General features: G+C 45.2%; 2 protein-coding genes across 2 annotated transcripts; one reads left to right on the top strand and one right to left on the bottom strand.

Moving 5' to 3' along the window:
• The first annotated feature begins 5,197 nt into the window (after positions 1-5,197).
• Positions 5,198-13,125, top strand: LOC136320085 (keratin, type II cuticular Hb5). The gene is made up of 9 exons (XM_066253230.1): positions 5,198-5,693; positions 7,386-7,594; positions 8,193-8,253; positions 8,394-8,489; positions 9,187-9,351; positions 9,588-9,713; positions 10,112-10,332; positions 11,649-11,680; positions 12,114-13,125. The coding sequence occupies exons 1-9, from the start codon at positions 5,274-5,276 to the stop codon at positions 12,305-12,307; spliced, it is 1,524 nt and encodes a 507-aa protein (XP_066109327.1). The 5' UTR covers positions 5,198-5,273; the 3' UTR covers positions 12,308-13,125.
• An 18,352-nt stretch (positions 13,126-31,477) lies between these two features.
• LOC136329495 (keratin, type II cuticular Hb5-like) lies at positions 31,478-45,553 on the bottom strand. The gene is made up of 7 exons (XM_066265729.1): positions 45,131-45,553; positions 39,835-40,043; positions 37,728-37,788; positions 36,285-36,380; positions 35,458-35,622; positions 35,070-35,195; positions 31,478-31,702 (listed from the first exon to the last, which is right to left on the bottom strand). The coding sequence occupies exons 1-7, from the start codon at positions 45,551-45,553 to the stop codon at positions 31,478-31,480; spliced, it is 1,305 nt and encodes a 434-aa protein (XP_066121826.1).
• Positions 45,554-65,515: the final 19,962 nt, after the last annotated feature.

Below are 65,515 nucleotides of genomic sequence, written 5' to 3'. Positions count from 1 at the left end.
TTATTCTATAAGCTATATTCTATTTTTTTTTTTACTTTTAAACATATTTGTTAAAAGCTGAGATACAAACACACTCACTAGCCTAGTCTACAGAGGATCTGCGTCATTAGTATCACTGTCTCCTACCTCCACATCTGTGCCACTAGAAGGTCTTCAGGGGCAACACACATAAAGCTGTCACCTCCTATAATAACAAAGCCGTCTTCTGGAATATCTCTTGAAGGACCTGCCTGAGGCTTTTCTTGAACTGTGCTTCTTTTCAGAACTATGCCTGTGGTAGTATGCTTGGTTTGTGTCTTTTTTCCATTGTAGATTTGCTTGTAAGCAAATAATGCACCATGAGCATTCCTCTGTTAAATGAAAATTTTTCAGTACTGGAGCCTATGTTTTCAAACTTTTTACGAAGTTTGCCAAGATCTGCAAAAGCTTCTGCTAAAGCCTTCACTGTGAATATTCTTGGTGGCTCTTTTTCTTCTCCTGCAGTTTCCTTTTCTCTTGCCTCTTCCTCAGCAATGCGCTCCTGTTCCACTTCCAACAGCTCCTCCTTAGTCATTTCCTCAGGAACCACCTCTAGGAGCTCCTCAGCATTGTCGTCATCCACACTCAGACAAAGTTGTTTGCCATCTCAACAAATGTTGATTTTTGCAACCTTTGCACAATGATGGCTACAATGTCACCTGGCAATAGAAAATTTTCAGGTCCATTGTAATTTTATGGGACCATCATATTTGTGGTCATATTTGTGGTATGTCATTGACCAAAACATTGTTATGCGTCACAGGACTGTAGTTTAGTACCCCAGAACCAAGATCTCAAGGGGATTCCTTAGCCATGTCATGAAAGACATTGGGGGGACCTGACACCCACAGAAACTCTCTGTATCTTCCCAGCATAGAGCCAAAAGGGGTCTTGCTCAAACTATGATCCCACTACGCATCAAGTAGTTGATAGCATCAACTATAAGTTTTAGACTGTTGTTTTCCTCCCAAGATGTAGAGAAATGGTTCTAATGCTAAAATAGAAAAAAGTAGACTGAAATTAGAAGCTCTGTATGTACTTAGCATCTGCTCTGACCAAAGTACCCACAGGAAACAGCAAGGCCACCAGGGAAGGCTGCCGGCAGGAAGGTGTGTGAATAGCTTTCAGGAGGGGACTAGAGATTCTTAAGAGCTGCTGGTGGAGAAGCCTGTGAGGAAAGATGGAGATGCCCTGGGAACAGCTCGGCTGACTAGATGAGGGGCCCAGCTCCCAATGCACTGAATGAACTGGGGATGGGCCATTGATTCATCCAGCTCCTTCCTGTTGCTACAACCTCACTCTTCTCAGATAGAGTCTCTGAGTCAAGCCCAAGTTTTCTAAAAGCCAAAGAAAGTGTCACAGAGCTAGAAGACCCTTCAAAAGCTGTGTCTCAGGACCAGGAGCTGGTGTAGATTCAAATACATAGTAAAAGGGTGGAGAAGACCAGAGAGACGATGGGCAGTGCCCAACTTGGATGAGCTTGGATGAGCTGTGTGGGCAGCGACCAAGGCCCTGCTCCAACGTGCCTTGTCTGCAGGGAACCAGTTAGGGTCAATTCTGGAGAACTAGCCAGCCAGGAAAGATAGTGAGATGACCTAGGAGAGCACAGGCAGATACGAATATAGAATCACATAGATCAACAGGCAGGATGGGAAGATATCTGTGCTCCCTTATCTTTGGATAAGTCCAGAAAACATTTTCAGAAGCAGGGGAATTTTAAGCACAGTAAAAACAGCAGAAGAGAAGGGAGGTATTGAGCCCCTGGAGCGGGGAAGAGCAAGAATTCTCCCAACAAGCATCTTGGCTTAGGTAAGGTGCTGGAGGAGGATGGTTCATCTGAGGTGAGTTTGAATGAATGATAAGGACGCTGGGGAAACCCCAGGAGATGGACTCCAGTTGTGGAGTGGATCCAGAGTCAGAGGAGAAAGTTGCCTGCGGCTCCAGGGTGGAGTAAAGAAGCTCTTTAATTCAATTTGCTCTTGAAGGCTTCTTGGAAGAAGCGACTTCTTGGAAGCATTTTAAATTACGGGAAAGACTAGCGTTCTTGGGTGGACATTCCTGACATTGGGTGTGACCTTCAAAAGGTATGGGGGCAGAAAAGTACAAAACCAAAAAGGTGATGAACGGCAACACCCAGGACAAGAGGGTGTGAAGGGGATGATTGGAATTACCTGGGGAGCCCCAGAAAGGGCGTTTTATGAATTACCTGCTGAGGCAGGGAACAGGAGAAATCATAGCCTCCCACTGACTGGTTCACAGAGGTTTCCTGGAAGAGGTGGCTGGCTGTTCTGGGACACTCCAGGGAGAACGCTTGGGGTATGAGGAACAAATAGAGCACAGGGGGGTGGTAAGAGGGGGAGGCCAGTGAAGGGAAGTCTGGCTCCCTTCCCAGCACAAGACAAGGATCTGGTCCTACTGGACAGAGATGATGGGAGATGAGCAGAGATAGGCATGGAGCTATGGGTTTTCTGTCTCCCCACCCTTACATAGAACCACATTGTAAAGGCTTATGTGTTATGGGTCCAGGGCCGCTTTATCAGACTGGTCTGGTCTGTGAGTTTGTCAGTTGCCCTGAATGACCTGGTAATAGCCGCATAAGGACCTAGCCTCCCTCTCCAGCCCAGTGCCTCCAATCCCAAGTGCCATCCAGACAGCCATCCCTATCAGCCTCCACCAGCTCTGGTCTCAGCTGCCATCTGCAGTGATACAAACTTCACCTAGTGTCCATGAGTACTTCCGTGTGTCCTCACCCCGGAACTACCCACCCAGGTGCCTACACCATTGCTCTTGATAGTTCTTCTGCTCCTGGATGAGTGATTTTATTTCTGAACACAGAGTGGTTTACCCAGGTCTCTTAAGTCTCATAGCTCCCCTTTCCTGTTCTCAGTGCCCAGGCCCAATTCAGGGTATAGGTTTGGAAGGGGTGTGTGTGTGTGTGTGTGTGCGTGTGTGTGTGTGTGTGTGTTGGGGGCATGGAGGAACAGATGATATGGGAGCTACCCTATAGAGAAAAGCCTCCACTCCCTCCTGCTCCAAGAAGAGGCAGAAAGGGGTCTGCTTTCATCCTCTTCAATAAGTTGAAGGACAACAGAGGTTCAGAGGAGTGGAGAGAAGAGGGTGAGGTTTTATGAGCTCTTGAAGCTGGTTGAGCAGGGGGCCCACCCATCCTCTAACTCCCACATTCAGCCACCACCCTCCTCCTCACTTTCAAAGGGCCAAATCCCTCTTGGCCCACACATCTGCTCCAGGTCTACACAACTGTCAGTCTGTGAGCTCGTTGTCCAAAGCATCGGAATACACCCTGGGCTCAAGCCAGCAGAGCCCACGCTGAGGGATGGGAGTTGGGAAAACATTCCCTGTGTTCCCCATATTGCTTCCTTTCTCCACCCCCAGACTTCACCCCAAGTTTTTATACTAGTGAAATCAGATTAAAGAACACATGAAAGACAGCCTTGGAAAGGTAAAGAAGTTATAAATATGCAGAATAAATGAAAACCATGGGTGGGGCAAGGAACAAGCCCAGGCTCTGCTGGGGGAGGGGTGCTTCTGATAGGAAGCAAGAGTCCCTGTCCTTCATGCAAAGTTTACTGATCCACAAAGCACATTCAGGTGTATTATCCACTTAATCCTCTCAACAACCCTTGAAGATAAGGATGAATTCCACATTACAGCCAAGGAAAGGGAAGCTCAGAGACGTTACAAATTTCCTCAAAGCCACACAGCTAGAAAGGGCCCAAGTTTGAACTAGACCTTCCACCTTTGATTCCATTGTCCAGGTTGCTAAATCCCTGCAGCTTCTCCATGGGTGACTATGGGGAAGGTCATCTGGGGCCATAGTGAGTCTACCTGCTCCTCCCCCACCAGTTGCCTAAAGTCTTTCTGCCCTACTTGGAAAAACAGGTTTGGAATATGGAGATAGAAATCAATCAGCCGGGTCCTGGCTGAAGATCCACGTTGGGCCCGGCTATAGCAGCGAGGGCAGACTCAGGACAGAAAGGCTCCCTGGAGGGGTTGTTACTCTTAGAAGAATTTTATCAGCTCTTTTCCTGAAGCTCCTAATACCTCGGGTGTCTAGCTAGCTTCCCTAGAAGCAGTGATTACATCCCCCAGGTCTGTGCTCACTGAACATTAAACAAAGAGCAATCATTTTTCTAGTAAGTAGCCTCAGTACACACAGAGAAGCAGGAAAGTTAGAAGGGCTCAGGATTCCAGAGCCCCCAGCAGCCAGAAGTTACAGCATCCTTGGATAAGAAAAGCCACCTTCCCACCCAGCAGTTGCTAAATGTTCCTCTAAAGGTGATCATTCTGGGGCTGACAAACAGAATGAGTACCTCCTCTGGCTGGTGGTCTTGGAAGAGAGACTCAAAGGACCTATTTCTTCTTAAATAGCCAAGGGAAGGTGCCCAAAGCAAGTTCACAGCAGCCAGAATAGGGTTCTCCGTCCTTCAGCCAAGAGGGAGAAAGTGGCTTGAAGGGGAGGCTCCTCCTTACCCACAAGCGGCTGTTATTGAGGCCACTGAGGGTTAAGTGGTTTGTACTTTTGCTGAGTGAGAAATGAAGGCTGTGAGGCAGAGTCTTCTGGACTAGAATCCAGAAGCTTCTAAGAGACCATGCCACAACTCTCTGCCCTGCAAGTGCATGGTTGAAATGGCCCCTCTAGATCCAAACCACCTTTCAGGCAAAGCTGCCTGCGTGGGTATGGACTCATGTGACCAATCAGCTCCCGAAACACAGTGAATTCTTCATGGATCCAGGAGGAAAGGGTTAATGGCCTCTCATGGTCTGACCCAATGTGGGACCCTAGAATTTCTCCCTTAGATCGTGTGGACCCAGCCTGGACCCCAAATCCAGCCACCTCTGATTGTTGTGAAGTTCAAATCCATCTTCAGGTGTGGGTTGAGGCCATCTCACCGGGAGAATATGAGAAAATTAATTACTTAATGTATGTAAACGAGCTTTGAAGATGAAAAGTGCAAACACACACTGTTAATAACATCTTCAATACTTTTACGAAGTCCCAGAGTCGCCGCTGAGCTCACCTTTAAGATGAGTCCTTGAGGAGTTGCTGGCAAACTCCCCACGCCAATAAACAACATAAAATGCCTTTTCACTCCTTTTATGCAGCCAACCCTAGCTCTCCTCACCAATAAAAGGACCAGGAAGGACAAGAGAGGCCAGAAGAAACCTAAGCAACGCACTGTGCCGCCCTCACAGACTTCCTCCCGCAGTGCTCAGGCTCTGCTCAGACCCACACGATGTCCTGCCGCTCCTACCGGATCAACTCAGGATGTGGGGTCGCCAGGACCTTCAGCTCCTGCTCAGCTGTGGCCCCCAAAACCGGCAGCCACTGCTGCATCACCGCCACCCCTTATCGGGGGGTGTCCTGCTACCGGGGACTGATGGGCTTCGGTAGCCGCAGCCTCTCTCACCTAGGCGCCCGTGGGCCCCGCATGGCGGTGGGCGGCTTCCGCCCCGGCTCCTGCGGCCGCAGCTTCGGGTACCGCTCTGGCGGCGTGTGCGGACCCAGCCCGCCCTGCATCACCACCGTGTCGGTCAACGAGAGCCTCCTCACCCCCCTCAACCTGGAGATCGACCCCAACGCGCAGTGCGTGAAGCATGAGGAGAAGGAGCAGATCAAGTGTCTCAACAACAGGTTCGCTGCCTTCATCGACAAGGTCAGTGAGGTCCAGGATGGTCCAGAGAAGGATCCAGCCCTGCCCTCCCTCAGAAAGGTTCCAGTCTTTTGGGGAGACAGCATGGCAGCCAAGTTTGAGACAGCAGAGAGAAATGAAACCATTATAGGCAGGAGGATCAATTTTCATTGTTTAATTCCAGCAAAGTACATTGAGGGCCCAGAGTGGTCCAGCAATCAAGTCTGTCATCTGAAGTGTTTGTGCACTTCTGGAGACAACATGGGAATATCAGAGCTGCCCCTGAAAACCAACCTGGGCACTGGGTGCTGGAAGTGTGGGAGCAGAAGGGAAGAACAAAAGGCATGTGGCTGGTGGCCAGGCAGCACAGGAAGTGGCTGGGGCACAGCTGGGAGCCACTCTGCCTCCTGCATCCTTGCTCTGCCCCTCCGCAGAATGAAACCTCAGGCCTGTTGTATGTCTGGATAACAGAACCAACCTCAGATGGTGGTTGTGTGGATTAATGGGTTTATGCATGAAAAGTGTGAGCACATAGTAAGTGCTCAATAAATGTTAGCTGTTAGTATCAGTTTCCAAGGACAGTAGTGATCAAGGTATGACAGTTAACCAAGCTTGGCAGACGCTTTCATGGATGAAGGACTGGGAGAGTGGAAGGAAGGACAGACAGGCTGGTGAAGAGGCCCACTGACACAGCGTGATGACTACCACACAGCTGTGAGGCTGCATCCCAACAAGGTCACCTCTGCACCGTCCTTTGTGTTGGCTCCAGTAGAGGTCCATGGTGCCTCACTCTGGTAGAGTAGGCAGAACCAGGCTCTAGCGTCTGGGATCAAGGGCTCTGGGCGTGACAAGGGTGTACTTTCTCTATAGTAATCTTAGTTAATCCTCAGAATGACCCAGTGAGGTACATTATCACCTCCATTTTTTTAATAACAAACTGAGGCTAAGAGAGTTTAGATGAGTGGCTTAAACACAATGTGGTGGGCAGTGGAGGGGACTCAGGGGACAGCAGATTCTGACTCTATCAATATGTGACAATAAGCTAGTCGTTTCACACTAAAGTACAGTTTCCCCATCTGTATATTGGAAAAAATAACATCTCCCCACCCACCCAAGGGATTGTAAGAATTGAATGAAATAGATAGATAGATATAGATATAGATAGATATATAGATGATATATAGCTATAGATATGATGATATAGATGTAGATGAGTGTGTGTGTGTGTGTGTGTCTTATAATATAGGCCCCAGCATCACATAATAAATATTCAATGTGTTGCATAAATGACTAGATAAATAATAATAATAGTTAATTATAGTGATTACAGTAATAGTTAAACTAGTGAAGAACTTACTATGTGTCAGGGACTATTCTAAGTACTTGGCATGCATTAACTTGTTCAATCTTCAAAACTTTAAGGAAGGTGCTATTATCATCTCTGTTTTAGAAATAAGAAAACCAAACACCAAGAGGTTAGACAACTTGCCCGCTTAGAGTGGCAGAACTGGGGCTTGACCCAGACTTTCCCTTGCACCCACACTGCCTCCCTGGGTCGGGAGACGAGAGCCTGGCCCCTTGCATTGCAGACACTCAACGCCATGGCTCAGCTCTTGGCTGGCCCTGGCCATTCAGGAACATCAGGGCAGAGCAAGCTCTATGGACCATGAGCCCCTTAGTACCCTTCTTAGTCTCTTTCTCCGTCCCTTGGCATAGGTGCGCTTCCTGGAGCAGCAGAACAAGCTGCTGGAGACCAAGTGGCAGTTCTACCAGAACCAGCGCTGCTGCGAGAGCAACCTGGAGCCGCTGTTCAATGGCTACATGGAGACGCTGAGGCGAGAGGCCGAGTGTGCGGAGGCCGACAGCGGGAGGCTGGCCTCAGAGCTCAACCACGTGCAGGAGGTGCTGGAGGGCTACAAGAAGAAGTGAGTGCAGCACACAGGGGGCACTCATGGGGAAAGGGCAGGCTCCGCCCACAATCTCTGGAAGCAGCTTCTCTAAGATTCTTGCCTGTCAACAGGAGCTACCTGGAACACTAGAGAATATGCAGGAAATACCTAGGTTTCTTTGGATTCTTTGGCTCCACCTCCACCCCTCAGAGGTCCTGTGGGTGGGTCTTAGAGCTGGATTCAGGGAGTGAGGAAAAGAATTCCAGTGGAGTTCTGCAGCCCTCTTTGTTCCTGCCCACCCCGACTCACTTGTACAGCACAGGCTCTATGCTTCCCTTGCCCAGAGCACTAGCTCTCTTTGGATCTAGGATCTCTTTGGATCCCAGATGATTCTAGACTTGGGGATAGAGTGTGCTTCTCTGATCTCACCCCACAAGCAGGAGAACTGTGGGGTGGGGAAATGCCAGGCTGACACAAGGGTTAACCCATGAAAAACGCACAAAATCGACCATGGAGAGAACAAGATGACATTTGCAGGAGGTTAATCCCTTTGACTTCTGGAAAAGCTTGCCTGAGACTAGGATGATATCCAAGTGCTGACCCCTCAGCTCAGGCCCTTCTGCCCCACATTCAGGTATGAAGAGGAGGTGGCTCTGAGGGCCACAGCAGAGAACGAGTTCGTGGTTCTGAAGAAGGTGAGAGGACTGGTCACATGGCAGGGAGGGAGGGCCCCATCTGTACAACCTCCACTGGGGGCATGACCACCACACTGACCACAGAAACACCTTCCTTGGGCCTCCTCCCACATGCCCGCCCTCCTCCTCTCTCCACACAGGACGTGGACTGCGCCTACCTGCGAAAATCAGACTTGGAGGCCAATGTAGAGGCCCTGGTGGAGGAGTCTAGCTTCCTGAAGCGCCTTTATGATGAGGTGAGGGAGCCCCTGCCAGCCAGCCAGGGTGGTACAGAGAGGTGTGGAGACCTGGGGGAGAAGGGTGAGGGTGCACTGTGTGCATATGTTTGCCCCATGTATGATATAAGCAAGAAAAGAACATGTGAACACAACCAAAAGGGGCATGCATGTTGTGTGGCACTCTCAGACATGTATGTGTGTGTGCCGAGTTGAGAGCCTGGCATACATGTCCGAGGACCATGGGTCATGTGTGGTCAGACCTGTCTATGTCCGTCAGCACCTCTGCATGTTGCATTGTTTTGCCTGTGTGCTGGTCTGTGCACAGGTCAATCAATCTACACATGTGTGGAGGTGGAGATCAGGGTGGGTTTCTAGTTAGAGAGGTGTCTTAATGAACAAACAAATCACTACTCCTGGCATTGAATACAGTTCCCCTGCTGGGTGACTTTGAGCAAGGCCTTTTTCTTACACAGGGCCTCGGTGCTCCCATTTGTTAAGTCAGGGATTGTCTTCAGCTGACTTCTAGGGCCCCTTCCAGCTTTACTGTTTTATGATGTGCCTGTGTGTACATGAAAGTGGGTGGGGGCATGGGGAACAGGAGTCATGTAACATTTATGACCAGTGTCCCCTCCAGAGAGTGGGTACTGCCCCCAGGGTGGAGCACATGGCCCAGATCAGGAAATAGAACCAAATGTATTGGCTGATGGTCCCCCAGGAGCTACAGATCCTCCATGCCCACATCTCAGACACCTCGGTCATCGTCAAGATGGACAACAGCCGGGACCTGAACATGGACTGTGTCGTGGCTGAGATCAAGGCTCAATACGATGATGTTGCCAGCCGCAGCCGGGCCGAGGCCGAGTCCTGGTACCGCACCAAGGTGAGTGGCACAGGACACCTGCCTCCTACATGACAGTGGGAGGGATGTGAGGTAGATATTCTGATCTTAGGGATGGTAGCAGAAGGACAGAAAGCTCTTGGGTTGAGGCGACATGGCAGGGCTGCCATGAGAGTTTGCACAAGCTGAGCACTGTACAGTCTGCACCTCATCAGTGGTGTCCTGAACGGGTGGGACTCATATCCTGAGCCCCAAGAGCATCTCTGCTTCCCCCCCAGTGCGAGGAGATGAAGGCCACAGTGATCCGTCACGGGGAGACCCTGCGCCGCACCAAGGAGGAGATCAACGAGCTGAACCGCATGGTGCAGAGGCTGACCGCCGAGATCGAGAACGCCAAGTGCCAGGTAGAGTGTCAAAAGCACTCAAATACCTAGCACGAGCAGACTGCAGCAGCAGACCCCATGCCCCCCGGGCCCCTGTCAGGCCTCACAGTGTGCACATGAGGAAGCAGGAACCCAGAGAGAGGGCAGGGGCTCTATCACATCACACAGCACTTGAGCTGGGATGAGCCGTATCACTGACGACCACCTCCTTGTCTATCCTGTGACCACCACCAAAGAGAGATGGTAAAAAACTTACCCATCTCCTCCCTCATGTTTATATCCCATTAACTACCTGGTCATAGGTAATTAACCTGCCATCTCTCTGGGAACCTCCTCTGCCAGCCCCAGCCCACCAGCATGGGTGAACCAGGCTGTGCCTTCTGTCTCTCATCATTGTCTTCACATCTCTTTCCTTATAGCGGGCCAAGCTGGAGACTGCCGTGGCCGAGGCAGAGCAGCAGGGCGAGGCAGCCATCAGCGATGCGCGCTGCAAGCTGGCTGAGCTGGAGGCCGCCCTGCAGAAGGCCAAGCAGGACATGGCCTGCCTGCTCAAGGAGTACCAGGAGGTGATGAACTCCAAGCTGGGCCTGGACATCGAGATCGCCACCTACAGGCGCCTGCTGGAGGGCGAGGAGCACAGGTGGGGCTAAGGAAGACTGTGGGGTACAGAAGGAGGAAGCCTAAGTCCTCTGGGAGTGAATTTCCTTAAGCCCAAGTGTGGGCCACATTTTCGCCCACCACTAGTACAGGTCAAGCTTCAATAATAATTATCAAATGTGTATAATGTGCTCAGTCTGTGCTGAGTGCTTACTATAGTCTTCACAATCTGATGAGGTAGGTACCACTTTTTTCATCCAAACATAAAGGATAAGGCTCAGTGTTCAGTGATTTTTCTCTTGGCCACACAGTTAAGTGCAATAGCCAGGACCTGCACCCAAGTCACGTGCCTCTGAAATCCACTCTCCAAGTAGCTTCCTATAGGACGTTCCAGCTTGGCCTGCAAGCAGACTTGTTCATTTTAAGGGCAATGCATTCTATACAGGGTTGGGAAAATTACAGTTGTTCTTGTAGGAAAATATATAATAGAAGAATAAATAATAATACGAGAATAAATGGTGTTTCACATACTCACAACTGTAACCGTACTTGTGCCCACCCCTGTATGCACATAGTAGCTCTTCATTGACCTCAGAGCCCTTTCATACACACTCGTGCATGTGATTTGACTCTTTTCTGTGAGCCTGATCATACTCTCCAGCATGGACCTGGTCTCTCAGATCAGAAGCAATGAGTAGAGTTCAGAATCTCACCCACCTCTGTTGAAAATCAGAAGGCTTTATCTCCATGGTCAGAGAACAGTTAAAGAAAGAAAGTGAGGGCCCTGGCCAGTTGGCTCAGTGGTAGAGCATCGGCCTGGTGTGCAGGAGTCTCGGGTTCGATTCCCAGCCAGGGCACACAAGAGAAGCACCCATCTGCTTCTCCACCCCTTCCCCTCTCCTTCCTTTCTGTCTCTCCCCCTCCCGCAGCCAAGGCTCCATTGGAGCAAAGTTGACCCAGGTGCTGAGGGTGGCTCCATGGCCTCTGCCTTAGGTGCTAGAATGGCTCTGGTTGCAACAGAGCAACTCCTCAGATGGGCAGAGCATCGCCCCCTGGTGGGCGTGCCAGGTGGATCCCGGTCGAGCGCATGCGGGAGTCTGTCTGACTGCCTCCCCATTTCCAGCTTCAGAAAAATACAAAAGAAAGAAAGAAAGAAAGAAAGAAAGAAAGAAAGAAAGAAAGAAAGAAAGAAAGAAAGAAAGAAAGAAAGAAAGAAAGCCTTTCATGCAGACTTGAGGGAACCCCTTTCTGCTCCTTGGGTAGGATCTGTACACAGGATGCCCTTTTCTGCCCCCAAGCAACCATCATCTCAAGGAATCCAGCTCAGTGTCCAAACTTAACGATTTTCTTTCTCTATAGGCTGTGTGAAGGTGTGGCTGCCGTGAATGTTTGTAAGTATCTGGTGGAAACTCCCTAGAAAATGGCTTTGTTGATGGGCGAAGCTGAACCCCTACAGCATAACCCACTGAACCTGGAATGTTCCCTGACTGGATGGGAGGTGGTGTTTCACTGGGGATCCAAAAGGGATTATAGGGAAAACAGGGTTGAGCGCCCTCCCCTGGTGGCTATGTGAACTGCAGGCCATGGAAACGGGGCTAGGACAGCTTTGCCCCTCTAGGTTCCAAAGGATGCCCCTCGTCTTTCTTGCCCCAGTACCCTAGAAAGGTTGAGATGCTGAGAGGAACAGGGCCTGAGTTGTTAACCACTAAAACTTTTGAGGAGGAGGGAGCTCCTGCCATGCGGAAGCCTTTATTTTAGGGGCTGTCCCAGGGTTGGTGAGATCATGGCAGGCTACTCATCCCTGTATTTCCCCTCTTCCCACAGGCGTCAGCAGCTCCCGCGGTGGAGTCACCTGTGGGGGCCTCACATGTAACACCACCCCTGGGCGCCAGATTGTCTCTGGCCCCATGGCCACTGGGGGTAGCATCACGGTGATGGCGCCAGACTCCTGCGCCCCCTGTCAGCCCCACTCTGCCAGCTTCAGCTGCGGGAGCACCCGGTCCGTCCGCTTTGCATAGAGTCTGGGGCCACTTACATCCATTTGTGCACAGATGGTGTGTGAATGAAAATGCGTGCTTGCTCCTGGAATCGTCCACATGTTCCTACAGAGGGACAGAACCTGGGGCAGCTCCACCACCTTCCCTTTTTAGGGAGTTGTTTCCTGGTTCTCCTCTTGGCTTTTCAGCCCTTCGCTTAAAAGTCCAATTTGACTCAGAAATACCCTTGGCCAGTTTGTATTGTTCACTAAGCTCTCTGGGACATTACCAGTCACCCAGAATGGCTGGACATCATGGAAGCTTAGAAATGAGCCTAACTATTCTCAGGTTTCCCACAACCTGAGAATCAGGAAGAACACCCCCCACCACCACCACCCCAATACACACACACACACACACACACACACACACACACACACACCAGCAGCAGCAGCAGCAGCAGCAGCTCCCTCTCCTGGTTGGGAAGGTCTCTGCAGGGAGTACCTGCCCAATGGTCATTTGTGTGTGTGTGTTTGCTTGTCTCTCTGACTGACTGCCCTCCTCTGGGTTAACCTGTTCCGGCCAGACTCCTCATATCACCTCCCAGTTGAAAGGCCCGGTCAGAGAAAGAAATTCTTTTGACTTTGGACAGGTATTCATTCGATACACCTTATACATTTCAAAGAAAATTCCATGGTTACTCCAGATCTCCTCCTGCCAGTGCTGGAGGGCTCGTCCAACATGAAGCAGGTGGGATGGAGAAGGTTAGGACACTTCCTGGGTCTCCCCCTTGTTAAGACTGTCTGTGGGTGGCTTGCCTCCTGTGTTGTCTCATTCGGTGTTTCAATAAATGCTGTTGCGATACAAGGACATGTCATCTTGTGAACACAATGTGGGCCCCACCAGCATTCCAACACTCTGCCTCCTCTTGCCCCATCTCCAGCTGGCCAATCCTTTTCAGTCCTGCCCCACTCATGCAGTGTTTCCCCCATCTCCCAGTGATTCTACCTCTTCCTGTCCACTTCCATAACTTGATTCCTCAGTTCACTCAGGCCTGGACCACAGCTCCCGCTTCCAGCATGACCTCTTTCTCCTTGATCATACCCCACATTCCCCCAGCAGCCAGAATCCCATCCCAACCCCCTCCTGCCTGGTTCAAACCAGTTCCCAGCTTATGTGTGTGCTCATTACGCCAAATACAGGCTCCTTTCATCTCCTCTTTTCCACCTGCTCCTCAGCTCTGCACAACTCCTCCACCCGGAGCTGATCTCTCTAGAGGATGGCTCCACCTAATGGAGACAAGTCTACCCTCTGAGGGACCAAGAACCATCCCACAAGGACACATGGGCTACCCCACACCTCTCCTCCCATTTGCCTTTGTTTAGTGCTCTCTGAACTTGCCCTCCCCAGTCTCCTCCCCCCCACCAATACACATACACCCTCCGCACCACAGTGTCCAGAACCCTGAGAATCCCTGGTTCTGTCTTTGTAGTTTGGGGTCAGGGATGTCATTGGCTGTGTCCCTTGAGGGCAGGAAGTGTCTTCTACTGACTCTGACCCCCAACTAAGTCCCAGGATGATTCCAGGACATGTCAGGCTTAGGATAGTTGGGTAAACTGAGGGAACTGGTAGAGCAGGAGTTATAGACATCAGCCCTCTTGAACTCACCTCCATTTATCTATTTATCTGGAGGTGAGTCCCAGACTGACTGTCACTCTTCCATGCAGATGTCTACCTGCCAGCACCCTCTGCTTCTCCATCCCCCAGCCTATACTTGAGAGAAGAATTTAAGGCCTTGTGTTTTCTGATGAATCTTCACTTCAGGCCCAAAGGGTTGGAACTCCACTGGAGGCAGCAGCCTTTCCTGAGTATTCAGGCTGCTGCCGTTGAAGTTTGCCATCTGACACCAGGCTGGCTTCTTCCAAGTTTCTTGCCTGCTCCCCTCCCTTCTCCCACCTGTCTGGGTCTTGAGGACACGCTCATTGTCACAATAGGCCAATATTCTATTTAGGGCACTTCATTCATCCATAGGAAAGGGTAAATCTGGGGGCTGAGAAGATCAACATTTGAGTATCACCTCTGCCATGTCTCAGGGAGACCTTGGGCAAGTAGTGGCCTTCATGCTCTGGCATGAGCCTGAGGACCTATGAGGTGACCCTTTCCAGCCCTGTCACCTCCTGTAGTTCTGGGTTGCTGGCATAAATCTGTCCTTGGGGAAAACACCTTGATGCTCTATGGGTCTGGGCCAAGCATAACTAAAATGCCAAATCTGATATCCCCCGAAATGTGATGTCATGCATTTAAAGGTCAAACAGCCAAGAGCTTAGAGATATTAATAAGTTTTTTAATAAGTTTTCATGCTTTGTATGCAAACATCAGTCAGCCAATTCAGTCAGCCACAGGTTCCATTGATTGAAGGATGAAATGTCTCCCTCAGCCCTCCTTGCAGCCAACAGCAAAATGCAGAACAAACTCTTCTGGTTCAAAGGATTCCAGTGCTCCCACAGCCCTCTCTTGATAAAAAGAGCTAATCTGCATGGAAAGCAAAGGGTGCTCTCACGGGTAACTAAGAACTAAAGTTTTATTAGAAAAAAAACAAATCTAAGACAGAAACCAAGTGGTCTAAAATCAAGGATTCCGGGAAAAGACAGAAGAGCAGGCAGCCTAGGTGATGAGTTGGCCCACATGGGTGATTTCAGCACTCTTTCCTGGGCTTCCACTTCCTTCAAAACTGCATAGACCAAGCTAAGACCTCCATCAGAGAAAAATCAGACCTTCTGTCTGTTTTTTGCTCTTATTCAAATATACAATATCCACCTCAAAAGCAAGGACTCAAAGATGGTGATGGAGTAGGCGGACATACCAACTTCCATCTCCCAGAACCAAAGTGGATTACACACTAATTTTAAGAACCATCATCTGGAAAAACCAACTTTGGACTAAACTAAGAGAACTCTTCAACCAAGGAACACTGAAGAAGCCACACTGAGACTGGTAGGAAAAGGGGAAATGTGGAGAGGGCTGCCCAGCTCTCCGGAGCGAATGGCAACCTGGAAGGATTCACGTGGCGGAAAGTGAGTTTAGCAAAGAGGGGAGCATCCTGAGTCCCAGCAACAAAGCCCCAGCCTGCAGCCCCAGAGTCTAGAAGAGGCATATGGACAGTATTTAGCTGGAAACAAGACAGGATACTGTTTGTGAGAAAGAGACTGATTTCTCAGACCCAGGATTCTTCTTAAAGAGACCACACAGAAAACCTCTCTCATAACCACTCACCTGGGGCTCTGGGGGACCAGGAGAGAGGAGAGGACTGGGGTAGCAGGAAGAGAGTGTAATCTAGGAGGCACAGGGAGAAACATTTTGAGAGACAGCCACCCTAACCTCTGGGACGAGTCACTCCCCAAATCTGAAGTGAATATTTCCCCTGGAAACAGCAATACCAGCAAAGGGAAGCAGAACACCAGCCAAACAAGCTCTCCTGTGGCACTCAGAGCAGAGTCGCTTAGGAGGAGGGAGCTTTCGGGACTAGAGTAGTGAGTGTTAGGGTCTGAGCTGCAGCGCCCCCACCCACAAGGCTGAGAGCTCACCTGAGGGTGGGCAGCGGTGGGACACAGAAGTGTGGTTCTGTTGGCAAAGGTGGAAGCCAGCTGGCCACCACTGAGGCCCAGATGTAAGCTCAGTCGTGCTCAGCTGGGGAGGAGGGGACATGCAAAAGTGGTCAAGCCCAGCTGCTGGCTGCCTGCAATCCAGCCTGCGGGGGGGAAAGGGCAGGAGCCCCAAAAGGGGCGGAGACCCACCCTTGAGCAAGGGCACAGGAGCACAGCCTTGCCCCGCCCACAGAACCAAGGCTTGTGGCCTGACTTGGGAGCTGGCTCCTCCCATGGGGGTGGAGCCAAAACCCAGAACAGGCAAAGTCCCACAACTGAGCATGGGCACGCAGTCCCGCCTGGCCTGTGGAACCAAGGCTTGCAGCCGTCCCAGAGCGGGCTCCTCCTGCAGGGGCAGGGGGAAAGCCTGGAATCAGGCAGATACCCACAGCTGAGCAAAAATGCTCACCCCCAACCTCAGGGCCAAGCAAAACGCTACCCGCGGGGGCGGGATGAAGGTCAAAACCATCAAGGCTTGTACATCTGAACACGTGATAACAGCCATCCTGTAAAGGATAGGCGAAAACCACAGCAACAGCCCCAGTGGGCAGGCACCGGCAACACTCATACCAAAACCCCTTGGCAGCAACAGCAGAGGGAGTGGCGGGCCTGCAGACAGACCATACCTAGGAACAGAAGCCACACCCAGTAGGCTCCAGTGGCCAAAACCTTCTTTTACACAGACAAAATGAGAAGGCAGGGAAATGCAACACAAATGAATCAAGAGAAATCCCCAGAAAAGGACCTGAATGAGCCAGATATAACCAAATTACCATAGGTAGAGTTTAAAATAACGATTATTAGGATGCTCAAAGATATTAGAACAACAATAGATGGTCATTACGAACATCTAAATAAAGAGATAGCAAATATAAAAATGGACATTGAAATAATAAAAAGGATCAGTCAGAAATGACAAATACAATATCAGGTATCAAGAACACAATGGAAGGAATTAAAAGTAGGATGGATGAAGCTGAAAATCGAATCAGCGAGTTAGAGGACAAGATAAATGAAGGCACAGAAGCAGAGAAGAAAAAAGAAAAGAGACTCAAAAAGTCTGAGTAAACTCTAAGAGAGCTCTGTGACAACATGAACAGAAATAACATCTGCAACATAGGGGTTCCTGAAGAAGAGAAAGAACAAGGGATAGAGATTTTGTTCAAACATATCATAGCTGAAAAATTCCCTCAATAAAGGCAGTAAAACATCTCACAAGTTCAAGAAGCACAGAGAACTCCATTAAAGAGAAACCCAAAAAAAACTGCACCAAGACACATCATAATTAAAATACCAAAGCTAAGTGATAAAGAGAAAATACTAAAAGCTGCTAGAGAAAAAATGGCTATCACCTACAAAGGAGCCCCCATAAGGATGACTTCCAACTTCTCAACAGAAACACTTGAGGCCAGAAGGGAATGGCAACAAATATTCAAAGTAATGCAGAACAAGAGCCTACAACCAAGACTACTTTATCCAGCAAGGCTATCATTTAAAACTGAAAGAGAAATAAAAAGCTTTCCAAAAAAAAAACTCAAGGAATTCACTACAACCAGCTGCAAGAAATGCTAAGGGGCCTGTTGTAAACAGATTAAAGGAGAAAAAGAATATAGCAAAAGAGGAATACAGATAACAATTACATATCAATAATAACCTTAAATGTAAATGGATTAAATGATCCGATCAAAAGACATAGGGTAGCTGAGTGGATAAGAAAACAGGGCCCATATATATGCTGTCTACAAGAGACACACCTTAAAACAAAAGATGCACATAGACTGAAGATAAAAGGATAAAAAAATATTTCATGCAAATATAAAGGAAAAAAAAAAAGCTGGGGTAGCAATACTTATATCAGACAAAATGGACTTTAAAACAAAGACTATAGTAAGAGATAAAGAAGGTCACTACATAATGATAAAGGGAGAAATCCAACAGGAAGATATAACCATTATAAATATCTATGCACCTAATATAGAAGCACCTAAATATATAAAGCAGACTTTGATGGATTTAAAGGGTGAGATCAACAGCAATACTATAATAGTAGGGGATTTCAATACCCCACTAACATCACTAGATAGATCCTCAAGGGCCCTGGCCGGTTGGCTCAGTGGTAGAGCGTCGGCCTGGCGTGCGGGGGAACCGGGTTCAATTCCCAGCCAGGACACATAAAAGAAGCGCCCATTTGCTTCTCCACCCCCCCTCCTTCCTCTCTGTCTCTCTCTTCCCCTCCCGCAGCCAAGGCTCCATTGGAGCAAAGATGGCCCGGGTGCTGGGGATGGCTCCTTGGCCTCTGCCCCAGGCGCTAGAGTGGCTCCGGTCATTGCAGAGCATCGCCTCCTGGTGGGCAGAGCGTCGCCCCTGGTGGGTGTGCCAGGTGGATCCCGGTCGGGCACATGCGGGAGTCTGTCTGACTGTCTCTCCCCATTTCCAGCTTCAGAAAAATACAAAAAAAAAAAAAGAAAATTAACAAAGAAACAGCAGACTAAAAGGACATACTAGATCAACTTGATTTAATAGATATCTTCAGAACCTTTTACCCTAAAGCAGCAGAATATACATTCTTTTCAAGTGCTCATGATACATTCTCTAGGATAGACCACATGTTAGGGCACAAAAGTGGTCTCAAAAAATTTAAGAAGATTGAAATCATATTGAGCACTTTCTCTGATCACAATGACATGAAACTAAAAAGCAACCACAACAAAAACTGAAAAATACTCAAACACTTGGAAACTAAATAACATGTTACTAAATAATGAATGGGTTAACGATGAGATCAAAGAAGAAATTTAAAAATTTGTAGAAATGAATGATAATGAGCATACATCAACTCAAAATTGATGGGACACAGCAAAAGCAGTCCTGAGAGGGAAGTTCATAGCATTACAGGCATACCTCAAGAAGCTAGAAAAAGCTCAAATAAACAACTTCACCCCTGCATCTAAAAGAACTAGAAAAAGAACAGCAAGTAAAGGCCAGAGCTAGTAGAAGGAAGGAAATAATAAAGATCAGAGCAGAAATAAATGACATAGAGGCTAAAGAAACAATACAGAAGATCAATGAAACCAGCAGCTGGTCTTTGAAAAGGTCAACAAGATCGATGCACCTTTAACCAGACTCATCAAGAAAAATAGAGAGAGGACTCAAATAAAATTAGAATTGAGTGTGGAGAAATTACAACTTACACAACAGAAATACAAAATACTGTAAGAAAATACTATGAAGAACTGTACACCAAAAAACTAGACAACCTAGATGAAATGGACAAATTTTTTGAAACATATAATCTTCCAAAAATTAATCTGGAAGAATCAGAAAACCTAAACAGACCGATTACAATAAATGAGATTGAAACAGTTATCAAAAAACTCCCAAAAAAGAAAAGTCCTGGGCCTGATGGCTTCACAGTGAATTCTACCAAATATTCAAAGAAGAACTAACTCTTATCCTTCTCAAGCTATTTCAAAAAAATTCAAGAGGAAGGAAGACTTCCAAGCTCCTTTTATGAGGCTAGTATAATTCTGATTCCAAAATCAGACAAAGGCAATACAAAGAAAGAAAATTATAGGTCAATATTCCTGATGAATTTAGATGCTAAAATCCTCAACAAAATATTAGCAAACCAGATCCAGCAATATATGAAAAACATCATACACCATGATCAAGTGGGATTTATTCTTGGGAGGTAAGGCTGGTACCATATTTGCAAATCAATCAATGTGATTCATCACATAAACAACAGGAAGGAGAAAAACCACATGATAATTTCAATAGATGCAGAAAAAGCATTTGATATAACCCAGCACTCATTCATGATCAAAACTCTAAGCAAAGTGGGAATACAGGGAACATACCTCAACATGATAAAGGCCATCTATGACAAACCCACAGCCAACATCATACTCAATGGGCAAAAATTAAAAGCAATCCCCTTAAGGTCAGTAACAAGGCAAGAATGCCCCCTTTCACCACTCTTATTCAACATAGTTCTGGAAGTCCTAGCCACAGCAATCAGACAAGAAAAAGAAATAAAAGGCATCCAAATTGGAAAAAAAGAAGTAAAATTATCATTATTTGCAGATGATATGATATTGTATATAGAAAACCCTAACGTCTCAGTCAAAAAACTACTAGACCTGATAAATGAATTCAGCAAGGTGGCAGGATATAAAATTAATACTCAGAAATCAGAGGCATTTTTATACACTAACAATGAGCTGTCAGAAAGAGAAATTAAGGAAGCAATCCCCTTTACCATTGCAACCAAAAAAATAAAGTACCTAGGAATAAATTTAACCAGGGAGATTAAAGGCTTGTACTTGGAAAATTATAAAACATTGATAGAAGAAATCAGGGAAGATACAAACAAGTGGAAGCATATACCGTGCTCATGGTTAGGAAGAATAAACATCATTCAAATATCTATATTACCCAAAGCAATTTATAAATTCAATGCAATACCGATTAAAATACCAATGACTTACTTCAAAGATATAGAACACATATTCCGAAAATTTATATGGAACCAAAAGAGAACACGAATAGCCTCAGCAATCTTGAAAAGGAACAATAAAGTGGGAGGTATCACACTTCCAGATATCAAGTTATACTATAAGGCCATTGTACTCAAAACAGCCTGGTACTGGCATAAGAACAGGCATATATAGATCAATGAACAAAACTGAGAACCCAGAAATAAACCCACACTTTTATGGACAACTGATATTTGACAAAGGAGGTAAGAGCATACATTGGAGTAAAGACAGCCTCTTCAACAAATGGTGTTGGGAAAATTGAACAGCAACCTGCAAAAAAAAATGAAACTAGACTCCAACTTACACCATTCACAAAAATAAACTCAAAATGGATAAAATATTTAAATGTAAGCCATAAAACCATAAGCATCTTAGAAGAAAACATAAGCAATAAGCTCTCTGACATCTCTTGAAGCAACATATTTGCCGATTTATCTCCACGGGCAAGTGAAATAAAAGACAGGATAAACAAATAGGACTATATCAAACTAAAAAGCTTCTGCACAGCTAAAGACAATAAGAACAGAATAAAAAGACAAACTACACAATGGGAGAATATATTTGACAATACGTCTGATAAGGGGTTAATAACCAAAATTTATAAAGAACTTATAAAACTCAATACCAGGAAGACAAACAATCCAATCAAAAAATGGGCAAAAGAAATAAATAGACACTTCTCCGAAGAGGACATACAGATGGTCAATAGGCATATGAAAAAATGCTCAACATCACTAATCATTAGAGAAATGCAAATTAAAACCACAATGAGATATCACCTCACACCAGTCAGAATGGTGCTCATCAACAAAACAACACAGAATAAGTGCTGGTGAGGATGTGGAGAAAAGGGAACCCTCCTGCATTGCTGGTGGGAATGCAGTCTGGTGCAGCCACTGTGGAAAACAGTATGGAGATTCCTCAAGAAATTAAAAATCAAACTGCCTTTTGGCCCAGCTATACCACTTTTAAGAATATACCCCAAGAACACCATAGCACTGTTTGAAAAGAGGAAATGCACCCCCATGTTTATGGCAGCATTGTTCACAATAGCGAAGATCTGGAAACAGCCCAAGTGTCCATCAGTGGACGAGTGGATTAAAAAGCTTTGGTACATATATACTATGGAATACTACTCAGCCATAAGAAATTATGACATTGGACTATTTACAACAGCATGGATAGACCTTGATAACATTATACTGAGTGAAATAAGTAAGTCAGAAGAAACTAAGAACTATATGATTCCATACATAGGTGGGACATAAAAATGAGATTCAGAGACATGGACAAGAATGTGGGGATTACAGGGCAGGAGGGAGGAGAGGGAGGGGTTTGGGGAGGGGAGGGGCACAAAGAAAACCAGTTAGAAGGTGACAGAAGACAATTGGACTTTGGGGGATGGGAATGCAGCATAATCAAATGTCAAAATAACCTAGAGATGTTTTCTCTGAACATATATACCCTGATTTATCAATGTCACCCCATTAAAATTAGTAAAAAAAAAAAAAAGAATCAAATCAGAGATTTTAAATATAAGGAAGCAAAAACCACCCAATCAGAATGGCAAAAAGGAAAAAATAATCCAAAAAATGAGGCCAATATAAGGAGCCTCTGGGACTTTAAGCATACAAACATTCACATCATGGGGAAGCCAGAAAAAGAGAGAAAGAACAAGAAATTTAAAACCTCTTTGAAAAAATAATGACAGAAAACTTCCCTGACTTGGTGAAGGAAATAGACATACAAGTCCAGAAAATACAGAGAGTTCCACCCCAAGACACATCAATTAAAATGCAAAAGGTAAAAAATAAAAATTGAATCTTAAAAGCAGTAAGAGAATAGCAGGTAATTACTTACAAGGGAGCTCCCATAAGACTGTCAGAAGATTTCTCAACAGAAACTTTTTGGGCCAGAAGGGAGAGGCAAGAAGTAGTCAGTGATGAAAAGCAAAGACCAAGATTACTCTACTTAGCAAAGCGATCATTTTTAATCAAAGGACAGATAAAAAGCTTCATAGACAAGAATAAGCTAAAGAGTTCATCACCACCGCCCTGGCCGGTTGGCTCAGTGGTAGAGCGTTGGCCTGGCGTGCAGAAGTCCCGGGTTTGATTCCCGGCCAGGGTACACAGGAGAAGCGCCCATCTGCTTCTCCACCCCTCCCCCTCTCCTTCCTCTCTGTCTCTCTCTTCCCCTCCCGCAGCAAGGCTCCATTGGAGCAAAGATGGCCCGGGCGCTGGGGATGGCTCCTTGGCCTCTGCCCCAGGCGCTGGAGTGGCTCTGGTCGCAGCAGAGTGACGCCCCGGAGGGGCAGAGTATCGCCCCCTGGTGGGCAGAACGTCGCCCCCTGGTGGGCATGCCAGCTGGGTCCCGGTCAGGCGCATGCGGGAGTCTGTCTGACTGTCTCTCCCCGTTTCCAGCTCCAGAAGAATACAAAAAAAAAAAAAAAAAAAGAGTTCATCACCACCAAACCGGTATGATAAGAAATTTTAAAGGATCTTCTTTAAGAGGAAGAAAATAAAGATTAAAAATATGAAAAGTAAAATGGCAATAAATACATATCTATCAATAATTGAATCTAAAAAACAAAATAAATAAACAAGCAGAAGAGAAACAGACTCATAGATACAGAGAACATTTTAGCATGTTCCAGATGGGAGGAGGGTTGGAGGATGGATGAAAAAGTGAAGGAATTAAGAATGGATTGATTGTTACAGAAGAATCATGGGGATGTAAAGTACAGCATAGGAAATATAGTCAATAATATTCTAATAATTATGTATGATGTCAGATGGGTATGAGATTTATGGGGATGATCACTTAGTAAGTTATGTAATATCTAATCACGGGGGTGTTCTGGTACATCTGAAACTAATAATGTTGTGGGTATTGATAGTCCTATTTTCTGCTGCTTTGTTTAATATATAGTGTTTCCTTTATTCCTCCTACCTCAATGCCCCACTCATATTTCAGGATGGGACCTACTCCTAATTTAGAGCTCTCTTTCCCCCTTTTGCCAACTTCTATTATAAATTTACCTTTACCACCCAGCTTAGTGTATCCCAAGGTTCTCTTTACCACACCACAGTCACAGAGCTCCAGGGAAAAGCAACCTGGTCTCATCTCTCCAGGCAGAGAAGAACAGAAGCTCCATCTCCACACATGCTGCAGATGGCTTTTCCAGTCTACCTGAATTATTACCAGCTAGAAGCAGCGGTCATTGGGACTTGGATGTGAGCTGCAAAGTATAGAATTGTGACAACAATTCCAGTGCCATGCAGACTTTTCCTGGATGTGGACTTTTCCTGGACTCCTGCTCCTTGTGACAGCTCCTAATGGACTGAACTGGGGTTGGGTTGCATATGCAGGGATTTGGAATGGTGTTGGTGCCAACTTGGACTTGGTGAACATGTTAAGGACACTACTCTTTTATGGATTCTTGCTGTATTGGCCAAGAGTTTGCTTAAAGGCTTTAATCACTCTAAAAAAAATAAAAATAAAAAAAGAAGACTGGATAAAGAAGATGTGTATACCACATATACACTATGGTATACTACTCAGCCATAAGAAATAATGACATTGGATCATTTATTGTACAACAAAATGGTGGGATCTTGATAACATTATATGGAGTGAAATAAGTAAATCAGAAAAAACCAAGAACTGCATGATTCCATACATTGGTGGGACGTAAAAACGAGACTAAGAGACATGGACAAGAGTGTGGTGGTTGGGGGGGGGGAGAAGGAGGGAGAGGGGAGGGGGAGGGGCACAAAGAAAACTAGATAGAAGGTGACGGAGGACAATCTGACTTTGGGTGATGTGTATGCAACATAATTGAATGACAAGATAACCTGGACATGTTTTCTTTGAATATATGTACCCTGATTTATTTATGTCACCCCATTAAAATTAATAAAAATTTATTTTTTTAAAAAAAAAGTAAGTCTTAGATGGATGTAACAGAGGGAATCTGGTCATTTTTTAAAAATAAAACATCGTTCAGACTTAAATATAAATAAATGAAACTAATACAACAATGTATGTCAACTGTAACTGAAAAATAAAAAATGATTAAGAAAAAAAAGTACAAGCTTTTGTCTGGGAAAATCCCAGCACTCCAACTTTTGACAGCCTTTGTTGGCTCCTGTTCCACACTTCAGAGTTGAGATGCACAAGGCAGGTCTAGCTGCTGCAGAAATAAAAGTTAAACTCTGTGGGAAAAATGCTTACACCCAGGTTTGAAGTGCTCTGTGTTAGTGCTTTGTTGGAAGATTCACTGAGTACCACTGGAAGCTAGCTGTGGGCCCTCTAGTTGTCATCTACAGGCTAGCATTAAGGTCTCGAAAGTGTGACACTTGGCTTAGTGTTTGCAATTGGTTTCATGCTAATGGAAACTTTCAGATCTTCTGGAGGGCAACAGGTATATGATATTCAATAATAATGAAAATAATACACAGAAACTATCTGTCCAATTCTCCCAACACCATTTATTAAATAGACTCTTAACCCTCCCCCCAAAAAAAATGCAAGGTCTCAAAAGGATGAGGAAGTATTCAATGCAATCCTTTCACAAGCTCAGGTGAGCTTGGGCGTTGGCACCTTCTTTTCTCTCCAAGGCCACAAGTACTCCTCGTCAAGTCTTGTTCCCTCCTCTCTGGACCAGTGTCATCAACACCCACTCCCAGGCTGGCTCCTGCTCCCAGGCCCATGTCTCCAATTATCCCCTGTTTCAGTCTTTGGAAACATAGATTGTTGTCATTACTCACTTGAGCCAAACATAGTGAGAAGCGTGAATTAACCAAACAATCAAGGAAATCACAAAGCATATTCCCCTTTGCAATGCACATGGACATGGGAAATGACCATTTGGGAATACCCCGTGTGTGCATATTCACACCACTGCCCCTCTCAGGAATGTGGGCATTAAGAGGAGACAGAATTGAGTGTTTTGTCCATTGAAACTTAGAGCAGCAAGGACACATGCACTTCAACTCTGTGTGTAGGGGGGAGGTGGGAGACTTACTGTGTGGGAGAGATTTAGTGCACAATTGCCTCACACCACTTTCTTGTCCCCTCCCACTTAAACCCATTTGTGCCCCCTAAAATTCCTACCCATTTCTCTTTTCTTTTTCCACTGATTTGAGAGAGAGAGAAAGAGAAGATAGGGTGGGGCATGGAGGAAGAGAGAGGGAGAGAGAAGCACCAACTCATTGATCCACTTAGTTGGTCCATTTAATTGTTCACTCATTGATTGCTTCTCATACATGCCCTGACTGGGGATAGAACCCACAACCTCAGTTCACTGGGAGGACACTCTAGCCACTGAGCAATCCAGCCAGGGATCGTTGCCCATTTCTACTTTGTTCAAAAACAAAGGGGTCTACCAATATGCCCACTCTTATTCACTTGGTGCTATAGACAGTGGTGAGAGTGAGGAGCCAGGGAGTGCAGCAGGTAGAGCCAACACTCAGAAGATAAGCTTTTGCATTAAAAAGTGGAGAACACACCATGTGTATGTACATATCCTCAACCACTACTGTCAGAGAGAAGAGATAAATGGTCCCATTTTCTTCCCCCACAGCCCCAGGACAGCAGGTGCCTGGTGGGACTCCTTTCCCTCCTCGCAGAAGACCTGAGAGTCCGTTGAACCTGATTTTGCCCCTTGGTGAGAACCAGACCATGATGTGCCCAGCATGCAGACTCTTTGTGTCCAGAAAGCAGAGATTAGGACCACTATACTAAGAAAAATCTTGGTTCTTGCAAGGTCCCAGAGGACCAGTGTGCTCCCTGGGGACACATTCTGGAGGCATCAGAAGGTCAGCATCAGCAGGGAGAACAACTCAAAGTTTTTCCTGTCTTGAAATCAAATATATATTCTTTTGGCAAAATATTTTCTACTCATTCAGATCTGTTTAAAATCTTGTGTTATAATCCCAAGTAAAATAAGGTATGAGAAGTAGAGTTCTTCCCATAAAACAGGTGAAAAAAAGTTGCCCATCAGATACCCCTCTCCACTGCATCACCAGGGAGACAGACTTGCATCAGAGGGGCTTTAAACAGACTTCCCCAGGTGGGACCCTTTGGGGACTGTTAGTTCAAGAATAGATCAGAGACAGTTCCCCGATCAATGGCTCCCATCCAGGCCATCAGGGGAAATGCCTTCCAACCAGAGGTCTAAGTTTTAATTCTGGGTTCCCACATAGGAAGCCTGTATTAAGCACCCCATGACAAGATCTGTCAAAGATTCTTGAAAAGCAGACGCTATGGAGAGATGTTTCTACCAATGCTTCCAGGAGATTTCTTTATGTCACCTTCTGTCTCTATCTCAGGAGTATCAGACTAGTAAGGTAGGCTCCATGAGAACTCCTTGTCCAGGAGAATTCTGACAAGCCAGGATATTTAGCCTAGAGGAAAACTGGGGTGAGACAGTGGAAAGTCTCTGAATGTAGGCATTCTCTAGATCTCTGTTTGGATCCTGGACTAGCTGTGTGACCTTGGTCAAGTTACTTAACTTCTTTGGGCCTTAATTTCCTGACTTGTAAAATGAAAATAATTATACTGTTATTGAATGAGTGAAATATATATGTGATGTATTTAGCAGCTGCTTGTGGACAGGCTTCCTTCTCTCTCCTTTTCCACCTTGGTCTCCACCACACCCAGCCTAGGAGGCCAAGACTGGCTCTGACCGCACTGCCACTGGTTGTATCCCCCTTTGCAATGCATGTGGACATGGGAAATGACCATTTGGGAATTCCCGTGTGTATATTCACACCACTGCCCCTCTTGGGAATGTGGGCATTAAGAGGAGACAAAATTGAGTGTTTTTTCTATTGAAAATTAGAGCAGCGAGGACACATGCTCTAAGTTCTGCTCTCTGTGTGTGTAGGGGGGACTTGCTGTGGGAGAGGCTTGGTGCACAACTGCCTCGTACCACTTTTCTGCCCCCTCCCACCTGACCCCTTTGTACCCCCTAAAATTCCTGCCCATTTCCTTTTTTCTTTTATTTTAACTTTTCCATTGATTTGAGAAAGAGAGAAAGTGGAAAGGGGGTGGGGGGGAGGAGAGAGAGAGAAGCATCAACTCATTGTTCCTCTTAGTTGTTCCATTTAATTGTTCACTCACTGATTGCTTCTCATACATGCCCTGACTGGAGATAGAACCCATGACCTCAGTACACTGGGAGGACACTCTATCCACTAAACCACCCAGCAGGGATCCTTGACCATTTCTGCTTTGTTTCAAAAACAATTTTGAAGAGAAATGCAGAGATGAACCTGATCCTGTGAGAAGCTGAGTCAAGGTCACCTCCAAAGTCAGAATTATCTGACCCTCCTATTCCCTCAGCCCACATAAACCAGCAGATCTCATCAGATTTCTGGGCTCATCTCTGTCCTTATCTTCCCCACCCCCAGATCTTGATCTAGGTTATAGTCAGGGGACCACACTTGGAGAAGCACTAAATCAATCTGGAATGCAGGGATAGGGGGTGGGGGAGAATGACAGGCATTAACTTGGTTACTAAGAGAAAGCCTTTAGCTGTTGACGTTTAATCACACAGAGAGAAAGACAAAAGGAGTATTAACAGGCATCGCCCAAATACAATAAAATTCCAAACCACCAACAATAAAAATCTCAGCCAATTAGCTTCTTTCCATCCTGACACTTGAGTAACGGGGGGGGGGGGGGGGGGGGGGGTACATTCGAGGAACATACAATCTATCAGATCAAGTGAGGAGCCTCCCGGAGCCCTGGCTGAACTTCTTCCATGACCCCCTCGATACTGAGGCAACGTGCACAGCCCTTCACCGAGAGCAAAGCCCAGAGGTCGCCCACACATTGCCATCCCTCCACCCGGCTCCCTTCCCAGAGGTCTCAGCACATGGTCAGTACTTAGGAAATGTCTGCTAACCTGAAGTGAGTTGTGGGGGAAACTAACTATGCCGTTTATATCAAAAAACTTTTTTATGTCCCTTTCCCAGACCACAAGGAAGAAGGAATCACCGGAAGTGGCATTAATGCCAAACCCAGTGTTTGCATTCAGAATAAATCACAAGTCCAATAAGAAGGAAACTGGAGAGTTAGCCTGGGTTCCGAGTAAGGGGAAATTACAAAAACTTACATTTGGGCCTGAGAGGAAAAAGACTTCCCACTCCTTATACCCACCCTTGCCGCTGTCAGACCTCATCCATCCAGAGTCCTGACCCACCCCCCAGCCCCACTATGCAAACCGCACAGATCTTGCACTGGAGCAGGCCGCTGCTACAGAGGGGGAGCAGAGGGCACTGCTGCCGACGGCCACGTGCCCCAGGCCTCGAGGGACAGTGGAACCGAGGTCTCCGCAGACAACCCCGCCCTGAGAATGGCTCACACCTGTGAATGGAGACACTGGGTCAGAAGTCTCTCTTATCCCAGAATGATATGCTGTGACCCAGAATTTTTTGGAAGCAATAATTAACTCTCTTCACACTCCACAGAACAGCAACATGAATCATTTAAACTTGCTGTCACTTGCTTCTTAAAGGAGCTTGGTTAGCAAATTGGACACCTATCTCTACTTGAATCAGACTAATGTTGAAATATGTTTATTCAATCTTTGAGCAAAACCTTACGGGTCAGAGTGGAGGAATCATCTACAAATATGGTTGCTAGAAAGATGAGGGGAACAAATAGACACTTTGCCTAGATTCTGTGTACACATTGGATTATTAGAAATAAAGATTTAAGAGTTGCCTGAAGTGGTCTCAAATGATCAGAATAGACATGTGGTGTTTCTTCTTATTAAAACATAGTACCACTTGAGGAGTTTCTGTGTGTAATTAAAAGATTTAGGCTATTTTTACAGAACCAATTAGGGCAACAGAAATTGCCACATTCATTAGCCTAGGCTTCATGGTGTTCCAGATGGATGCATGCAGGGTCACATATTTTGGACCATCAATTTGTTCAGACCCCAGAGACTTCAGCTACTACAGCCTTGTCCTGTGCCCCACAGGGACAGCCTCAGTCACTTTTAGATGCAGCCCAATACTAAGATCATTAACACCCAAAGGAACCATACCAACACACCCCCAACTTACAGATGTTGACTGAGCCCATGCCTTCACACAGCCTGCAGAGAAGAGGAGAGAATGAGTGTTAGAAATGAGCTCCCTGGCCCTTGAAGCAGGCCTAGTCTCCATCTCCATTCTAAAGCAGGGGAAGGGAGATGAAAGGCTGGGGGCATGCTGTCCCCTCACTACAAACAGCATCAGTGTTGGCACTTCTCCCTGGGATCCCCCAAGGACAGGTCTATTAAAAGGTCAATGGCGGCCCTGGCCAGTTGGCTCAGTGGTAGAGCGTCGGCCTGGCATGCGGAGGTCCCGGGTTCGATTCCCGGCCAGGGCACACAAGAGAGGTGCCCATCCGCTTCTCCACTCCTCCCCCTCTCCTTCCTCTCTGTCTCTTTCTTCCCCTCCCGCATCCAAGGCTCCATTGGAGCAAAAGATGGCCCGGGCGCTGGGGATGGCTCCATGGCCTCTGCCCCAGGCGCTAGAGTGGCTCTGGTCACAACAGAGTGATGCCCCGGATGGGCAGAGCATCATCCTCTGGTGGGCGTGCTGGGTGGATCCCAGTCGAGCGCATGCGGGAGTCTGTCTGACTGCCTCCCCGTTTCCAGCTTCAGAAAAATACAAAAAAAAAAAGTCAATGGCCACAATATGCACAGCAGAACACACTAAACCACCTTTTAAAATACTATGTGTTGGGGAGAGTGCACTGTTCATTATATGACTGAGTTATCAATACGCTAATTATTATCATAATGAAAGTTTCACTGTGCAAATGCCGAGTGCTTCACAGAATGCTGGTGAATGGTTCGGGTTAAGCGTGCAAAGGAGGAGACAGCTCTGGTAGCTTCACCCAAAGTCCCAAGAAAATGGTCAGAAAAGTTAACCTGATTTGGTCAAACATGGTGCTACTGCAGCAGCATGACCAGCTGCCTTGGTTGCCACTCTAACACTGACCATGTTGGTAAGGAACCCCTGCATGGCTACAGCCCTGCCGGACTACCCTGAATAGAGATTTTCTTATTCTGATAATAATATCAGCCTTTCCTATGCATATTATGTACCATTGCCTCATTTAATCCTTGCACCAGCTTTAATTGGTGGGTTTTATGACTATTTGTTTTATAGATGAGGACACTGAGGCATGGAGGGGATTATAGCTAACAAGTGGTAGAGCCAAGGTTTGAACCCTGGAGATCTGGCTTACAGCCCATAATCTTAACTTTATATACTCTACTCCCCAGCATAGCCTCATCCCCCTTGATGGGACCCAGCTAGAAGGCAATAATGATGTGACCACCTCAAGGTCCATGCACCATCCCAGGTATAAAGCCACATTTCTCTTTCCCATGAATACTTCACCTGCCCCCAATTCTTGGTTCAAATTGGTAGCACAACCTGAAGGGTCCTGTCCCTTTTCTACCTCCTCCTCCGAGATGCCTCCCAAGAGCCTCCTTGGGACACCAACACCAGTCACCTGGAGGATGGATTTGTGCCTGCCCCTGTCTCTCCCTGCTAAGCAAGGACTCTGTGCTACTCATTTCTAGTCACTGGTCCTGAACACCAGACCACCTCAGTTGATAGGATTCCTGTCTGCCTCTCAAATCAAAGGTCCTTTAACAATTCTTCCAGATGATTGCAGCTTTTATAACCCACTGAGATGCAGTAATTGTAGAGACATCCTTGCAGGCATCAGGGTAGAGTCATTGCCTTGAGATGAGCTTTAGGTACAGCCTGGGGGGTGGAAAGGTAGTGTAGGAGGGGAAAAAATCACTAGAGTGCTAACCAGGAGACTGGTATCATTTTAGCTTAGCCACTAACTAGCTGTGGTCTTGGTCCAACCCTTCCCTTCTCAGTTTTTCTGTCTGAAAAATGATCTCTAGAGTGTTTCCCACTTTGAACACTGTCTGCCTAGAGGGTTGTAGTTCAGTGAGGCACTCTTCTAGCCTGGGTAGGGATGTAAGACCCCGAGCCTCCTCCTCACCTCTGCTCCTCGCCCTCCAGCAGGCGCCTGTAGGTGGCGATCTCGATGTCCAGACCCAGCTTGGAGTTCATCACCTCCTGGTACTCCTTGAGCAGGCAGGCCATGTCCTGCTTGGCCTTCTGCAGGGTCTCCTCCAGCCCAGACAGCTTGCAGCGGGCATCGCTGATGGCCGCCTCACCCTGCTGCTCAGCCTGAGTCACTGCTGCTTCCAATTTGCAGCGCTGGGGGAAGCAGAGGAGGAAGGAGTGTGAGAAGGGTGTGGGTGGTGGGAGCCCTGGTGGGTCTCTCACACTGCAGTCATTCTATTTCACCTCCGTTTAAAATTGTCAACTTTTATATAAACTAAACAGGGAAATAGTAGCCATTTGGATCTTTCATCCTTTATTTTTGTACCATTTTATTGTAAAACTCGAGTCCATGGTAAGCCATTAGAGGGAGGAAATGTTAGCACTGGAATAGGACTAATAATAATTAGTGATATTATCTTGTATCTGTTTACTGTGGTTTGTTTGCAAAGCACTTTCACAGTTGTTATTAGCTTGTCAGAACAGGTCTTGTTATTCCCATTATGCAGATGAAGAAACTGAGACTCAGAGAGGCTATGACTTGCCCTAAACCAACTAATTAATTAGCACCAATCCCAGGTTTTTAGAGGACACTGTACAGGTTCTCATTCTTTGAGATCAGCCTGCTGAAAGAAGTTCCCATTTATAATGTCCAGCCCACTAACTACAGCTTCTTCCTTAGCCCCACCTAAGAAAGCAGAAGGAACTCCTACAACTCAACACCAAACTAAACAAAACAAAACAAAAAACCTAATAACCTGGTTTTAAAAATGGGTTAAGGACTTGAATAGATATTTCTCCAAAGAAGACATAAATGGCCATCAGGTATATGAAAAAACACACAATATCACTGATCAACATGAAAATGCAAATCAAAACTGTAATGAGGATCACCTCACACCTGTCAGCATGGCTATTACCAAAAAAAAAAAAAAAAAAAGGCAAGACAGTTGCTGGCGAGGATGTGAAGAAACTGGAACCCCTTACACACAGTGGAAATGCAAAATGATGCAGCTGCTATGAAAAATAGTATGAAGGTTCCTCAAGAAATTAAATATAGAACTACCATGTGATCCAGCCATTTCACTTCTGGGTATTTACCCAAAAGAATTAATATCAGTATCTCAAAGATATCAGCACTCCTATGTTTGTTGCAGCACTATTCACAATAGTCAAGATGTGAAAACAAACTACATGTCCATGAGAGATGACTAGATAAAGAAAATGAGGTATGTACATAATTGGAATATGTTCAGCCTTTAAAAAGAAGGAAATCCAGCCCTGGCCAGTTGGCTCAATGGCAAAGTGTCGGCCTGGTGTGTGGATGTCTCAGGTTCAAATCTCATTCAGGGCACACAGGATAAGCACCCATCTACTTCTTCACCCCCTCCCCCTCTCACTTCTTTCATATCTCTCTCTCTCTCTCTCTCTCCCCCCCATCCTGCAGCCATGGCTTGATTGGAGCAAGTTGGCAATAGTACTGAGGATGGCTCCATAGCCTCTGCCTTAGGCACTAAGAAAAGCTCAGTCGCTGAGCAACGGAGCAATGCCCCAGATGGGCAGAGCATTGCCCCTGGTGGGCTGGCTGGGTGGATCCCGGTAAGGGCGCATGTGGGAGTCTGTCTTTCCTGACTCCCCTCCTCTCAATGAATAAGAAAAAAGGAGGAAATCCTGCATAATGTGACATGGATGAAACTTAAGGACATTACTAAGTGTAAAAAGCCAGACACAGAAAGACAAACATTGCATAGTTCCACTTATATAAAGTATCTAAAATAGTCAAATTGAGAATCAAAGAGTGAAATGGTGGTTGCCAAGGACAGGGGTAGGGGCGGGACTCAGAGTGTTACTATTGAGCGGAATGAAATTTCAGTTAAGTAGGATGAATAAGACCAGAGATCCATTGTACAACATCCCACCTTAATCAACAATAATGTTTGTACACATGCAAATGTGTGAAAAAGGGTAAATCTCATGTTGTGTTCTTACCACAATAATATATCTTTTTAAAAGCGTATCAAAATTGCAAGTAAAGGTAACTTTTAATCTTCTCTAATTTTACTTCTGGAAAGTAAATCATTCCCATATTTCATTACCTCAGCTACTAACAAATTACTTGTGATACATCTTACACAGTGGAGGAGCACAGCTAACAGAAGGGAGAAGACAGGAACTGAGCCAGGAATATGGGGAACTCAGCATTATATAGAGTTCTTGGGTAAAGAATAGATTACATAATACACTTTCTTGCCACAGTATATGTAGGAAATTTTAATTAAAACCCTACTTCTTGCATATACAAAAAAAAGTTCAGGTGAATTAAAGACCGAAACGTGAGAGGTAAAACTGTACAATTAGTAGAGGACAAAATGTAAAAGGATAGACCTATGACCTCAAAACTTCATAAGTATATTCCTTTAAAGTAAGAAGTAGTGGATTTGGTCATATCCAGGTTAAAGATTCTGTTCAATAAAAAACACCAGAGCAAAACAAACAGGCAAGTGACAGATTGAGAGAAGATTAATTGCAGATGTGTAATTGATTAAGGGTTATAATCTAGATAGAATGAACAGAAGAATATTGCAAATCACCAAGAAGACAGAAATCGCAAAAGAAAAATGGGCAGATGATATAAATAGTCAATTCTTAGAAAGAAAAATACAAATGAGTAGTAAGTATATGAAGGGACATTCGGTATCACTAATTAACCAGAGAATTAAAATTTAAATATCAATAGCTTCTGGTTTACACCTATTAGACCCACAAGAATTAGAAAGTCTGAGTTGACCAGGTGGTGGCGCAGTGGATAGAGCGTCGGACTGGGATACGAAAGAAAGTCTGAGCACAGTACTTGCTGGAACAGAACCCCCGTGAACCAACAGTGAGAGTGCTCGATGGAGACACACTTCACGGGTACGTGTGGGAAGTAAACGAGTGAATTCATCTTACAACTGAAAAATTCCACTTCTAGCTTTCTACCTTCAACTATCTCTCATGCAGGTGCAAATGAAGATGTGCATAAAAATGTTCATAATACAACTGGTTGGAGTTGCACAGACTTGTAGGCAAACTAAATACCCACCAGTAGGGAAATGGAGAGGAAACTATGATTTATGAATATTATAGAAGTCCATACAACAGAAATAATGAAACAGATCATTTATAGCAACAAATGTGGATTTCAAAGACATAATGCCAGCTGGCAAAGGGAAGAATCAAAATGAGATTTCTGGCATAATATCATTGTGTAAATTTAAAATACTAATATGTTTATGTAAATATAAAGTATACAGTATATATATGTAAATATGTGTATGAAAGAAGGACTACAAGGACATATGTTAAATAGATAGACCAATCATCTGCCTAAAATGTTTTGTGCACCACTGGTCCTTCAGATACAAGTAGTTAAAATACAAGACTCTCCAAAGATAGCAGGAACCCCTCCGGGTAGAAGGAAAGCAGAAAGCAGATAAGAAGCAGCAGACGCATCTAGTGGTTCTCAGTACCCGCCCCCCTCCACCTGCTGCTTGGCATTCTGCATCTCTGCTGTCAGCCTCTGGATCATGCGGTTCAGGTCGTTGAGCTCATCCTTGGTTCTGCGAAGGTTCTCGCCCTGCTGAGTCACTGTGGCCTTCATCTCCTCACACTGCAGATTGGGAGACAAACATGCAGGCACTACCAATGATCACCACCTGTCTGTACAGTGTGCTGGGAGGTCACTGATCACTGATCCCACCTAGCCCAGATTAGCCAGACTACTGTTCTGAGATAGCCCCACCTCTTTCCCCAGTTCTGAACCTGGAACCTCAGTTGCAGCCCCTCTGCGTGCCTGGGTGCATTTCCTGGAGAAGCCCCAGATTCATGGCTACCTTCCCTATCCAGTAGGGCAGCCCAGTCCTCCAGTTTACCTTGGTTTGATACCAGGACTCGGCCTCTGCCCGGCTGCGGCTGGCCACATCATCATACTGAGCCTTGATCTCAGCCACAACCGAGTCCATGTTGAGCTCCCGGCTGTTGTCCATCTTGACTACCACCGAGGTGTCAGAGATTTGTGACTGAAGGACGTGGATTTCCTGTAGGAGACAACAGCCAGGGACCTCAGCTCCAAATCCCCTATCGACTCCTGTCTCTCCAAGTAGTCAAAAACACAGTCCCAACTCTGAAACTTTAGGAAATAAATTAGGAAACTAATGGCAATAGAAAAAATTTTAAGTGCTGCTTTAAGAGCAAAAAGCTGGATTTTGGATCATGGCCTCACGGTAATAAGTAAGGTGAAATTTCATTAATACCAGGATCAATAGAGGCAGAGTTCTATAGTTAGGGACAAACTGGAATGCTATCCCTGAAGCCTAATCTCTCCAGATCAGCTGTGGCTATCTGTATAAATCCAACCAACCAGACAATGGCCAGATTAGAGTCCTGGGTTTTCTAATTGAGTGCTCACACTATAATAACTATATCTATTTACTTCTATTATCAAATCTCTACTTCATGTTGTACTAAGTAGATAGGCTCAAATTATTTTAAAGAAAGGACATCACCTATTATCATCCTGAAAAGAAGTATAAGCAAGAGAAAATTTCCTCTATTTGCCAAAAAAAAAGATGTTGAGATCCTAGATGAGTGAGGAATGTACAACTTTCCCTAGAACCAAGGAATCAGGGCAGACCACACCCCAGGACAACTGTCCTCTGTCCCCTCTCTCAGTTGTTCTTCCGGAGATTGGGAGACTCACTTCCTCATAGAGGGCCTGCAGGAAGTGCATCTCCTCCTTCAGTGCCTCCACATTAGCCTCCAGGTCAGCCTTGCGCAGATAGGCACTGTCTATGTCCTGGTGGAGAAGACAGGAGAGGGTGGGGCACAGGTCATTTAGTGCCGCTGGACACTGCACTCTACAGTGAGCCCTGACACCATCTTCTGCCCACCCACCCCCATCCAACCGGCAATTACAAGTTACTGTCAGGATCCCACTAGCAGGGACTGGGCCTTCGTCATCTACCCCTGCTATTACTTCCCATCACATAAAAAAATTTTTAAAGTACAGAGAAATCTGATCCCAACAAACATTTTTCCAATTTCTCTAGGATTGGGGATTTTGATGAGGCAGATAGCCTAAGATCAAAACCCAAAACCTCAGGCTGCTGCCACCAAGCCAAACTGTTCCACAGAGCATGACTATGAAGTGACCACAGAGTCACAGGTCACATCCCAGTAGGTCATCCTTGGTACCCAAGTCAAGCAATACCCAATACCGAAGGAGCTGACTCTCCTGCCTGAGACCAATGTCACACCTCTACTGACATTTTTTTTTTTAATCAACCCTCTCTCCATTCTGTGATTACTCACAAATAACGCAGCTGGTGAGCAAATTATTTGTGAAACTGCATAAGTACACACTTCAACTCATCAATTTGAAACCAAAGAGAAATCATTAGCGTTTTTTTCCTTCCGGTTTTTTTTTCATCATCTGCAATTACCACAGCTCACAAAAATCACTAGCAAGCTGAGAACCAGCTGGAGGCGATGGCCACATGAGAGTGAAATGAACTTTAAAGTGACCACTTCAGCCTAACCAGGCGGTGGCGCAGTGGATAGAGCGTTCGACTGGGATGCAGAGGACCCAGGTTCGAGACCCTGAGATTGCCAGCTTGAGTGCGGGCTTATCTAGCTTGAGCAAAAAGCTCACCATCTTGGACCCAAGGTCGCTTGCTCGAGCAAGGGGTTACTCGGTCTACTGAAGGCCTGTGGTCAAGGCACATATGAGAAAGCAATCAATGAACAACTAAAGTCTCGCAACAAAAAACTGATGATTGATGCTTCTCATCTCTCTTTGTTCCTGTCTGTCTGTCCCTGTCTATCCCTCTCTCTGACTCTCTCTCTGTCCCTGTAAAAAAATAAAAAAAAATTTTTTTAAAGTGACCACTTCAGCTAATCAGGAACTTTACAAAAAGTGAAACAGTAGTATGATGAGGTTTTCTTTTTAAGAGGCCTCATCAGCATAGTCTGGGTTCCTGCACAGGATCCAAGATGCCTTCCAAAGTCAGACTAAGCTCCATTTACAGGGGACTTGAGTGTCATGCCACCCCAACTGGACTAACAGGACGTTGGCAAGACCCCCAATCTCAAAGCATCCACCTTTCAAGAACCAGCTGCTTGCCATATGGAAAGTGAAACTCACCTTCTTCAGCACCACAAACTCATTCTCAGCCGTAGCTCTGAGGGCCACCTCTTCTTCGTACCTGCGGACAGAGAGCACAGAGCTGAGGGCTGAGAGCTGACTAGTGAACCCAAGGGTTTCAAGACTCCCTGGTTCTGCCCTTGACTTTCTGTGTAGGGTGGGAGAAGAGGCTTAGCCTCTCTAAACTTCTGTTTCCCAGCCACAAAGAGCCTACTAAAGGACACTGAGCTAGGAGTCTAAGTCCCTGTTTCTTGTCCAAGCTTGGAAGTGAAGTCCCTGCAGAATCTCAGGCAAATTGTTTATTCTCTGTGCATCTTGGGTTAAATTGCCTGGTATGCAGTAAGGCAATCAGTATATTTGTGAGACGAATGAAAGACAGTTGTTCCAAAGAGTCCTACAACCCTAAAATTGTATAAAACATAAAGCTCTGTGCAGCCGTTCCCATGATATTCTTTCCCCTCCCCCAACAACCAAGGACTTGAAATCCTGGAAGCAGCCCACTGTGCCAGACTGCTGAGGGGCACTTGCACAGTGCCCACCCCCAACCACCTTATTGTTCTTTTGCTTTTGCACAGGAGGTCTTATCCCCAGAGCACCCTGCCCCAGTCAACAAGGGAGACCAGAGTTCCCAGAGCACAGTTTTCACACGTTTGTAATTGCAGGGCAATTTGAGCTGTTATAAACTCTGAGCTCCGTGATTACTGACTTTCCCATCCTTAGACTGGGAGACAGACTTTGACACCTGAAAACAGAATTATGTCTTCATCTGCATCCCCCCCCCAAGGGAAATGAAGACCCACTGCTGGGTCCATCTGGATGGTATAATCTGACCTTCCAAAGTGAGAATTCCAATTACTTCCAATTAGAATAACCAGAACTGATTATGTCAAAAGCACCTTTCCTCTGTCCTTTCTACCAGATAAAGTGAGCAAGTAAGTAAAACGAGGTAATGGCCAAACTAAACAAGCCAGAATAAAATAGAAGATTGAGGCTGACCTGTGTTGGCACAGTGGATAAAATGTCAAAACCCTGGGCTTGCATGGTAAAGGCACATACAGGGAGCAACTATGAGTTGATGTTTCCTGCTTCTCCCCCCACCCCCCCCACCTCTTTCTCTCTCTCCTTCTCTTTCTCTCTCTCTCTCCTTTCTCTAAAAATCAATAAATAGGCCCTGGCCGGTTGGCTCAGCGGTAGAGCATCGGCCTGGCATGCGGGGGACCGGGGTTCGATTCCCGGCCAGGGCACACAGGAGAAGCGCCCATTTGCTTCTCCACCCCCGCCCCCTCCTTCCTCTCTGTCTCTCTCTTCCCCTCCCGCAGCCAAGGCTCCATTGGAGCAAAGATGGCCCGGGCGCTGGGGATGGCTCCTTGGTCTCTGCCCCAGGCGCTAGAGTGGCTCTGGTCGCAGCACAGCAACGCCCTGGAGGGGCAGAGCATCGCCCCCTGGTGAGCAGAGCGTCGCCCCTGGTGGCCATGCCGGGTGGATCCCGGTCGGGTGCATGCGGGAGTCTGTCTGACTGTCTCTCCCTATTTCCAGCTTCAAGAAAAAAAAATCAATAAATAAATTCTAAAAAAAAAATGGTTTATAAACTAAATAAATAAAAATTAAAGAATGACATGGACCTTTGAATTGTAGACCCTTGCAGAACAAAAGCCTGATGGTTATGTGCAGTGTAAATAAAAGAAGAATCCAACTTCATCAGCTATCTTGAATGGCATTAGCCCAATCGTTTTCAAGAATTCTCTTCCAGGATCATTCCTTTCTCTGCATCCTGGTGCCAGCTGCTCCCACGTTCTGCTTTCCAGCTTTATTGATCTTAGTCCCCTTGTTTCATTTGTTCTCTCTCCATCTCTGGGTCAGTCAGTGCCCTGGATGTGTGACCCACCCCTCCAGCTGGGAGCACCCCCTCCCTCCAGATTGTTGCTCAGTCCCCAGGATGAGCTGCAAGAGCCAGAGCCAAGACAAGACAAGGCAGACTGATAAAGACCATCTGATTGGTAGCCTGGTATGACACTGACCTTCAACTATGTCTATCTCCAGGATAGTTGTACGGACCCAGCCAAGATCCACCCCAGTCCTATCATCGCCTCGGCCTTGTCATGCTTACTTCATCTTGTAGCCCTCCATCACCTCCTGCACGTGGTTGAGCTCTGAGGCCAGCCTCCCGCTGTCGGCCTCCGCACACTCGGCCTCCCTCCTCAGCGTCTCCATGTAGCCATTGAACAGGGGCTCCAGGTTCCTCTCGCAGCACTTGCGGTTCTGGTAGAACTGCCACTTGGTCTCCAGCAGCTTGTTCTGCTGCTCCAGGAAGCGCACCTGCCACCAAGGGATGGAGAAAGAGACTCAGTGGGCAGGTGAGGACCTCTAAGGAGGTGACATGTCCCCCAGAACTGTCTCTGCCTTTGGGGATGACCTTTGATCTGCAACAGTTTGTGACCTTTCCCCAAAGACCAAATCATTTACAAAGTCTGAAAGCAAAGTTCACAATTGTTTCCCAAGTAACTTCCCCTCACCCCATCTCCATCTCTCAGAAAGAACACACAATTTATTTATAATTTGTTTAACCTGCACAGAATGAAATAACATCTGATTCTGAAAAATACCACAGACCACGTGTGGTAGTTCAAAAATGACCCCTCAAAGATGGCCACATCTTAATCCCTGGGACCTGTGAGTGCGTTGCATTACATGGCAAGAGGGAGTCTGCAGATGGAATTAAGGTTCAGGACCTGAGGATCAGGAGGTCATCTTAAACTGTCCGGATGGATCTCATAGCAGTCACCTTTCAAAGTAGAAAAGGAGGCAGAAGAATGAGAAAGAAGCCCAGAAGGAGTCAGAGCAGAGATTTCAAATATGAGAAGCAAGGAGCACTCAACCACTATCACCAGCTCTGAAGATGCAGAAGGGGCCATGAGTCAAGGAATGCAGGCAGCCTCTAGAAACTGAGAACCACCCCGCCGTCAACCAGCCAGCAAGGGAGCAGAGGCCTCAGTCCCACAATCACATGGAACTCAGTTCTGCCAAAAACATGAATGTCCCTGGAAACAGGGCTCCCCAAGGACCTCCAGAAAGAAATGCAGCCCTGCTGACAGCTTGGTTCTAGACTTATGAGATAAATTAATGTTTTAAACTGCTGTTTTAAGTTTGTGGGCATTTTTATGACAGTGATTTTAAAATGCACCCAACATCATTCTGACTCTAAGTTGCAGAAGCCCAGGAGGGAGAACCTTGGACCACAGGTTAGAAGATCTCTCACTGCCACCAACCAAGCCACTGCCCTTCGTTCTCTCTGAGCCTTATTGTAAACTGAGGCACTGGGAACACATCAGCAATTGACATGGGTGATCCCCTGGCCCTCTCTGGCTCACAGGCATGTTTTATTTGGCTACACATTCTTTTATAAAAATCTGATCAATTGCCAATAATTGAGCAACTTCAGGCAAGAATCTGGATTTCCCTGACCTTGACAAACAGATAGTCAGGCAGTGCCGGGCCTGTGTCTGGAGGTGAGTGGCGGCAGCTTCCCCTGTAGCACACCTCCCAGTTTGGCTTCATTCACCAGACATGCAGCTGCCAACCCTCAACTAGGATCTCCTCTCAAACTCTAAACTCTGGGAGGACAAGCCTGGTATAAAGCAACTCTCAATAGTCCACACTTCCCTAATTGCGCAGTGGATAGAACATCGGACTGGGATGCAGAGGGCCCAGGTTCGAGACCCCAAGGTCGCCAGCTCACCCCGGGCTCATCTGGTTTGAGCAAAGCTCACCAGCTTGGATCCAAAGTCGCTGGCTTGAGCAAGGGGTCACTCACTCTGCTGTAGCCCCTGGTCAAGGCACATATGAGAAAGCAATCAATGAACAACTAAGGGTTCACAACGAAAAACTAATAATTGATGCTTCTCATCTCTCTCCATTCCTGTCTGTCTGTCCCTATCTATCCCTCTCTCTGACTCTCTCTCTGTCACTGTAAATTTAAAAAAAAAAAAAAAGATAGTCCACACTTGTGGGAATAGGAACCAAAACCCTCATTATCCAAAAGGCATCTGCCTTGGGTTGCCAGGTCGTGACAGCAGCTCTCTGACCAGCCAGCTCTACTGGTTTAGACCCACCACAGTGATGCACTTTGCACACTTGAAGTTCATCCTGAAGGAAGAATGTTGGAAGGAGACAAGTGGCTGTCAGCATCCCCAGAGGAGGGAATGATCCATCCCAACAGAAAGCGCAATATACCTGGGCGATACCCAAAAGGCCACATGCAAAGATCCCTTTGAGTCTGCACGTTCAGGGTTTTCTCCATGCCTTTGAGCAAATTAGAAAAAGGTGCCGCTCCAGGCAGATGCAGCACCCTGCTAGGGCACACAGCCTGGTGAGCAGAACAATGGCTGGCCTTCAACCTCTCCATCTCTTGTCTTGGAGGTTGTCCTTATACAGCAAATAATCTGTATGATCTTAGGGTCAGGTTCTTTCTGCCAACAGAAGGGAAGAGTGGTTTGGACAGCCAGTAGCCTGCTAAGAATGGGTGCATACAGTGGTGGGATTCAGCCAGTTCGCACCGGTTTGGCAGAACTGATACCTAATTTTTTGTTGAGTTTGGTGAACCGGTTGTTAAAATGACCCTTGTAATCAGAGTTCTCTCTAAGGTGGGTGCCTGGGCAGCCACCCAATGTGGAAATCACAATTTTACATTCCTTACTTTTTTTTTTTTAATGTTCATTTGCGCAATAGCATATTTTAAGTCCATAGCAATGTTCATTGTATTCACAGGTGAAAAAAATTGCAAGTGAGGATGCCAATCAAGAAGCAATATGGAAATACCTTAAATAATAGTTTTATTGGTTTTTTTCAAGTATTATTTAATATTTTTCATTAATATTTTAGAACTCTTCTTATAACATAATCTAGTTTTGTGTACCTCTTTTATTGTTCTTATTTAAGTATTACTGTGCTTCCTTATGTATAAAATGCACCTTAATTTTGAGGCCTGAAATTTGAAAAAAATTATTAAATAAAGTAATTGAACTCAAGTTTTATTCATCATAAAATTCACACAACTCCTCATCACTGTCAAAACTCCCATCCATTCATTAGCTTGTCCTCATCTGTGTCTGATGACGAATCACTGTCTTCAACAATGAGTGCAAAAACAAGTGTGAAAAAGCAGGAAATGTAAGTAAAAATAACAACAATCAGTGTATAAGACACACCAAGTTTTTAGACCACAAATTTTTTGGAAAAAGGTGTGTCTTATACAGTGATTGTAGATTTTTTACTTGCATTTCCCACTTTTTTGCACGGATGAGGAGTTGTGTGAATTTTGTGATGAATAAAACTTGACCCTGGCCAGTTGGCTCAGTGGTAGAGTGTTGGCCTGGCGTGCGGAAGTCCCGGGTTCGATTCCCAGCCAGGGCACACAGGAGAAGCGCCCATCTGCTTCTCCACCTCTCCCCCTCTCCTTCCTCTGTCTCTCTCTTCCCCTCCCACAGCCAAGGCTCCATTGGAGCAAAGTCGGCCCAGGAACTGAGGATGGCTCTGTGGCCTCTGCCTCAGGCGCAAGAATGGCTCTGGTTGCAACAGAGCAACGCCCCAGTTGGGCAGAGCATCGCCCCCTGGTGGGCATACCAGGTGTATCCTGGTCGGGTGCATGCGGGAGTCTGTCTGACTGCCTCCCCGTTTCCAACTTCAGAAAAATACAACAACAAAACAAAAAAAACTTGAATTCAATAACTTTATATAATACATTTTTTTTTCAATTTTGGGCCCCGAAATTAAGTTGCGTCTTATACATGGGGAAATAGGGTAATAAACTACCTTTCAGTATACAGGGGTGGGTCCTTGGACTATGACACAGTTCTGTTCCTACAATGGTGACGTAACCCAAATTTTGGTGTAAGCTGAAACACACTCACCTATCCTAACACAGTTGTAAAGTCATAATCTAGAACGTAAAAACACAGCTAAGCCACAGAAAAAGGAAAAGGACATAAATATACTGGATTGTACACTGTACTGTAATAACAGAAAAAAAAATGACAAAATATAGCCTGACCAGGTGGTGGCGCAGTGGATAGAGCATCGGACTAGAACTCAGAGGACCCAGGTTCAAAACCCTGAGGTCACTGGCTTGAGCATGGGATCACAGACATGACCCCATCGTGGCTGGCTTGAGCCCAAAGGTTGCTGGCTTGAGCAAGGGTTCACTCGCTCTGCTCTAGCCCCCAGCCAAGGCACATATGAGAAAGCAATCAATGAATAACTAAGGAGACTAAGGAGCCACAACAAAGAATTGATGCTTCTTATCTCTCTCCCTTCCTATTCGTCTGTCCTTATCTGTTCCTCTCTCTGTCTTTCTCTGTCTCTGTCAAAAAAAAAAAGATAAAAAATAAGTGTAAAAAAAAGTACGATGCTAAGGATGTAAGCCAAAATGCTCAATTTTTTTTAAGTTTTTATGGGAGTGAGCTTGTAAACTCGAAATGTCATACGTCAAGACTGTCGTAACCTGAGGACCCCTGTATTGTATTTTTATACTTAAAACAGTCATTAGGGCAGAGAACCGGTTGTTAAATTATTTGAATCCCACCACTGGGTGCACTACACCTTCACTTTCAGATATGCCTGTTTTTGATGGTGATGTTTGAGTGCAAAGTTCCCACCCACATCACCCAGTGTGCACTTTTTCAGTGTAGGTGTGCACACCCACCACTCAGCCCTGGAACATGAGCCTTCCCTCCTTAAATTCCAGTGGCTGTCCTCCCCCAAAGATCAGATTGCAGGCTTATCACTGGGTCAAAAGAAACCAGAGCTGAATATCCAACCACAAGGAGAGCTCTGAAACTGCAGCATGGAGAAAATCCAATTCAATAGCTCCTCTGTTTTCCTCTAAGTTTCTCAACTCACTCTCTTTATTCTATATAAGTGTTGGGTGGGAGAGGGGACCTGAAGCAGACGTCCTGAGAATTCACAGCCTTCCTAGATGTCCCTGCCAGGAGGGAATGGGTGGGAGCTTCTGGCCCCTCTCTGTGTGGAGACAGCAGCATGTTTTCCAGGAGCAGGGTCAGACACCAGCCTCAGCAGCGACGCCAACCCGCCCACCCTCCTCACTGTGTGATGGCTGAGATCCAGAGGATGGGGCTCCAGACACACATTCAGCTCTTGCTGGACAGGGTAGGCAGTAACAATAAACCTTCCTATGCTAGCCAGTGGTTTCACATCCATTATTGCAACTTTGACTCTCATAGCAACATTTAAAAACCAAATCCCTGATTTGATTCAGTCATGTTCTTGAGATCATATGCTCATTGGTAGCAGAGATGAGATTCCGAGAATTTGAGCCCAGCCAGCTATTGGGTTCCTAGAGTCTTGTCCCTTCCTAAGCCACTGCCCCAGGGGACAACGCACAGACCCACCTTGTTGATGAAGGCAGCAAACTTGTTGTTAAGACCCTTGATCTGCTCCTTCTCCTCATGCTTCACGCACTGCGCGTTGGGGTCGATCTCCAGGTTGAGGGGTGCAAGGAGGCTTTCGTTGACTGTTACAGTGGTGATGCAGGGCGGGCTGGGTGTACAAAGGCTCCCTGCCCTGTAGCCAAAGCTTCCCCTACTGCGTAGGGGGCCCATCCAACTCACTGCGATCTGTGGGGACCCCACTGCACACAGGCTCCGGCTGCCAAAGCCCCCAAGGTGCCTGTAGCCCGGCCCCGCAGAACTGCCCCCATGGTAGGCCATGGTACTGGCAAAGCTGTGAGCCCCAGGTTTAGGCATGATGGCAGAGCAGGAGCTAAAATTCCTGACCCTGTAGCCAGGGCTGATGTGGTAGGAACGACTCACCATGCCTCTGCTCTGCAGGCAGTGCCAGCCAAAGTGGAGGGGCCTGAAGGACACCAGGTCTCACGGCCAGACACCTGTTAGTGCCCCTGCCTTTTATAGGGCAGACAACATGCCTCTTGACAACATGAAAGGCAGGAGAAAGTTGTTAGTGCCATTTATGAGCATGGGAATCACCCCCAGGGAAAAATTGAGAAGAAAAGCTGAAACTTGCCACCTTTAATAGCATATCAAGGAGACCATGAATCCCAATAAACCTGCCCCCTGCCTGTTCAACCCCACAGGCCTAGACATATCTATTCAGCCCTAATTCCCCTCCAGCCTTCTGAGCAGATCATTATCCCACGTAGGCAAGCAAAGGGTTGGCCAGCACATTCTTGAGACTTGAAAGGTCCCATATCCTCCCAAGGTCTTACCAGCTCTATCTCCAGGAAGGTCCCATGTCTCCCTTCCAAGACTTCAAAGCTGCCTGGCTCACTCCCTTTCCCTGTTACTGCTCTGAACTACATTCCATTTTATAGTAGAGTCATTGCAGTTGGTACTACTCCTGGATTCAGAAATCATGTCTTATCTACACTTATATCTTCATGGCAACTAGCACATGTTAGGTCTTCAGGAAGCATTGCTTTAGTTGAATAGACTAGCCACTAGAAGGAAGTGACCCATAGATTCTTCATCTAATCTACAAATATTAGTTGACCTTCCATAATGTGCCAGGCACAGGAGCTAGCCGGGAGAAGTTGCCTTCTTCCACAGGCAAATGCTGAGGCCCCACCAGAACAAAGCCTTAATTTAGATGCTGAAGGAAATCAAGCTGGGTGGGCAGAGTTTGCCTTTGAGGAAACTGGGTCTCATATGCGGAAACCAGACAAGGGCAAAAAAGATCCATGACAAGAGAGGAAGACAACTGGTTTCTGAGAAGGCCACACATGACAGCGAAGGGTCATGAAAGAGGCAGACCTAAGGCAGGTCCTAGAAGATGGTGAGCTTGGGCAGAGAGAACTGAGTCAGAGATGCCAGCCTTACAACCAGAGAAATCACCCATTCTTGAGATCCCTTGCAAAGCCAGCGCTGCTCACCCTGGCCTCCCACCTTCCTCTTACGGGATGCCTCCTTGTCACACCAGGAGGAGCTGGAGGGAAATGCAAATCAATTAGGAGAGTAAGGCATGCTGAAAGAGTGCGCTGGCAGCCCCCGCTGTGATTATGCCAAAGCCCCCAACTCCCCAGGCCCTTGAGTAAAGCTCTCTTGTCTATGCACCAAGACAAGAACAAGAAAGAATCTTTCAGAATGGCCCCCTACAAGAAAAAAGCTCTGGGAGGGGGCATAAAAAAAGAGCCAAATGGAACAAGAGCAAATGGGGAGAATTTCTGGTCTCTCTCTCTCTCTCTTTCTCTCTCTCATACACACACACACAAATCCATCATGCACACTGCATGTGGGAAGTGTAGGGAAAAATTCAGAAGGAGCAGGTGCAGGTGCCACCCCAGGAGTGTGGGTCTGAGATGAAGGTCTTTTTCTGCATCTGAGGACAAGCTCCAAAGACGAGCCAAGTCCAGAATATGAGCTGCGAAGACACTTTATAAACTGAACTCCTGTGGAAACAAATTAACTCCAGTCTCTTGTTCTTGTGGCCACACAGCTGCCTCAGAATCACAACTCCCAAGCAGGCCTCATTGTAGGGAAGAGGTGAGTGTGCCAGAAGGCGAGAGAGTTCCTCCATGGTAGACACACTGAACAAGGCCAGCAAAATAGAAACTGAATTCAAAACTGATGCTCTAGAAGGGACCTGCCTCCCACTGCTCTCTGTTTCTCTCTTTAATGCAATGTGTATTTAGTACCGATTATTTGCCAGGCATCATTCAGTGAGCTTGGGATGCATCAGTGAATAAAACAAAGATGTACACCTTTGTGTGAGGCATTGACAATCAACTTGAACGGGTTATATGTTAGATGGTGATAAGGGCGATGGAAAGAAGCAATTGAACAGGATAAGGAAACTCAGGAGAGCTGGGATAAAGGTGAGGTCCAACTATAACAGGGTGGTCCGAGGGGCTGCACTGAGAAAGTGACATTGAACAAAGACTTTTAGGAGATAAGGGAATGAGCCATGTGGGCAGAGGAAAGGGCCAGTGCACAAAGGCCCAAGGTGGGAACAAGCTTGGTATGTTCCCACCAGGAGCTAGGATGCCCCTGTGGTTCAAATAAGGGGAGCAGGTGAATTCGGGAGATGGAGGAAGGGAGGAGCTCCACTCCAACCAAGGAGGGCCAGCAGGCCATGCGAGGACTTGAGCTCTCCCTCAGTGCAGTGTGGAGCATCGGGGAGCTCCATGCAAATGGTGGACATGATCTGACATGCTAAATGATCACAGCGATGTGATGGCTGCCCAGAAAACAGAGTACAAAAGAGGCCGTGGTGAAAGGAAAGAGTAAGGTCAGGAGGGTCTTGAAGAAATTCCAGGGAGATAATGGATTCTCATACCAGGAAGGAAGCCTTGGACAGTTTGAAAGGTGGCTAGCTTTGGATGAAATTCAAAGAGAGGTTTGAAAATGGATTTCTTGACAGATTAGATTTGGGATGTGAGAAAAGGGAAGGGGATAATGATGCCTCCACACTTTCTTGTGGGTTGAACTTGTCTCCACAACAAAGTAAAACAGTAAAGCAGTGAAGAAAATGCCAAGAGAGTACCCCTAATGCTTATCCTGCTCTGCTGAATCTGCAACTCAGTACAAGGCACCTACCCCTTCTGGTCCCCAGTGTTCACAATGATACATGCCAGGATCAAACCAGATGACCCACATATTTCCTAAGGAAACCATAAGATCTCCTTTGCAGAGGCGATCATTAACTGGGCGCATGTTAAGTACACTAGATAGATAGGTGGAGAGAAAGATAAGTAGGTAGGTAGGTAGGTAGAGAGGTAGCTAGATAGGTAGGTAGATAGGTAGGTAGGTAGGTAGAAAAGTAGATAGAGAGGTAGATAGGTAAGTAGGTAGAAAGGTAAATAAGTAGGTAGGTAGGTAGGTAGGTAGAGAGATGAGTAGGTAGGTAGATAGGTAAGTAGGTAGGTAGGTAGATAGGTAGAGAGGTAGGGAGGGAGGTAGGTAGAGAGGTACATAAGTAGGTAGGTAGGTAGGTAGGTAGGTAGGTAGGTAGGTAGGTAGGTAGAGAGAAGGTAGGAAGGTAGCTAGGTAGGGAGTTAGGTGGGTAGGTAGATATGTAGGTAGGTAGAGAGGTAGGTAGTTAGGAGGTAGGTAGATAGAGAGGTAGGTAGAGAGGGAGGTGGGAGGTAGGTAGGTAGGTAGGTAGAGATGTAGGGAGGGAGGGAGTTAGGGAGGTAGGGAGGTAGGTAGTTAGGTAGGTAGGTAGGTAAGTAGATAGGTAGGTGGGTAGATACCATTTAATCAATTCTCAGCATCAGACATGGGCCTATACAATCTCTTTTAATCTTCTTTTCTGAGAGTCTTAGTACATTCACTCTGCCAACTCAGACATGGCAGAGCCTAGCAGAACTATGTGACTGTGAGAACAGTTCTTTTTTGGTACAGCCCCCATGCAGAGGAACACTGTACAGAGTTAGTTTCATTCTTGATAGGCTCTCTGCTGAATTAGTTCATTGGTTGTGGGGGTGGGGTCCGGAAGGCACATAGGGAGAGCTGGAGAGTGATTAACTCTCCAGGATCCACTTTGATCTGCAGGTAAATTATCCAGGTAAATTTCCTGCTATTGTTTGGAAATCTGCTTAGTTACCTACTATGCTACACGTTTCTGTCTACACAGACTCATCCTGATGAGGAGATGGGAGGTCCCAGCTCTGATTGCATTTTCCCCCATAAGCACTTACCATCCTGAAACAACTTGCTTCTGAATTGTCCTCCATATATCATGTGAGCCATTTTATCATTTCCCAAAGTGCTCTTTTCCCAGGTGTGACCATCAGGAGGTCACCATCTCTCCAACTTCAGGGCCTGCTTTTGTTCCCCAAGTACCCACATTTCTGACAGTCATTCCCCATCATTTTTATAAGGTCTGTCAGCCCCTATGGAATGGAATGTTATTGAACCCAAGGCCTTTAGCGTGGTACAGAGATGTGGCCTTGCAGTCATGGCCCTGACCTCTATCTCCTACCTTGCAACGGTCTCCTGCTTTACCAAATGGATTCTTAGACTTCTTACTGATATCATCAACATGATGGAGTTGTCTTCACAAAATAAAATTCCAGAAGGGAAGCTCCCAGCTTGAACCTTCTGCTGTGCTCAACTCCTGAAGGAGAGTTGGCAGTTCCCAGCCAGATTTTTGAGCTGCACAGAGCGTGGGAGACCTTGTCAACAGAGAACACAGCACCAGTGAACCCATTCACACTGGCTGAGGTGGCCCTGCCCAGCATTCCTGTTTGTCAAGAAGCCTTTCCCAAACCCCTGAGCGTGTCTGGCAAGGGTATTACGGCCACACAAGCAGTGCTCTGTGGCTTAGAGAGCATGGTGGTCACCAAAAACCCATTCTCCCTCTTCATCTGTGAGTCCTTCCTTGGCTTGGCCTCATGCATTCATCCATTCAATTCACAATTACTTATCAAGTGTCTGGGTGTTGTGCATTACAATTACACTAGATGTGCAAGAACCGTTCCCTGTCCTCAGCTCACAGCCTATTGGTCACAATGGAAAATCAAACATCCACACAGCAGCGATGTTCAACCAGGTGCCACAAGAATTTTTAAAATATGCAATACCTGATAGTAAGGAGCACTGACCTCTTTTCCCTTAGATTATCAGATAAAAAAGTTACAACAGCCAACACAGTAGCTGTCCCATGTAAATGCCCTGCCTTGAACCATAAATATACAGTCTACTGGAAAGTTCTGTCCGTTTTTGGAATAAAACAAAATACAAATTTTTCTTACCATCAATAAACTTTATTAAATAATAATAATATAATTGCCATTATTATTAATGATTTCTTGCCAGCGTGAGGGCAATTTGTATATCCCATTTTTGAAAAATGTTTTATCTTTTGATGTGAAAAATTGAACCAGTGCTTGTTTGATATCTTCTTCATTTTGAATTTTTTGCCCTTCAAAAAATTTTGTAAGGACAGCCCTGGCCGGTTGGCTCAGCAGTAGAGCATCGGCCTAGCGTGTGGAGGACCCGGGTTCGATTCCCGGCCAGGGCACACAGGAGAAGCGCCCATTTGCTTCTCCACCCCTCCGCTGCGCTTTCCTCTCTGTCTCTCTCTTCCCCTCCCGCAGCCTCAGGCACTAGAGTGGCTCTGGTCGCAACATGGCGACACCCAGGATGGGCAGAGCATCGCCTCCTGGTGGGCAGAGCGTCGCCCCATAGTGGGCGTGCCGGGTGGATCCTGGTCGGGCACATGCGGGAGTCTGTCTGACTGTCTCTCCCTGTTTCCAGCTTCAGAAAAATAAAATAAAATAAAAAATAAAAAAATAAAAATTTTGTAAGGACAAGAACAAGTGATAGTCGGAGGGTGCTAAGTCCGGGGAATATGGTGGATGTGACAGAATTTCCCAGCCTAGTTCTGCAATTTTTTGACAAGTCCCCAAAGCAGCATGTGGCCTGGTATTATCATGATGCAGTATGATGTTCTTCCTATTGAACATTGCCGGCCTCTTTTCTTGGACTGCTGTCTTTAAATTAACCAATTGCTGACAATACTTCTCCGAATTGAGCTTTTCGTTTGGTTTTAAAAGCTCATAATGTATTGGTCCTCGAATGTCCCACCATATACACAACATTCTCTTATTCAGAGTCAAATTTGGTTTAGAGGTGGAAGGGCTAGGTTTTCCAGGTTCACAATATGCCCTTTTCCTTACAATGTTTTCATAGGCAATCCACTTTTCATCCCCAGTTATTATCCGGTTCAAGAAGGGCTCTATTTTGTTTCGAGCAAGCAGAGATGTGCATATGATGACTTGATCATCCAAATTCTTCTGACTTAATTCATGTGGCACCCATCTTGAATATTTCCACACCAATCCTATCTTCCGAATATGGTCCGAAATGGTTTGCTGAGCTGAATTAAGCCTTTCTGTGATCTCCGATGTTGTCAGAAAAGGATCTTGCTTCAACGTGGTCTTAACAACATCATCATCGATCAAAGATGGTCGCCCAGAACGTGGTTTATCAGAAAGGTCGAAATCACCTGTTTCGAATTTTTCGAACCATCTTCTGCATGTCCTATCAGAAACTGTACCTTCACCAAACACTTTCAATAAATTTCTACATGCTTCTGTAGCATTTCTTCTTTGTTCAAATTCATAAAAATTACAGTGGCGTAAATGAACTTTATCAGTAGCCATGGGTACACTATCACTTCACACATAAGACTAACGTGAATCAACTTTGTTTTAGTTAATTTACTACATCAGTATGTATACATTAAGTGATAAAAATAGAGAGGCACACATGCGCCAAATAAACGTGCTTACATATCAAAACTTGTCGTGATAGAAACAGAACTTTCCAGTAGACCTGATATATAGGTCATACAGTAGTGGTGCCTTTATTGGTCATGTTGCACCATATGGTTGTGTCTGATTGGTTGATTCTTGGTACCAGAAATCCTTATATACAAGTATAGGCACCTGATTTTTTGAAGTCACTTTGGAGCAAAAAGGTTAGGTGATTACTTTTTTTTTTTTTTTTTTTTTTTTGGTAAATCAATCAAAATTATACCTATTTTTTGTTAGGTCAACAAAAAAATTATATATATTTTGGTGTGCCACAGAATTTTAGTAATTAGTTTATGTGTGCTGTGAGATAAATAAGGTTGAAAACCACTGATCTGCAGTGTGAGAACAGACATGTGCAAAGACACCTGACTCTGTGAAAAGAAAATAGGCCCTGAGCCCACTCTTGAGTTCTCAAACCCGGAGATAGCATGCGTAAAGGTATGGAGGCTAGAGCAAGAATGACCATTCAGGGTCAGAACAGCTAATTAAGCGTGAGTGGAGCACAGGGCATTTCCTGAAAAGTGACAAGAAGTGAGATTAGAAACATGGGCAGGGCCAAGACTGTGTGCCCCTTCCAGGAGGGACTTTGTCCCATCAGCAGTGGATGAATGTTCCTCTAACAGTGACATACAGAGGTGGTTGCGTTGGGATGGATGATGATGAATGGATGGATGGGTGGGTGGATGGATGGGTGGATGGATGGATGGATGGATGGATGGAATGTGTATGACCAAATCAACTAAGTACTGTAGTGGGATGAAAAACAAATTATGGGAATACAACAAAAGACAGAAGATTGATTGGAGAGAAGATGGCAGCAGAGTAGGCGGATGCACAGACACCCAGCTCTCAACACCAAACTGGAATACAAATCAATTTACAAAAAATCAGCATGAAAAACCAACACTGAACTGCAAGAACAGCTCTCAAAAACCAAGGAGCAAAGAGGAAGCCACAATAATCCTGGTAAGGAGTGCCTGAATCTCCTCTGCTTACAGGAAGGGAAGGAGGGGGGTGAGGCTGAGAGCCCAGAGAGGATTTCACAGAGGAAAAAGAGCAGAAACTACTGCTCACAGCCACTTACCTGGCGACCAGGGAGCAAGGTGGGTTGAAAAGACCAGCTTATCTCCCAAGTGGAAAAGACAGGGAGAGAGACAGACTGTGAGGGGCTAAGGTATGCAAGAAACAAAATAAAAAAGCTGACTCATTCGTGCTGGAGGCGGCCATAGCTGGGGGAGGGACTGAACCTTTCACAAAACAGAGCTGAAGTGCTTCCGGATCAGAGATCTCCAGACATCTATCCAGCTCCAATCAGCACAACAAGACACAGCTGAAAACAAGAAGTGGGGAGGAGGGGCAGTAACTCAGGTCTCCATGGAGATCTGAGATACACCTCCCCCTACTGAAGCTGAGAGAAAAAACCCTGCCCCCAGTGAGATTAGTTGGAGGAAGAGACCTTCAGCGTCTCAGGTTACACCCACAGCATTCCTGGATACAGTTTCAAGGAAGCCCCCTGCTGAGATCAGTTAACAAGACTATCACCTGTTAAGAAAACAAACAAATCAAGACTTCAAAGCTGCCCAAATCCGAAAGTGGATTACAAATAATAGCTGATACCAACCCACGAAGACCTAAAAATAACACAACTGAAAACTGGAGGCAGACAACACCAAGCCTAGACTCAATCAACTCTACAAATAAAAAAAAAAAGAAGAAGAAGATGAGAAAACAAAGGAGTGCAATCCAAATGAAACCACAAGAGACACTTTCGAGAGATGAACTGAGTGATATGGAAATAATCAAACTTCCAGATGCAGAGTTCAAAATAATGATTGTAAGGATGCTTAGGGATCTTAGAACAACAATGGAGGGGGAGTTTGAAAACCTAAATAAAGAAATAGCAAGTATAAAAAAGAATCAGTTGGAGACGACAAATACAATATCAGAAATAAAGACCACAATGGAAGGAATTAAAAACAGGATAGATAGAGCAGAGGATCGAATCAGCGAGTTAGAAGACAACTGGAATGAAGGCATGAAAGCAGAGAAGAAAAGAGAAAAAAGACTCAAAAAGTCAGAGGAAACTCTTAGAGAGCTCTGTGACAACATGAAGAGAAACAACATCCGCATCATAGGGGTTCCTGAAGAAGAAGAAAAAGAACAAGGGATAGAGACTTTGTTCAATCATATCATAGCTGAAAACTTCCCTAAATTAATGCAAGAGAAACTCTCACAAATCCAAGAAGCACAGAGGACTCCATTAAAGAGAAACCCAAAGAAACCTACACCAAGACACATCATAATTAAAATACCAAAGCTAAGCGATAAAGAGAAAATATTAAAAGCTGCAAGAGAAAAAAAAGTTATCACCTACAAAGGAGCCCCCATAAGGATGACATCTGACTTCTCAACAGAAACACTTGAGGCCAGAAGGGAATGGCAAGAAATATTCAAAGTAATGCAGAACAAGAACCTACAACCAAGACTACTTTATCCAGCAAGGCTATCGTTTAAAATTGAAGGAGAAATAAAAAGCTTCCCAGACAAAAAACAACTCAAGGAATTCATTACAACCAAACCAATGCTGCAGGAAATATTAAGGGGCCTGGTGTAAACAGATAAAGTGGGAAAAGAATACAGAAAAAAAAAAAGAAAAAGGAATACACCTTTAAAGAAGAAAATGGCAATAAACAACTACATATCAATAATAACCTTAAATGTAAATGGATTAAATGATCCAATCAAAAGACATAGGGTAGCTGCATGGATAAGAAAACAGGACCCATACATATGTTGTCTACAAGAGACACACCTTAGAACAAAAGACACACACAGATTGAAGGTAAAAGGATGGAAAAAAATGTTTCATGCAAACGGAAATGAAAAAAAAGCTGGGGTAGCAATACTTATATCAGACAAATTGGACTTTAAAACAAAGGATATAGTAAGAGATAAAGAAGGCCACTACATAATGATAAAGGGAGTAATCCAACAGGAAGATATAACTATTATAAATATCTATGCACCTAATATAGGAGCACCCAAATATATAAAACAGACTTTGATGGATTTAAAGGGCGAGATCAACAGCAATACTATAATAGTAGGGGATTTCAATACCCCACTAACATCACTAGATAGATCCTCAAGAAAGAAAATTAACAAAGAAACAGCAGACTTATTGGAAACACTAGATCAACTCGATTTAATAGATATCTTCAGAACCTTTCACCCTAAAGCAGCAGAATATACATTCTTTTCAAGTGCTCATGGTACATTCTCTAGGATAGACCACATGTTAGGGCACAAAAGTGCTCTCAACAAATTTAAGAAGACTGAAATCATATCAAGCACTTTCTCCGATCACAACGGCATGAAACTAGAAATGAATCACAGCAGAAAAGCTCAAAAATTCTCAAACACATGGAAACTAAATAGCAGGGTGTTAAATAATGAATGGATTAAGAATGAGATCAAAGAAGAAATAAAGAAATTCCTAGAAACGAATGACAATGAGCATACAACAACTCAAAATTTATGGGACACAGCAAAAGCAGTGCTGAGAGGGAAGTTCATAGCACTACAGGCACACTTTCAGAAGCTAGAAAAAGCTCAAATAAACAACTTAACCCTGCATCTAAAAGAATTAGAAAAAGAACAGCAAGTAAAGCCCAAATGTAGTAGAAGGAAGGAAATAATAAAGATCAGAGCAGAAATAAATGACATAGAGGCTAAAGAAACAATACAGAAGATCAATGAAACTAGGAGCTGGTTCTTTGAAAAGGTAAACAAGATTGATGCACCTTTAAGTAGACTCACCAAGAAAAAGAGAGAGAGGACTCAAATAAATAAAATTAGAAATGAGAGAGGAGAAATAACAACTGACACAACAGAAATACAAAATATTGTAAGAAAATACTATGAAGAACTGTATGCCAAAAAACTAGACAACCTAGATGAAATGGACAAATTCCTTGAAACGTACAATCTTCCAAAAATCAATCTGGAAGAATCAGAAAACTTAAACAGACCAATTACACCAAAGGAGATCGAAACAGTTATCAAAAAACTCCCAACAAAGAAAAGTCCGGGGCCCGATGGCTTCACAACGGAATTCTACCAAATATTCAAAGAAGAACTAACTCCTATCCTTCTCAAACTATTTCAAAAAATTCAAGAGGAAGGAAGACTTCCAAACTCCTTTTATGAGGCGAGCATAATTCTGATTCCAAAACCAGGCAAAGACCACACAAAGAAAGAAAATTATAGGCCAATATCTCTGATGAATATAGATGCTAAAATCCTCAACAAAATATTAGCAAACCGGATCCAACAATATATGGAAAAAATCATACACCATGATCAAGTGGGATTTATTCTGGGGAGGCAAGGCTGGTACAATATTCGTAAATCAATCAATGTGATTCATCACATAAACAAAAAGAAGGAGAAAAACCATATGATAATTTCAATAGATGCAGAAAAAGCATTTGATAAAATCCAGCACCCATTCATGATCAAAACTCTCAGCAAAGTGGGAATACAGGGAACATACCTCAACATGATAAAAGCCATCTATGAGAAACCCACAGCCAACATCATACTCAATGGGCAAAAATTAAAAGCAATACCCTTAAGATCAGGAACAAGGCAGGGGTGCCCCCTTTCACCACTCTTATTTAACATAGTCCTGGAAGTCCTAGCCACAGCAATCAGACAAGAAGAAGAAATAAAAGGCATTCAAGTTGGAAAAGAAGAAGTAAAACTATCATTATTTGCAGATGATATGATATTGTATATAGAAAACCCTAAAGTCTCAGTCAAAAAACTACTGGACCTGATAAATAAATTCAGCAAAGTGGCAGGATATAAAATCAATACTCAGAAATCAGAAGCATTTTTATACACCAACAATGAACAGTCAGAAAGAGAAATTAAGGAAACAATCCCCTTCACAATTACAACCAAAAAAATAAAGTACCTAGGAGTAAACTTAACCAAGGAGACTAAAGACTTGTACTCGGAAAATTACAAAACATTGATAAAAGAAATCAAGGAAGATACTAACAAGTGGAAGCATATACCGTGCTCATGGTTAGGAAGAATAAACATCATTAAAATATCTATATTACCCAAAGCAATTTATAAATTCAATGCAATACCAATTAAAATACCAATGACATACTTCAAAGATATAGAACACATATTCCAAAAATTTATATGGAACCAAAAAAGGACACGAATAGCCTCAGCAATCTTAAAAAAGAAGAATGAAGTGGGAGGTATCACACTTCCTGATATCAAGTTATACTACAAGGCCATTGTACTCAAAACAGCCTGGTACTGGCATAAGAACAGGCATATAGATCAATGGAATAGAACAGAGAACCCAGAAATAAACCCACAGTTCTATGGACAACTGATATTTGACAAAGGAGGTAAGGAAATACAATGGAGTAAAGACAGCCTCTTTAACAAATGGTGTTGGGAAAATTGGACAGCTACCTGCAAAAAAATGAAACTAGATCACCAGCTTACACCACTCACAAAAATAAACTCAAAATGGATAAAAGACTTGAATGTAGGCCGTGAAACCATAAGCATCTTAGAAGAAAACATAGGCAGTAAGCTCTCCGACATCTCTCGGAGCAATATATTTGCTGATTTATCTCCACGGGGAAGTGAAATAAAAGACAGGATAAACAAATGGGACTATATCAAACTAAAAAGCTTTTGCACAGCTAAAGACAACAAGAACAGAATAAAAAGACAAACTACACAATGGGAGAACATATTTGACAATATGTCTGATAAGGGGTTAATAACCAAAATTTATAAAGAACTTGTAAAACTCAACACCAGGAAGACAAACAACCCAATCCAAAAATGGGCAAAAGAGATGAATAGACACTTCTCCAAAGAGGACATACAGATGGCCAATAGGCATATGAAAAAATGCTCAACATCACTAATCATTAGAGAAATGCAAATTAAAACCACAATGAGATATCACCTTACATCAGTCAGAATGGCGCTTATCAATAAAACAACACAGAATAAGTGCTGGCGAGGATGTGGAGAAAAGGGGACCCTCCTGCACTGCTGGTGGGAATGCAGACTGGTGCAGCCACTGTGGAAAACAGTATGGAGATTCCTCAAAAAACTGAAAATCGAACCACCTTTTGACCCAGCTATCCCACTTTTAGGAATATACCCCAAGGACACCATAGAACGGCTCGAAAAGGAGAAATGCACCCGCATGTTTGTGGCAGCATTGTTCACAATAGCGAAGATCTGGAAACAGCCCAAGTGTCCGTCAGAGGACGAGTGGATTAAAAAACTTTGGTACATATATACTATGGAATACTACTCAGCCATAAGAAATGATGACATCGGATCATTTACAATAGCATGGATGGACCTTGATAACATTATACGGAGTGAAATAAGTAAATCAGAAAAAAAACTGAGATGAATCCATACATAGAAGGGACATAAAAATGAGACTCAGAGACATGAACAAGAATGTGATGGCAACAGGGGCGGGGGGGGGGGGGGTTGGGGGAGGGGGGAGGGGGTGAAGAAGGAGAGAGGGGTTAGGGGAGGGGAGGGGCACAAAGAAAACCAGATAGAAGGTGACAGAAGACAATTTAACTTTGCGGGAGGGGTATACAGCACAATCAAATGTCAAAATAATCTAGAGATATTTTCTCTCAACATATGTACCCTGATTTATCAATGTCACTGCATTAAATTTAATAAAAAAATATTAATATTAAAAAAAAAAAAAAAAAAAGACAGAAGATTCAGTCAGCAAGCTATCGCATGAACTGAAAAGCAAAGGAACATAGGCCTGAGCTAAGACATTGTTAGAGAAATGGAGAAGAAATAGGAAGACCCAGGAGGCATCAGAAGGGCTTGTCAATTTATTAGATGTAGGTGGAGAGGAAAAGAGTCAAGGTGATGATTCTCAGGTGGGCAGCTATTCCTCCCCCTCCAAGTTCTAAGAGCACTGTACGTTGGACCTGGCCACCACCTCTCATGGTCACAGGCTCCAAAGACGGTCTGGGAGGAAAGCTGAGCTGAAAGAGTCACAGTCTGGCAAGTGCCCAGCAGCATGGAGGGCAAAATATGGTCAAACATTGCAAGGCAGCACCAGTGTTGGGGGACTTCATGGAATCAACCTTCAAATATTGGGTTTGTGGGGCCACTAACCAATTTTGGAGGTAGCCACAGAGCCTGACACCCCCACCAGCTGCCACTTAAGCAGGGCCCTATTTGACAGTGCCTCCCCTGGTGCAACACAGGTTGGAAAATCTCAACAAAAAAAGAGGTGAAAGTGTATGATGAAAAGACCCCACCGCATTGAGCTGAGCCATTAGAACCAGAAACAGACTAGCTAGCCGGGGAGGGGGTGGGGGAGGGCTTAGGAGTGGGAGAGAGAAGAGGTTTGAGCAGAGCTTAACACTAAAATTTTACAATGAGGTTAGAACTTCTTAAATTCTGGAATGAGATGATTCTAATAATTAAGATTGGTTGCAAATTATAAAATCCAGCCAAGAGGTAACTTGGCTATGTAATAAACCACCCCAAAACTTAGCAGCTTTAAAAACCAGTATTTTGGCCCTGGCTGGTTAGCTCAGTCAGTTAAGAGAGTCATCTAGAAACACAAGGTTGAGGGCTCAATCTGCAGTCAGGGCACACATGGGAAGGAACCAATGAATGCACAGCTGAGTGGAACAACAAATGAATGCTTCCCTTCCCCCTCCTCTGTCTCTCCCTTCCTTTCTCTGCCTCTTGAAAAAAAAAAAATCAAGCCCTGGCCTGAGAGCTGGGTTGGTTGGAGTATCATCCTGGAGCGCGGAAGTTGCCGGTCGGATTTCCTGGTCAGGGCACACACAGGAGCAGCTCAATGTGAAATATAGAAAAGAAAGGCTCTTAGCATGAATAACTTTTGGCAGAACTTACTCTCTCTAAAACAAAGGGACTTTCAGTAAAACTTACTTTTTCTAAAAAAAAACTCCCTACCCCTGTCCTTGAGGCTCATTTCCCAGTCTGTGGCCTTAGTTCTGCAAGGTTGCAGGTGTTCCCAAAATGTTTCTCCCTGAATTAACCCTATAGATAAACATTGTAAGAAAGCTTGTTTCACTGCTTTGTTTTACTGCTATGCTTCCTCTCCTCCCCATTGCTCAATCAGTATGTAATTTTGTCTTTAAAAGCTAGCCCCCCCCCAAAAAAAATTTTTTTTTAATTTTTAAAAAGCTAGCCCCAAACTGTGTTTGAGGCCACATTGATTTGAACGACTTAGATCTCCTTGCGGTCCCAGCTTTCAAATTAAAGACTCCTTAATTTGGCTCCTTAATTGTGTGTGTGGCAATATGTCTGTTTCTCGCTGTTCCACTACAACAAATGTTCCTGTCTCTCTCTTCCTGCCTCTCTCAAACTCTCTCAAAAAACAACAAGAACACACTAACTTTTGTTTCACTCATGAATCTGTAGTCTGGGCAGTGCTCAGCAACAGCTCACTTTTCTATCTCAAGGGGCTCCTGCTCTCTTGGCAGCACCCAGCGATACACAGTGTCCAGAGCAGTGGTCACCGTTCCTTCTGCTGCTCAGACCGCACAGGAGAAGAATAACCTGTCCAAGCCTCCTCACTGCTTCCAAAGGGACACTGCTGACCAAGACAGCCCCCAGAGGGCATCAAGCACACATGGGGCCCCTAGACCCAGCCCCGTGAGACGGCCCAAAAAGGAGGAGTGTGGTGTCTGTCTTAGAGGGGGCGGGGAAAGGTGGAGGGGGCATGTGAGGCAGCTGTACCAACAGGAGCTAAGTGAGGTTGCTGGGGGCCAGGACTGATGTTGTGGGGTGCTCAAAGAGGTGGAAAGAAACGAGTGAGCTGAATTTACAGGAGACTCAGCTTCGGACCTCTACTTAAGGGGCACTTCCAGGACTACCGACTTGGTCCACGAGACAGGGAGGCTGCTAGCAGCCTGGAGGGTGCCATGGGACACAGTGCCCCCCAGAGTCTCCCTGCTCCAACAGCTCAGAAGGCTTGCTAGAGATGGAAGAATTAGAGAAGACAAACAGGAAGAAAATTTGGCCCCAAAACCCTTATAATTACCTTTCCTTTCTTATTCCAGGAGCTCATCCAGTTATTTCACAACCACATGAAGTGCAAACCATTTCGCAAACCAAATTCCTGAGCTCAGTAGCTCAGAAAAGCCCATGAGGTTGTATGAGTCACTGCCCTGCTGAAGAGCTACCTTAGAAAAGATTCTCCTGGACTGTCCCACTGTTCCCACTGGAGGGCACCCTAGCCTGACTGCAGTCATGAGGGAAAGCCCTCTTCCTCCAGGAAGCCTTCACAGGTTGATCAATGCAAAGTGTGGCCTCCCTGGTTTTTCCCAGCCTGGATTTTACACTTTCCCAGCAGCTCTCCTCCGAGTGCTCAGCACCCCATGGTGTATCCTCCTCGGGGCAGGGGGTCAGCAGCCACAACCACTACATGTTAACCTCCTAACAGATCTCTGTACCAGGCTTCTCTCCTCTGGTCCATCCCATGGCTTGGCAGTTTTAGCTCCTTAAAAATCTGCTTCCAAGACACGTCTACCTAGGCACCAAGGACTCAGTAGAACATGTCTGAAGGCTCTTCAGCCAGTCCTCAGGCTGGCCCCAGTGCAGCCCTGTAGGTCACCTCCTAGTCCTTCCCACTTCCCTTTTTATGTTCAGTTTTCCTGTCGGGCCTCCGAAGCAGGAAGCTGAACCCATCTGTTTCCACCCCTCAGCACAGTATGCTCATCAGCCCACAGAAGCCACTTCTCTGCCTCACTCATCTATTCCCTTCATTTCCCACCCCTCCTCTCGTTCTCTTCACCAAAGGCACCCACTATAACATGTGTAATGTTGTCCCAAATATGTGCTTATTACTGTGCAGCAAGAAGCAATGCTTTTGGAGTGCGTATATTTTAATTAGATAAATGGTATGGTTTTGTCATATTTTTAACCCAACAGTATATTGCCTGTATATATATCAACTTTGCTGTTTTTAACTTCCATAATATGCATTTACCATATTTTTCTTATCTCTGTCCAATCTCTGATCATCTAGGTTGCCTCCAACTTCCTTCTGCTGCATATAACGCCACAATGAATTGTCTTGTCCTTGCAGAAGAACTGTTCTCAGATGTCGGGTTGCTGGGTCATAGAATTTACACATGACTGATGCTGTGCTGCTATCCAGAACACATGCACCAGCTCACATTCTTACACCACCATCCTTACATGAAGTTCCCATCCTCCCAACTCTCCACCACTCTGATGGGAGAAAGATACCTCTTGGCTCCAGTCTGCATCTTCTCAAGATGGTGAGAGCCATCCTCTCTCCACATACGTGTTAGCCATTTGGTCTTTCCCCCTGGGGAACTGTGCTAGCTTCCCACTGGGCTTCCTGTCTTACACTTGTTCTATAAGAGCTATTTACATATTATAGATATTAAGCTGTTTTCAGGCTATCAACTCTCTTAATCTTCTCTCTGTAGTCTTTCATTAAACTAGAATACTTAATACTGGTGTGTCATGTCAATTTTTTACCTTGTGGTTTTGATTTTTAAGGTTTACTTTAGAAATCTTTCCCCACCCCTAAGTTACAAGGATATCCTCTTACATAGCCCTCCCTTTGCTTTACAGGTTTTTTGTTTGTGTGTGTGTGTGTGTGTGTGTGTGTGTGTGTGTTTGTATATTTTATTTTAGTGAGAGGAAGGGAGGCAGAGACAGACTCCCACATCCACCCAGCAAGCCCGCTATGGGGCAGGAAGGGAGGCAGAGACAGACTCCCACATCCACCCAGCAAGCCCGCTATGGGGCAATGCTCTGCCCATCTGGGGCCATTTTTTAGTGTCTGAAGCGGAGGCCATGGAACCATCCTCAGCGCCCAGGACAAGGACAACTTTGCTCCAATGGAGCGTTGACTGCGGGAGGGGAAGAGAGAGACAGAGAGGAAGGAGAGCGGAAAGGGTGGAGAAACAAATGGGCACCTCTTCTGTGTGCCCTGACTGGGAATAGAACCAGGGACTTTCACACACTGGGCTAACGTTCTACCACCGAGCCAACCGGCCAGGGCCAGTTTTACAGTTTAATCTTCCACGTCCAGGCCTTTTATCCATTTGAGCCTTCTACTGGTGTGTGGTACCAACTGGAGTCCAGCTCTACACTTTCCTATTTTTGCTTATCTCACCAGCTGAATAAATGACCCTTCCCTTGTTGCTGCCTCCATCAAATACCAAATTCACCTTATAGTAGATGGCCTTTTTGAGCTCTCTGCTCTGCTCCAATGGACCATTTGCCTCTTCCTGTACAGGTACATACTTTTCTAATACTCAGACATTCTCTTTGCTTTCCTTTTCATAACTGACTTTACTGTAAGTAGACGTTATTCTTTTATATAAATTTTAGATTGATTTTATCAAGTTCCTCAAAAGAAAGTCAGCAGAGTAGAAACAAACACTTTTATAAATGGCTTGGCATACTGGCAGTTGTGACCTGCTTACAAGCAGGAAAAAATCTTTTGATTTCGAACTCTTTAAAATTGACTTAACCCCAAATCCTTTTATTGATTTAAAATTATCAAGTTAATAAAAGATCTTATAAGTTTTAAAAATCCAGCAGAGTTCTTATTGGGTTACTTATAAATTAATTTATTGGGAATTTATATCTTTATCCTATTAGGTCAAATTATTATTGAATATGATATAATCCCATTTACTTTTTCTTGTATGCTTTTTTCATAATAGAGTCTTACATTGTTCCCCAATAAAGATCTTGTGAACACTTTGTTGTTACATTGTAAATACTTTATTGTTTTTATCACTCTTAGGAATGGTATCCTTATTTTTCAATTTATTTTCGAAGCGGTTGTCACCGATATAGAAAAACACTTGATTTTTGTGAACTGACCTTGTAATTTCAGCACTGTTCAACTCATCTCATTATTTCTATAATTTATTGGTTTGTTTTGTTGAGTTTTCTTTGCAGCTGATCCCATTATCTGCAAATAATTCCAGTTCTCTCTCTTCTAACATTTTCACATATTTCCTGCCTGGCCAGGACTCCATGTATTAAGCATGGCATGGAGGCTAGGCATCCTTGTCTTACTATAGAATTCACTGGAATGTGCCAAGAGTATATCCTTTAGGTATGACACCCTGTAGGCTCCAGAGCTCATCCACTGCCTTATGAGTATTCTGTGTGTTTATTCTGTTCTCCACTGGGCATTGCCTCCTCCTTTCCAACTTTCCCAAGCCCTTTTTATCCAAAGCCAAGCTCAAATCTGACCTTTCCCATAAAGCCTCCCTTGACTGTAGCAGCTCACAGTGAGCTCTGCCTCAAGCCCCTGAGATGAGACACACTCTGTCAGCCAACTGACAATCAGTCATGAACTGCCTTGAAAAGCTACTGTATTTATCATTTAACTTGTGCCTACTTACAGACCTACCCAACTATGTAGTCAACTCCTTGACGACAGGGATCTGTTAAACTCCTTCTCATCCCCTGCAATACATAGTACCTGTTTCATAAACAGTTGGGGAGTAGGTGAAGGTGACACATTTTATCAGCTCCAGCACATAAGCCTCAGTGTGTTATGAGTTTACAGCAGAAGGCAGAACTGGAGATGGAAAGTTGGAAAACTAAAGTAAGCAAGGCCCAGGTGGCGGGCGCCTTCTCAGCCTTCTGTATATTTCACATACACCACCTCATTTCATCTCACAGGGGTCCCAGGGCTAGTACTCTGACCATCGTCTCATATGGAAGACACAAGGTGCTCAGAGATGAACTAACTCGTCACACAGCTGGTAGGAGTCAGAAGTGGATTTGCATCCACACTCCCTGGCTCCCAAATTTATCTTCACTGCCTGGTCTCCCACAGAAATGCCATCATTCTGTAGCTATATGGGAGGCAGACAGGCATGCCCTGGACCAGGACTATCCCCTGGAGCCCAGCAATTCCACCTCCAGGAATTTACTTTAAAGACAGTAGTAGAGGTGAAATATATTGATGAAGTTTCATCATTGAGTTGTTTATCATAAACCCCTCAGGAAAGGACAAAAATTTAAAGGGCCCATGGATAGTAAGGCAAGAAGAAATGACAAAAGTCAGAGCATCAGTGGGTCAGAAGCCAGACAGGCAAAGAGGCAGGAGGCCATCAGAAAAACACAGAGTTATGAATAAGACCAGTGGTGGTCACAATTCCAGGGAGGTAGGCAAGACTCAGAGGACCAGAATGACAGAGCAAGCAGTCATTCCCAGCAGCAGGGACGAATTAGCCCTAAAGGCAAATTCAGGTGGGCTGGGTGAAGGGCAGGCACAAGGCACAGGCCTTGGAACTGAACCAGCCTGGGGTTTCGGCCAGAGCCTAACAACCTATGGTGAGGACGGGAACCGTGGCAGCCAGTCGCTTAGGCGGAAAGAAGCAGCCTCCTGGGCTGAGCTGGGCTGTCCCTTTGT

The sequence above is a fragment of the Saccopteryx bilineata genome, chromosome 1 (assembly GCF_036850765.1).
Source record: "Saccopteryx bilineata isolate mSacBil1 chromosome 1, mSacBil1_pri_phased_curated, whole genome shotgun sequence".
NCBI lineage: Eukaryota > Metazoa > Chordata > Mammalia > Chiroptera > Emballonuridae > Saccopteryx > Saccopteryx bilineata.
This window is presented reverse-complemented; position numbering and strand designations above follow the sequence as displayed.

What these genes read in the sequence shown, in the direction of transcription:
- LOC136329495 (XM_066265729.1), bottom strand. Translation starts at nt 45,553, where the DNA reads ATGGTGAGTCGTTCCTACCACATCAGCCCTGGCTACAGGGTCAGGAAT. An exon ending in ATGGAGGGCTACAAGATGAA is followed by an intron (nt 37,789 to 39,834) that starts GTAAGCATGACA and finishes CTCTGTCCGCAG; the next exon opens with GTACGAAGAAGAGGTGGCCC. An exon ending in TGCAGAATGCCAAGCAGCAG is followed by an intron (nt 31,703 to 35,069) that starts GTGGAGGGGGGC and finishes TGCTTCCCCCAG; the next exon opens with CGCTGCAAATTGGAAGCAGC.
- LOC136320085 (XM_066253230.1), top strand. Translation starts at nt 5,274, where the DNA reads ATGTCCTGCCGCTCCTACCGGATCAACTCAGGATGTGGGGTCGCCAGG. An exon ending in TGAAGCGCCTTTATGATGAG is followed by an intron (nt 8,490 to 9,186) that starts GTGAGGGAGCCC and finishes ATGGTCCCCCAG; the next exon opens with GAGCTACAGATCCTCCATGC. An exon ending in TCGAGAACGCCAAGTGCCAG is followed by an intron (nt 9,714 to 10,111) that starts GTAGAGTGTCAA and finishes CTTTCCTTATAG; the next exon opens with CGGGCCAAGCTGGAGACTGC.